At 48.4% G+C, this 72,089-nt stretch overlaps 1 protein-coding gene across 1 annotated transcript; it reads right to left on the bottom strand.

Annotated features, from left to right (window-relative positions):
* Positions 1 to 30,328: 30,328 nt before the first annotated feature.
* Positions 30,329 to 56,961, bottom strand: LOC149433984 (myosin-4-like). The gene is made up of 39 exons (XM_089664250.1): positions 56,846 to 56,961; positions 52,811 to 53,023; positions 52,578 to 52,721; positions 52,123 to 52,279; positions 51,912 to 52,042; positions 45,991 to 46,083; positions 45,836 to 45,899; positions 45,655 to 45,753; positions 45,451 to 45,554; positions 45,194 to 45,332; positions 44,986 to 45,104; positions 44,738 to 44,887; positions 44,481 to 44,651; positions 42,674 to 42,980; positions 42,503 to 42,570; positions 41,476 to 41,563; positions 41,248 to 41,365; positions 40,489 to 40,612; positions 40,267 to 40,403; positions 39,920 to 40,175; positions 39,569 to 39,811; positions 39,294 to 39,470; positions 39,066 to 39,211; positions 38,892 to 38,982; positions 38,400 to 38,789; positions 38,193 to 38,319; positions 37,850 to 37,968; positions 36,851 to 37,047; positions 36,587 to 36,770; positions 36,343 to 36,508; positions 36,108 to 36,232; positions 35,682 to 35,990; positions 34,409 to 34,612; positions 34,186 to 34,311; positions 33,930 to 34,100; positions 32,296 to 32,400; positions 32,064 to 32,159; positions 30,521 to 30,655; positions 30,329 to 30,430 (listed from the first exon to the last, which is right to left on the bottom strand). Exons 2-39 carry the CDS (start codon positions 53,009 to 53,011, stop codon positions 30,413 to 30,415), a joined length of 5,799 nt encoding a protein of 1,932 aa, XP_089520376.1. The 5' UTR covers positions 53,012 to 53,023; positions 56,846 to 56,961; the 3' UTR covers positions 30,329 to 30,412.
* Between the last annotated feature and the right edge of the window lie 15,128 nt (positions 56,962 to 72,089).

The raw sequence follows: 72,089 nt of genomic DNA, 5'->3' as shown, positions 1-72,089 counted from the left end.
ACAGCGTTGCGGCAGCATATGCAGCGTCACCATTCGGTAGCCTGGGAAAACTGTGATAAAGATACGGCGGTTCTGCCTGCCCCAGCCCCCGCTCCATCACCCGCTCCGTTACTTGCTCCGTCACCCGACGTCAATCGCCCTCTATCAGCCAGTCAAGGCTCCAACACCTCTGCTGAGGGGAGTTGTCGCTCGTTGGCATCTTCCGCTCGTTCAGATGCTCTTTCTCCTGCTACTCCTCTTCTCGGATTCCGTCAACAGTCTTTCTTGGAATCCGTTTCCAAGAGACAACAGTTTGCGAGCACGCACCCGACGGTGCAGAAGCTGAACGTCCTCCTGTCCAAGTTGCTGGTGCTGCAGTCCCTCCCTTTCCAAGTGGTGGACTCAGCACCTTTCCGAGAAATGATGGCTTGTGCCGCGCCGCGGTGGAGAGTGCCAAGCCGTCATTTCTTCGCCATAAAGGCAGTGCCAGCCCTGCATTCACATGTAGAAGAGATGGTGGGCCAGTCTTTGAGCATGTCGGTCTCTGCCAAAGTGCACGGCAGCGCCGACGTGTGGAGCTGTAACTACGGTCAGGGACAGTACATGTCATTTACGGCCCACTCGGTGAACGTGGTGCCGGCACAGACTCACCAGCAACTTGGACAGGTCACGACGCTTTTGCCTCCACGTTTGCACGTCCTTGGTCCAGCAAACATGTCCGCCTCTACCACCTCTTTTTCCGCCGTGTCCTCAGCCGCCACCCCCGTGCCAAGTCCCATTACCCGACCGGCATATCACATGTGCAGGGCGCAACGGTGTCACGCTGTGCTGCACCTGGTATGCCTTGGCGAACGTAGTCACACAGGGGAGGAACTTCTGAGTGTAATGAACAGAGAAATCGACAGATGGCTGTCTCCGCGCAAACTGAAAATCGGAACCATGTTGACCGACAACGGAAAGAACATGGTGTCTGCTCTGCGTCAAGGAAGGTTGTGCCATGCGCCATGCATGGCTCACGTGTTCAATCTGGTTGTCAAGCGGTTCCTAAAATCCACCATCCCACTGCAAGACATCCTTAAAATGTCACGTAAACTTTGCATGCATTTCAGCCATTCCTACACCGCAAAGAACACCCTCATTGAGCTGCAGCGGCAGAACGGAATTCCACAGCATCGCCTGATCTGCGACGTTGCAACAAGGTGGAATTCAACCCTACACATGTTAGACCGCCTTTACGAGCAGCGAAAGGCCATCACCGATTTCCTGATGTTACAAGCGGATAAAGGTACTCCCCTGTGTAACTTCGATGTCAGCCATTGGCAGCTCATGCGTGACACCTGCCGCTTGCTCAGGCCCTTTGAGGAGGCCACGCTATTCGTGAGTCGGCAGGACTATGGGATGAACGACGTCATTCCTCTGTTGCACGTCCTGGAACAAATGCTGTTAACAATGGCTGGTCAGGGTGCGGTAGACGTGGCGCACAGATCTCAACGCCACATGACCCCTGTGGGGGCAGGACAGGAAGAAGAGGAGGAGGTAGAGGAGGACATTGGTGCTCAGGAATTATTGAGTGAAATGGGTGGTTTTTCCACTCAGCGGACAGGAGTGGAGGAGCAGGAGCATCTGGTAGAGGAGGAGGAGACAGAGGACCCAGACGCACCGTGGCAGTATGCTGTGGAGATGGAGGCAGGGAGTCCCTCGCATTCCTTGGCACAAATGGCCCATAGCATGCTCGGTTGCTTGCGTAGCGACAGCCGAATAATAACCATCAGACAGAGGGATGACTTTTGGCTGTCCACCTTGTTGGACCCTCGCTATCGTTCCAAAATGGTGGCCTTTTTCACACCTGCTGAGAGGGAGGCCAAAATTACGTACTATAAAAACCACCTATGTAGTCAGTTGGTCTCTGCCTTTGTGCGCCAACGTCCATCCTCAGACACTGTGGGCCCTGTGCGCTCGCGTTCCGCTGCCATGGCAGCAGGGGAGGGGTGGGGTGGTAGGAGCAGTGGCAGCTCCACCAGCAGCGGCTGCCTCAGTCTGCAGTCGATGATGAGTAGCTTTCTTCACCAGCGCAGTGAGGAAACTACTAACCAGCCGCAGCAGCAGCAGCAGCATCAGGTGGACCTGGAGCAGGAGCTCAAACAACAGGCTTGGGCCTACTTGGACAGCACCCTGCCAACCGAGGTAGACAATCCCCTTGACTACTGGGCAACGAAACTTGACCTTTGGCCCCAACTAGCTGAATTTGCCCTTGAAAGGCTGTCATGCCCGGCCAGTAGCGTGGCATCGGAGCGCGTGTTTAGTGCGGCAGGAGGTATTGTAACTCCACGGAGGACACGACTGTCCACCCAAAGTGTGGAGAGACTCACGTTTGTGAAAATGAATCAGGCGTGGATTAGTCTGGATTTCAAACCACCAGTTCCTGACACAACTGACTAAATCCGCCATGAATCATGCCACAAACATGTGCCACTTTCAGGTCACCTCACACACTGCTGGTGTGTTCCATTTTTTGTCATAGGTTGCTGGCAGATTACGGGCCTCCCATTGCTGCTGTCTCCATCGCCACACTCTGCCATGTGCCACATTCAGGTCTCTTCACACTGCTGGTGTGTTGAATTTTTTGACATAGGGTGCTGGCAGATTACGGGCCTCCCATAGCTGCTGCCAGGCCCCTAATCTGCCATGGGCCCCTATATACCGCCTCCTCATGCTGCTGCCAAGTCCAGAGTCTCTCATGGGTCCCTGTACGGCCTCCCATTGCTGCTGTCTCCATCGCCACACTCTGCCATGTGCCACTTTCAGGTCTCCTCACACACTGCTGTTGTGTTGAATTTTTTGACATAGGGTGCTGGCAGATTACGGGCCTCCCATAGCTGCTGCCAGGCCCCTAATCTGCCATGGGCCCCTGTACCGCCTCCTCATGCTGCTGCCAGGTCCACAGTCTCTCATGCCATGTGCCACTTTCCGGTCTCCTCACACACTGCTGTTGTGTTCAATTTTTTGACATAGGGTGCTGGCAGATTAGGGGCCTCCCATAGCTGCTGCCAGGCCCCTAATCTGCCATGGGCCCCTATACCGCCTCCTCATGCTGCTGCCAAGTCCAGAGTCTCTCATGGGTCCCTGTACGGCCTCCCATTGCTGCTGTCTCCATCGCCACACTCTGCCATGTGCCACTTTCAGGTCTCCTCACACACTGCTGTTGTGTTGAATTTTTTGACATAGGGTGCTGGCAGATTACGGGCCTCCCATAGCTGCTGCCAGGCCCCTAATCTGCCATGGGCCCCTATATACCGCCTCCTCATGCTGCTGCCAAGTCCAGAGTCTCTCATGGGTCCCTGTACGGCCTCCCATTGCTGCTGTCTCCATCGCCACACTCTGCCATGTGCCACATTCAGGTCTCTTCACACTGCTGGTGTGTTGAATTTTTTGACATAGGGTGCTGGCAGATTAAGGGCCTCCCATAGCTGCTGCCAGGCCCCTAATCTGCCATGGGCCCCTATATACCGCCTCCTCATGCTGCTGCCAAGTCCAGAGTCTCTCATGGGTCCCTGTACGGCCTTCCATTGCTGCTGTCTCCATCGCCACACTCTGCCATGTGCCACTTTCAGGTCTCCTCACACACTGCTGTTGTGTTGAATTTTTTGACATAGGGTGCTGGCAGATTACGGGCCTCCCATAGCTGCTGCCAGGCCCCTAATCTGCCATGGGCCCCTATATACCGCCTCCTCATGCTGCTGCCAAGTCCAGAGTCTCTCATGGGCCCCTGTACCGCCTCTTCATGCTGCTGCCAGGTCCAGAGTGTCTCATGGGTCCCTGTACGGCCTCCCATTGCTGCTGCCAGGAGGCAGCAGGGTCGCAGCAGTATCAGTGGAGGCAAACGGCCACGGAGTAGAGCACCAGCTCCACTGCAGCCTACCACCACGGCCAGTAGTGGTGCCGGTGTGCACGGAGGAAGTAGCAGTCAGCCAGTGAGGAGTAGCGGGGGCAAAGTTTCCTACTCGGCTGTGTGGCAATTTTTCGTCAAGCCGCCCGAGGAAGTAAACATAGCCGTATGTCGACTATGTGGCCAGAAAGTCAAGCGTGGCCAGGGGACCCATGTTGGGACTACAGCGTTGCGTCAGCATATGCAGCGTCGCCATTCGTTGGCCTGGGAAAACCGTGATAAAGATACGGCGGTTCTGCCTGCCCCAGCCCAGGGTTCCATTTTGTCATAGGGTGCTGGCAGATTACAGGCCTTCCATAGGTGCCGCCAGGCCCCAAATCGGCCATGGGCCCCCGTACCGCCTGGTCACGCTGCTGCTGGTCCCACAGTGTGACCTGGGTCCCTGTACGGCCTCCCATTGCTTCCACTCTGCCATGTGTCACTTTGAGGTCTCCTCACACTCCTGTGCTTTTCCATTTTGACATAGGTTGCTGGCAGATTACAGGCCTTCCATAGGTGCCGCCAGGCCCCAAATCGGCCATGGGCCCCCGTACCGCCTGGTCACGCTGCTCCTGGGCCCACAGTGTGACCTGGGTCCCTGTACGGCCTCCCATTGCTTCCACTCTGCCATGTGCCACTTTGAGGTCTCCTCACACTCCTGTGGTTTTCCATTTTGACATAGGTTGCTGGCAGATTACAGGCCTCCCATAGGTGCCGCCAGGCCCCAAATCGGCCATGGGCCCCCGTACCGCCTGGTCACGCTGCTGCTGAGCCCACAGTGTGACCTGGGTCCCTGTACGGCCTCCCATTGCTTCCACTCTGCCATGTGTCACTTTGAGGTCTCCTCACACTCCTGTGCTTTTCCATTTTGACATAGGTTGCTGGCAGATTACAGGCCTCCCATAGGTGCCGCCAGGCCCCAAATCGGCCATGGGCCCCCGTACCGCCTGGTCACGCTGCTGCTGGTCCCACAGTGTGAAATGGGTCCCTGTACGGCCTCCCATTGCTTCCACTCTGCCATGTGTCACTTTGAGGTCTCCTCACACTCCTATGCTTTTCCATTTTGACATAGGTTGCTGGCAGATTACAGGCCTCCCATAGGTGCCGCCAGGCCCCAAATCGGCCATGGGCCCCCGTACCGCCTGGTCACGCTGCTGCTGGTCCCACAGTGTGACCTGGGTCCCTGTACGGCCTCCCATTGCTTCCACTCTGCCATGTGTCACTTTGAGGTCTCCTCACACTCCTGTGCTTTTCCATTTTGACATAGGTTGCTGGCAGATTACAGGCCTTCCATAGGTGCCGCCAGGCCCCAAATCGGCCATGGGACCCCGTACCGCCTGGTCACGCTGCTGCTGGTCCCTCAGTGTGACCTGGGTCCCTGTACGGCCTCCCATTGCTTCCACTCTGCCATGTGTCACTTTGAGGTCTCCTCACACTCCTGTGCTTTTCCATTTTGACATAGGTTGCTGGCAGATTACAGGCCTCCCATAGGTGCCGCCAGGCCCCAAATCGGCCATGGGCCCCCGTACCGCCTGGTCACGCTGCTGCTGGTCCCACAGTGTGACCTGGGTCCCTGTACGGCCTCCCATTGCTTCCACTCTGCCATGTGTCACTTTGAGGTCTCCTCACACTCCTGTGCTTTTCCATTTTGACATAGGTTGCTGGCAGATTACAGGCCTCCCATAGGTGCCGCCAGGCCCCAAATCGGCCATGGGCCCCCGTACCGCCTGGTCACGCTGCTGCTGGTCCCACAGTGTGACATGGGTCCCTGTACGGCCTCCCATTGCTTCCACTCTGCCATGTGTCACTTTGAGGTCTCCTCATACTCCTGTGCTTTTCCATTTTGACATAGGTTGCTGGCAGATTACAGGCCTCCCATAGGTGCCGCCAGGCCCCAAATCGGCCATGGGCCCCCGTACCGCCTGGTCACGCTGCTGCTGGTCCCACAGTGTGACCTGGGTCCCTGTACGGCCTCCCATTGCTTCCACTCTGCCATGTGTCACTTTGAGGTCTCCTCACACTCCTGTGCTTTTCCATTTTGACATAGGTTGCTGGCAGATTACAGGCCTCCCATAGGTGCCGCCAGGCCCCAAATCGGCCATGGGCCCCCGTACCGTCTGGTCACGCTGCTGCTGGTCCCACAGTGTGACCTGGGTCCCTGTACGGCCTCCCATTGCTTCCACTCTGCCATGTGTCACTTTGAGGTCTCCTCACACTCCTGTGCTTTTCCATTTTGACATAGGTTGCTGGCAGATTACAGGCCTTCCATAGGTGCCGCCAGGCCCCAAATCGGCCATGGGCCCCCGTACCGCCTGGTCACGCTGCTGCTGGTCCCACAGTGTGACCTGGGTCCCTGTACGGCCTCCCATTGCTTCCACTCTGCCATGTGTCACTTTGAGGTCTCCTCACACTCCTGTGCTTTTCCATTTTGACATAGGTTGCTGGCAGATTACAGGCCTCCCATAGGTGCCGCCAGGCCCCAAATCGGCCATGGGCCCCCGTACCGCCTGGTCACGCTGCTGCTGGTCCCACAGTGTGAGCTGGGTCCCTGTACGGCCTCCCATTGCTTCCACTCTGCCATATGTCACTTTGATGTCTCCTCACACTCCTGTGCTTTTCCATTTTGACATAGGTTGCTGGCAGATTACAGGCCTTCCATAGGTGCCGCCAGGCCCCAAATCGGCCATGGGCCCCCGTACCGCCTGGTCACGCTGCTGCTGGGCCCACAGTGTGACCTGTGTCCCTGTACGGCCTCCCATTGCTTCCACTCTGCCATGTGTCACTTTGAGGTCTCCTCACACTCCTGTGCTTTTCCATTTTGACATAGGTTGCTGGCAGATTACAGGCCTCCCATAGGTGCCGCCAGGCCCCAAATCGGCCATGGGCCCCCGTACCGCCTGGTCACGCTGCTGCTGAGCCCACAGTGTGACCTGGGTCCCTGTACGGCCTCCCATTGCTTCCACTCTGCCATGTGCCACTTTGAGGTCTCCTCACACTCCTGCGGTTTTACATTTTGACATAGGTTGCTGGCAGATTACAGGCCTCCCATAGGTGCCGCCAGGCCCCAAATCGGCCATGGGCCCCCGTACCGCCTGGTCACGCTGCTGCTGGTCCCACAGTGTGACCTAGGTCCCTGTACGGCCTCCCATTGCTTCCACTCTGCCATGTGCCACTTTCAGGTCTCCTCACACACTGCTGTTGTGTTGAATTTTTTGACATAGGGTGCTGGCAGATTACGGGCCTCCCATAGCTGCTGCCAGGCCCCTAATCTGCCATGGGCCCCTATATACCGCCTCCTCATGCTGCTGCCAAGTCCAGAGTCTCTCATGGGTCCATGTACGGCCTCCCATTGCTGCTGCCAGGAGGCAGCAGGGTCGCAGCAGTGTCTGTGGAGGCAAACGGCCACGGAGTAGAGCACCAGCTCCACTGCAGCCTACCACCACGGCCAGTAGTGGTGCCGGTGTGCACGGAGGAAGTAGCAGTCAGCCAGTGAGGAGTAGCGGGGGCAAAGTTTCCTACTCGGCGGTGTGGCAATTTTTCGTCAAGCCGCCCGAGGAAGTAAACATAGCCGTATGTCGACTATGTGGCCAGAAAGTCAAGCGTGGCCAGGGGGCCCATGTTGGGACTACAGCGTTGCGTCAGCATATGCAGCGTCGCCATTCGGTGGCCTGGGAAAACCGTGATAAAGATACGGCGGTTCTGCCTGCCCCAGCCCAGGGTTCCATTTTGTCATAGGGTGCTGGCAGATTAAGGGCCTCCCATAGGTGCCGCCAGGCCCCAAATCGGCCATGGGCCCCCGTACCGCCTGGTCACGCTGCTGCTGAGCCCACAGTGTGACCTGGGTCCCTGTACGGCCTCCCATTGCTTCCACTCTGCCATGTGTCACTTTGAGGTCGCCTCACACTCCTGTGCTTTTCCATTTTGACATAGGTTGCTGGCAGATTACAGGCCTCCCATAGGTGCCGCCAGGCCCCAAATCGGCCATGGGCCCCCGTACCGCCTGGTCACGCTGCTGCTGGTCCCACAGTGTGACCTGGGTCCCTGTACGGCCTCCCATTGCTTCCACTCTGCCATGTGTCACTTTGAGGTCTCCTCACACTCCTGTGGTTTTCCATTTTGACATAGGTTGCTGGCAGATTACAGGCCTCCCATAGGTGCCGCCAGGCCCCAAATCGGCCATGGGCCCCCGTACCGCCTGGTCACGCTGCTGCTGAGCCCACAGTGTGACCTGGGTCCCTGTACGGCCTCCCATTGCTTCCACTCTGCCATGTGCCACTTTGAGGTCTCCTCACACTCCTGTGCTTTTCCATTTTGACATAGGTTGCTGGCAGATTACAGGCCTCCCATAGGTGCCGCCAGGCCCCAAATCGGCCATGGGCCCCCGTACCGCCTGGTCACGCTGCTGCTGGGCTCACAGTGTGACCTGGGTCCCTGTACGGCCTCCCATTGCTTCCACTCTGCCATGTGTCACTTTGAGGTCTCCTCACACTCCTGTGCTTTTCCATTTTGACATAGGTTGCTGGCAGATTACAGGCCTCCCATAGGTGCCGCCAGGCCCCAAATCGGCCATGGGCCCCCGTACCGCCTGGTCACGCTGCTGCTGAGCCCACAGTGTGACCTGGGTCCCTGTACGGCCTCCCATTGCTTCCACTCTGCCATGTGTCACTTTGAGGTCTCCTCACACTCCTGTGCTTTTCCATTTTGACATAGGTTGCTGGCAGATTACAGGCCTCCCATAGGTGCCGCCAGGCCCCAAATCGGCCATGGGCCCCCGTACCGCCTGGTCACGCTGCTGCTGAGCCCACAGTGTGACCTGGGTCCCTGTACGGCCTCCCATTGCTTCCACTCTGCCATGTGCCACTTTGAGGTCTCCTCACACTCCTGCGGTTTTACATTTTGACATAGGTTGCTGGCAGATTACAGGCCTCCCATAGGTGCCGCCAGGCCCCAAATCGGCCATGGGCCCCCGTATGCCTGGTCACGCTGCTGCTGGTCCCACAGTGTGACCTAGGTCCCTGTACGGCCTCCCATTGCTTCCACTCTGCCATGTGCCACTTTCAGGTCTCCTCACACACTGCTGTTGTGTTGAATTTTTTGACATAGGGTGCTGGCAGATTACGGGCCTCCCATAGCTGCTGCCAGGCCCCTAATCTGCCATGGGCCCCTATATACCGCCTCCTCATGCTGCTGCCAAGTCCAGAGTCTCTCATGGGTCCCTGTACGGCCTCCCATTGCTGCTGCCAGGAGGCAGCAGGGTCGCATCAGTGTCTGTGGAGGCAAACGGCCACGGAGTAGAGCACCAGCTCCACTGCAGCCTACCACCACGGCCAGTAGTGGTGCCGGTGTGCACGGAGGAAGTAGCAGTCAGCCAGTGAGGAGTAGCGGGGGCAAAGTTTCCTACTCGGCGGTGTGGCAATTTTTCGTCAAGCCGCCCGAGGAAGTAAACATAGCCGTATGTCGACTATGTGGCCAGAAAGTCAAGCGTGGCCAGGGGGCCCATGTTGGGACTACAGCGTTGCGTCAGCATATGCAGCGTCGCCATTCGGTGGCCTGGGAAAACCGTGATAAAGATACGGCGGTTCTGCCTGCCCCAGCCCAGGGTTCCATTTTGTCATAGGGTGCTGGCAGATTACGGGCCTCCCATAGGTGCCGCCAGGCCCCAAATCGGCCATGGGCCCCCGTACCGCCTGGTCACGCTGCTGCTGAGCCCACAGTGTGACCTGGGTCCCTGTACGGCCTCCCATTGCTTCCACTCTGCCATGTGTCACTTTGAGGTCGCCTCACACTCCTGTGCTTTTCCATTTTGACATAGGTTGCTGGCAGATTACAGGCCTCCCATAGGTGCCGCCAGGCCCCAAATCGGCCATGGGCCCCCGTACCGCCTGGTCACGCTGCTGCTGGTCCCACAGTGTGACCTGGGTCCCTGTACGGCCTCCCATTGCTTCCACTCTGCCATGTGTCACTTTGAGGTCTCCTCACACTCCTGTGCTTTTCCATTTTGACATAGGTTGCTGGCAGATTACAGGCCTCCCATAGGTGCCGCCAGGCCCCAAATCGGCCATGGGCCCCCGTACCGCCTGGTCACGCTGCTGCTGAGCCCACAGTGTGACCTGGGTCCCTGTACGGCCTCCCATTGCTTCCACTCTGCCATGTGCCACTTTGAGGTCTCCTCACACTCCTGTGCTTTTCCATTTTGACATAGGTTGCTGGCAGATTACAGGCCTCCCATAGGTGCCGCCAGGCCCCAAATCGGCCATGGGCCCCCGTACCGCCTGGTCACGCTGCTGCTGGGCTCACAGTGTGACCTGGGTCCCTGTACGGCCTCCCATTGCTTCCACTCTGCCATGTGTCACTTTGAGGTCTCCTCACACTCCTGTGCTTTTCCATTTTGACATAGGTTGCTGGCAGATTACAGGCCTCCCATAGGTGCCGCCAGGCCCCAAATCGGCCATGGGCCCCCGTACCGCCTGGTCACGCTGCTGCTGAGCCCACAGTGTGACCTGGGTCCCTGTACGGCCTCCCATTGCTTCCACTCTGCCATGTGTCACTTTGAGGTCTCCTCACACTCCTGTGCTTTTCCATTTTGACATAGGTTGCTGGCAGATTACAGGCCTCCCATAGGTGCCGCCAGGCCCCAAATCGGCCATGGGCCCCCGTACCGCCTGGTCACGCTGCTGCTGAGCCCACAGTGTGACCTGGGTCCCTGTACGGCCTCCCACTGCTTCCACTCTGCCATGTGCCACTTTGAGGTCTCCTCACACTCCTGCGGTTTTACATTTTGACATAGGTTGCTGGCAGATTACAGGCCTCCCATAGGTGCCGCCAGGCCCCAAATCGGCCATGGGCCCCCGTATGCCTGGTCACGCTGCTGCTGGTCCCACAGTGTGACCTAGGTCCCTGTACGGCCTCCCATTGCTTCCACTCTGCCATGTGCCACTTTCAGGTCTCCTCACACACTGCTGTTGTGTTGAATTTTTTGACATAGGGTGCTGGCAGATTACGGGCCTCCCATAGCTGCTGCCAGGCCCCTAATCTGCCATGGGCCCCTATATACCGCCTCCTCATGCTGCTGCCAAGTCCAGAGTCTCTCATGGGTCCCTGTACGGCCTCCCATTGCTGCTGCCAGGAGGCAGCAGGGTCGCAGCAGTGTCTGTGGAGGCAAACGGCCACGGAGTAGAGCACCAGCTCCACTGCAGCCTACCACCACGGCCAGTAGTGGTGCCGGTGTGCACGGAGGAAGTAGCAGTCAGCCAGTGAGGAGTAGCGGGGGCAAAGTTTCCTACTCGGCGGTGTGGCAATTTTTCGTCAAGCCGCCCGAGGAAGTAAACATAGCCGTATGTCGACTATGTGGCCAGAAAGTCAAGCGTGGCCAGGGGGCCCATGTTAAGACTACAGCGTTGCGTCAGCATATGCAGCGTCGCCATTCGGTGGCCTGGGAAAACCGTGATAAAGATACGGCGGTTCTGCCTGCCCCAGCCCAGGGTTCCATTTTGTCATAGGGTGCTGGCAGATTACGGGCCTCCCATAGGTGCCGCCAGGCCCCAAATCGGCCATGGGCCCCCATACCGCCTGGTCACGCTGCTGCTGAGCCCACAGTGTGACCTGGGTCCCTGTACGGCCTCCCATTGCTCCCACTCTGCCATGTGCCACTTTGAGGTCTCCTCACACTCCTGTGCTTTTCCATTTTGACATAGGTTGCTGGCAGATTACAGGTCTCCCATAGGTGCCGCCAGGCCCCAAATCGGCCATGGGCCCCCGTACCGCCTGGTCACACTGCTGCTGAGCCCACAGTGTGACCTGGGTCCCTGTACGGCCTCCCATTGCTTCCACTCTGCCATGTGCCACTTTGAGGTCTCCTCACACTCCTGTGCTTTTCCATTTTGACATAGGTTGCTGGCAGATTACAGGCCTCCCATAGGTGCCGCCAGGCCCCAAATCGGCCATGGGCCCCCGTACCGCCTGGTCACGCTGCTGCTGGTCCCACAGTGTGACCTGGGTCCCTGTACGGCCTCCCATTGCTTCCACTCTGCCATGTGTCACTTTGAGGTCTCCTCACACTCCTGTGCTTTTCCATTTTGACATAGGTTGCTGGCAGATTACAGGCCTCCCATAGGTGCCGCCAGGCCCCAAATCGGCCATGGGCCCCCGTACCGCCTGGTCACGCTGCTGCTGGTCCCACAGTGTGACCTGGGTCCCTGTACGGCCTCCCATTGCTTCCACTCTGCCATGTGTCACTTTGAGGTCTCCTCACACTCCTGTGCTTTTCCATTTTGACATAGGTTGCTGGCAGATTACAGGCCTTCCATAGGTGCCGCCAGGCCCCAAATCGGCCATGGGCCCCCGTACCGCCTGGTCACGCTGCTGCTGGGCCCACAGTGTGACCTTTGTCCCTGTACGGCCTCCCATTGCTTCCACTCTGCCATGTGCCACTTTGAGGTCTCCTCACACTCCTGTGGTTTTCCATTTTGACATAGGTTGCTGGCAGATTACAGGCCTCCCATAGGTGCCGCCAGGCCCCAAATCGGCCATGGGCCCCCGTACCGCCTGGTCACGCTGCTGCTGAGCCCACAGTGTGACCTGGGTCCCTGTACGGCCTCCCATTGCTTCCACTCTGCCATGTGCCACTTTGAGGTCTCCTCACACTCCTCTGCTTTTCCATTTTGACATAGGTTGCTGGCAGATTACAGGCCTCCCATAGGTGCCGCCAGGCCCCAAATCGGCCATGGGCCCCCGTACCGCCTGGTCACGCTGCTGCTGAGCCCACAGTGTGACCTGGGTCCCTGTACGGCCTCCCATTGCTTCCACTCTGCCATGTGCCACTTTGAGGTCTCCTCACACTCCTGCGGTTTTACATTTTGACATAGGTTGCTGGCAGATTACAGGCCTCCCATAGGTGCCGCCAGGCCCCAAATCGGCCATGGGCCCCCGTACAGCCTGGTCACGCTGCTGCTGGTCCCACAGTGTGACCTAGGTCCCTTTACAGCCTCCCATTGCTTCCACTCTGCCATGTGCCACTTTCAGGTCTCCTCGCACACTGCTGTTGTGTTGAATTTTTTGACATAGGGTGCTGGCAGATTACGGGCCTCCCATAGCTGCTGCCAGGCCCCTAATCTGCCATGGGCCCCTATATACCGCCTCCTCATGCTGCTGCCAAGTCCAGAGTCTCTCATGGGTCCCTGTACGGCCTCCCATTGCTGCTGCCAGGAGGCAGCAGGGTCGCAGCAGTGTCTGTGGAGGCAAACGGCCGCGGAGTAGAGCACCAGCTCCACTGCAGCCTACCACCACGGCCAGTAGTGGTGCCGGTGTGCACGGAGGAAGTAGCAGTCAGCCAGTGAGGAGTAGCGGGGGCAAAGTTTCCTACTCGGCGGTGTGGCAATTTTTCGTCAAGCCGCCCGAGGAAGTAAACATAGCCGTATGTCGACTATGTGGCCAGAAAGTCAAGCGTGGCCAGGGGGCCCATGTTGGGACTACAGCGTTGCGTCAGCATATGCAGCGTCGCCATTAGGTGGCCTGGGAAAACCGTGATAAAGATACGGCGGTTCTGCCTGCCCCAGCCCAGGGTTCCATTTTGTCATAGGGTGCTGGCAGATTACGGGCCTCCCATAGGTGCCGCCAGGCCCCAAATCGGCCATGGGCCCCCATACCGCCTGGTCACGCTGCTGCTGAGCCCACAGTGTGACCTGGGTCCCTGTACGGCCTCCCATTGCTTCCACTCTGCCATGTGCCACTTTGAGGTCTCCTCACACTCCTGTGGTTTTCCATTTTGACATAGGTTGCTGGCAGATTACAGGCCTTCCATAGGTGCCGCCAGGCCCCAAATCGGCCATGGGCCCCCGTACCGCCTGGTCACGCTGCTGCTGGTCCCACAGTGTGACCTGGGTCCCTGTACGGCCTCCCATTGCTTCCACTCTGCCATGTGCCACTTTGAGGTATCCTCACACTCCTGTGGTTTTCCATTTTGACATAGGTTGCTGGCAGATTACAGGCCTCCCATAGGTGCCGCCAGGCCCCAAATCGGCCATGGGCCCCCGTACCGCCTGGTCACGCTGCTGCTGGGCTCACAGTGTGACCTGGGTCCCTGTACGGCCTCCCATTGCTTCCACTCTGCCATGTGTCACTTTGAGGTCTCCTCACACTCCTGTGCTTTTCCATTTTGACATAGGTTGCTGGCAGATTACAGGCCTCCCATAGGTGCCGCCAGGCCCCAAATCGGCCATGGGCCCCCGTACCGCCTGGTCACGCTGCTGCTGAGCCCACAGTGTGACCTGGGTCCCTGTACGGCCTCCCATTGCTTCCACTCTGCCATGTGTCACTTTGAGGTCTCCTCACACTCCTGTGCTTTTCCATTTTGACATAGGTTGCTGGCAGATTACAGGCCTCCCATAGGTGCCGCCAGGCCCCAAATCGGCCATGGGCCCCCGTACCGCCTGGTCACGCTGCTGCTGAGCCCACAGTGTGACCTGGGTCCCTGTACGGCCTCCCATTGCTTCCACTCTGCCATGTGCCACTTTGAGGTCTCCTCACACTCCTGCGGTTTTACATTTTGACATAGGTTGCTGGCAGATTACAGGCCTCCCATAGGTGCCGCCAGGCCCCAAATCGGCCATGGGCCCCCGTACCGCCTGGTCACGCTGCTGCTGGTCCCACAGTGTGACCTAGGTCCCTGTACGGCCTCCCATTGCTTCCACTCTGCCATGTGCCACTTTCAGGTCTCCTCACACACTGCTGTTGTGTTGAATTTTTTGATATAGGGTGCTGGCAGATTACGGGCCTCCCATAGCTGCTGCCAGGCCCCTAATCTGCCATGGGCCCCTATATACCGCCTCCTCATGCTGCTGCCAAGTCCAGAGTCTCTCATGGGTCCCTGTACGGCCTCCCATTGCTGCTGCCAGGAGGCAGCAGGGTCGCATCAGTGTCTGTGGAGGCAAACGGCCACGGAGTAGAGCACCAGCTCCACTGCAGCCTACCACCACGGCCAGTAGTGGTGCCGGTGTGCACGGAGGAAGTAGCAGTCAGCCAGTGAGGAGTAGCGGGGGCAAAGTTTCCTACTCGGCGGTGTGGCAATTTTTCGTCAAGCCGCCCGAGGAAGTAAACATAGCCGTATGTCGACTATGTGGCCAGAAAGTCAAGCGTGGCCAGGGGGCCCATGTTGGGACTACAGCGTTGCGTCAGCATATGCAGCGTCGCCATTCGGTGGCCTGGGAAAACCGTGATAAAGATACGGCGGTTCTGCCTGCCCCAGCCCAGGGTTCCATTTTGTCATAGGGTGCTGGCAGATTACGGGCCTCCCATAGGTGCCGCCAGGCCCCAAATCGGCCATGGGCCCCCGTACCGCCTGGTCACGCTGCTGCTGAGCCCACAGTGTGACCTGGGTCCCTGTACGGCCTCCCATTGCTCCCACTCTGCCATGTGCCACTTTGAGGTCTCCTCACACTCCTGTGCTTTTCCATTTTGACATAGGTTGCTGGCAGATTACAGGCCTCCCATAGGTGCCGCCAGGCCCCAAATCGGCCATGGGCCCCCGTACCGCCTGGTCACGCTGCTGCTGAGCCCACAGTGTGACCTGGGTCCCTGTACGGCCTCCCATTGCTTCCACTCTGCCATGTGTCACTTTGAGGTCTCCTCACACTCCTGTGCTTTTCCATTTTGACATAGGTTGCTGGCAGATTACAGGCCTCCCATAGGTGCCGCCAGGCCCCAAATCGGCCATGGGTCCCCGTACCGCCTGGTCACGCTGCTGCTGGTCCCACAGTGTGACCTAGGTCCCTGTACGGCCTCCCATTGCTTCCACTCTGCCATGTGCCACTTTCAGGTCTCCTCACACACTGCTGTTGTGTTGAATTTTTTGACATAGGGTGCTGGCAGATTACGGGCCTCCCATAGGTGCTGCCAGGCCCCTAATCTTCCATGGGCCCCTATATACCGCCTCCTCATGCTGCTGCCAAGTCCAGAGTCTCTCATGGGTCCCTGTACGGCCTCCCATTGCTGCTGCCAGGAGGCAGCAGGGTCGCAGCAGTGTCTGTGGAGGCAAACGGCCACGGAGTAGAGCACCAGCTCCACTGCAGCCTACCACCACGGCCAGTAGTGGTGCCGGTGTGCACGGAGGAAGTAGCAGTCAGCCAGTGAGGAGTAGCGGGGGCAAAGTTTCCTACTCGGCGGTGTGGCAATTTTTCGTCAAGCCGCCCGAGGAAGTAAACATAGCCGTATGTCGACTATGTGGCCAGAAAGTCAAGCGTGGCCAGGGGGCCCATGTTGGGACTACAGCGTTGCGTCAGCATATGCAGCGTCGCCATTCGGTGGCCTGGGAAAACCGTGATAAAGATACGGCGGTTCTGCCTGCCCCAGCCCAGGGTTCCATTTTGTCATAGGGTGCTGGCAGATTACGGGCCTCCCATAGGTGCCGCCAGGCCCCAAATCGGCCATGGGCCCCCGTACCGCCTGGTCACGCTGCTGCTGAGCCCACAGTGTGACCTGGGTCCCTGTACGGCCTCCCATTGCTTCCACTCTGCCATGTGCCACTTTGAGGTCTCCTCACACTCCTGTGCTTTTCCATTTTGACATAGGTTGCTGGCAGATTACAGGCCTCCCATAGGTGCCGCCAGGCCCCAAATCGGCCATGGGCCCCCGTACCGCCTGGTAACGCTGCTGCTGAGCCCACAGTGTGACCTGGGTCCCTGTACGGCCTCTTATTGCTTCCACTCTGCCATGTGTCACTTTGAGGTCTCCTCACACTCCTGTGCTTTTCCATTTTGACATAGGTTGCTGGCAGATTACAGGCCTTCCATAGGTGCCGCCAGGCCCCAAATCGGCCATGGGCCCCCGTACCGCCTGGTCACGCTGCTGCTGGTCCCACAGTGTGACCTGGGTCCCTGTACGGCCTCCCATTGCTTCCACTCTGCCATGTGTCACTTTGAGGTCGCCTCACACTCCTGTGCTTTTCCATTTTGACATAGGTTGCTGGCAGATTACAGGCCTCCCATAGGTGCCGCCAGGCCCCAAATCGGCCATGGGCCCCCGTACCGCCTGGTCACGCTGCTGCTGGTCCCACAGTGTGACCTGGGTCCCTGTACGGCCTCCCATTGCTTCCACTCTGCCATGTGTCACTTTGAGGTCTCCTCACACTCCTGTGCTTTTCCATTTTGACATAGGTTGCTGGCAGATTACAGGCCTTCCATAGGTGCCGCCAGGCCCCAAATCGGCCATGGGCCCCCGTACCGCCTGGTCACGCTGCTGCTGGGCCCACAGTGTGACCTGGGTCCCTGTACGGCCTCCCATTGCTTCCACTCTGCCATGTGCCACTTTGAGGTCTCCTCACACTCCTGTGCTTTTCCATTTTGACATAGTTTGCTGGCAGATTACAGGCCTCCCATAGGTGCCGCCAGGCCCCAAATCGGCCATGGGCCCCCGTACCGCCTGGTCACGCTGCTGCTGAGCCCACAGTGTGACCTGGGTCCCTGTACGGCCTCCCATTGCTTCCACTCTGCCATGTGCCACTTTGAGGTCTCCTCACACTCCTGTGGTTTTCCATTTTGACATAGGTTGCTGGCAGATTACTGGCCTCCCATAGGTGCCGCCAGGCCCCAAATCGGCCATGGGCCCCCGTACCGCCTGGTCACGCTGCTGCTGAGCCCACAGTGTGACCTGGGTCCCTGTACGGCCTCCCATTGCTTCCACTCTGCCATGTGCCACTTTGAGGTCTCCTCACACTCCTGTGCTTTTCCATTTTGACATAGGTTGCTGGCAGATTACAGGCCTTCCATAGGTGCCGCCAGGCCCCAAATCGGCCATGGGCCCCCGTACCGCCTGGTCACGCTGCTGCTGGGCTCACAGTGTGACCTGGGTCCCTGTACGGCCTCCCATTGCTTCCACTCTGCCATGTCCCACTTTGAGGTCTCCTCACACTCCTGTGCTTTTCCATTTTGACATAGGTTGCTGGCAGATTACAGGCCTCCCATAGGTGCCGCCAGGCCCCAAATCGGCCATTGGCCCCCGTACCGCCTGGTCACGCTGCTGCTGAGCCCACAGTGTGACCTGGGTCCCTGTACGGCCTCCCATTGCTTCCACTCTGCCATGTGTCACTTTGAGGTCTCCTCACACTCCTGTGCTTTTCCATTTTGACATAGGTTGCTGGCAGATTACAGGCCTCCCATAGGTGCCGCCAGGCCCCAAATCGGCCATGGGCCCCCGTACCGCCTGGTCACGCTGCTGCTGAGCCCACAGTGTGACCTGGGTCCCTGTACGGCCTCCCATTGCTTCCACTCTGCCATGTGCCACTTTGAGGTCTCCTCACACTCCTGCGGTTTTACATTTTGACATAGGTTGCTGGCAGATTACAGGCCTCCCATAGGTGCCGCCAGGCCCCAAATCGGCCATGGGCCCCCGTACCGCCTGGTCACGCTGCTGCTGGTCCCACAGTGTGACCTAGGTCCCTGTACGGCCTCCCATTGCTTCCACTCTGCCATGTGCCACTTTCAGGTCTCCTCACACACTGCTGTTGTGTTGTATTTTTTGACATAGGGTGCTGGCAGATTACGGGCCTCCCATAGCTGCTGCCAGGCCCCTAATCTGCCATAGGCCCCTATATACCGCCTCCTCATGCTGCTGCCAAGTCCAGAGTCTCTCATGGGTCCCTGTACGGCCTCCCATTGCTGCTGCCAGGAGGCAGCAGGGTCGCAGCAGTGTCTGTGGAGGCAAACGGCCACGGAGTAGAGCACCAGCTCCACTGCAGCCTACCACCACGGCCAGTAGTGGTGCCGGTGTGCACGGAGGAAGTAGCAGTCAGCCAGTGAGGAGTAGCGGGGGCAAAGTTTCCTACTCGGCGGTGTGGCAATTTTTCGTCAAGCCGCCCGAGGAAGTAAACATAGCCGTATGTCGACTATGTGGCCAGAAAGTCAAGCGTGGCCAGGGGGCCCATGTTGGGACTACAGCGTTGCGTCAGCATATGCAGCGTCGCCATTCGGTGGCCTGGGAAAACCGTGATAAAGATACTGCGGTTCTGCCTGCCCCAGCCCAGGGTTCCATTTTGTCATAGGGTGCTGGCAGATTACGGGCCTCCCATAGGTGCCGCCAGGCCCCAAATCGGCCATGGGCCCCCGTACCGCCTGGTCACACTGCTGCTGAGCCCACAGTGTGACCTGGGTCCCTGTACGGCCTCCCATTGCTTCCACTCTGCCATGTGTCACTTTGAGGTCTCCTCACACTCCTGTGCTTTTCCATTTTGACATAGGTTGCTGGCAGATTACAGGCCTCCCATAGGTGCCGCCAGGCCCCAAATCGGCCATGGGCCCCCGTACCGCCTGGTAACGCTGCTGCTGAGCCCACAGTGTGACCTGGGTCCCTGTACGGCCTCCCATTGCTTCCACTCTGCCATGTGTCACTTTGAGGTCTCCTCACACTCCTGTGCTTTTCCATTTTGACATAGGTTGCTGGCAGATTACAGGCCTTCCATAGGTGCCGCCAGGCCCCAAATCGGCCATGGGCCCCCGTACCGCCTGGTCACGCTGCTGCTGGTCCCACAGTGTGACCTGGGTCCCTGTACGGCCTCCCATTGCTTCCACTCTACCATGTGTCACTTTGAGGTCTCCTCACACTCCTGTGCTTTTCCATTTTGACATAGGTTGCTGGCAGATTACAGGCCTCCCATAGGTGCCGCCAGGCCCCAAATCGGCCATGGGCCCCCGTACCGCCTGGTCACGCTGCTGCTTGTCCCACAGTGTGACCTGGGTCCCTGTACGGCCTCCCATTGCTTCCACTCTGCCATGTGTCACTTTGAGGTCTCCTCACACTCCTGTGCTTTTCCATTTTGACATAGGTTGCTGGCAGATTACAGGCCTTCCATAGGTGCCGCCAGGCCCCTTATCGGCCATGGGCCCCTATATACCGCCTGATCACGCTGCTGCTGGGCGCACAGTGTGACCTGGGTCCCTGTACGGCCTCCCATTGCTTCCACTCTGCCATGTGCCACTTTGAGGTCTCCTCACACTCCTGTGCTTTTCCATTTTGACATAGGTTGCTGGCAGATTACAGGCCTCCCATAGGTGCCGCCAGGCCCCAAATCGGCCATGGGCCCCCGTACCGCCTGGTCACGCTGCTGCTGAGCCCACAGTGTGACCTGGGTCCCTGTACGGCCTCCCATTGCTTCCACTCTGCCATGTGCCACTTTGAGGTCTCCTCACACTCCTGTGGTTTTCCATTTTGACATAGGTTGCTGGCAGATTACAGGCCTCCCATAGGTGCCGCCAGGCCCCAAATCGGCCATGGGCCCCCGTACCGCCTGGTCACGCTGCTGCTGGTCCCACAGTGTGACCTGGGTCCCTGTACGGCCTCCCATTGCTTCCACTCTGCCATGTGTCACTTTGAGGTCTCCTCACACTCCTGTGCTTTTCCATTTTGACATAGGTTGCTGGCAGATTACAGGCCTCCCATAGGTGCCGCCAGGCCCCAAATCGGCCATGGGCCCCCGTACCGCCTGGTCACGCTGCTGCTGGTCCCACAGTGTGACCTGGGTCCCTGTACGGCCTCCCATTGCTTCCACTCTGCCATGTGCCACTTTGAGGTCTCCTCACACTCCTGTGGTTTTCCATTTTGACATAGGTTGCTGGCAGATTACAGGCCTTCCATAGGTGCCGCCAGGCCCCAAATCGGCCATGGGCCCCCGTACCGCCTGGTCACGCTGCTGCTGGGCCCACAGTGTGACCTTTGTCCCTGTACGGCCTCCCATTGCTTCCACTCTGCCATGTGCCACTTTGAGGTCTCCTCACACTCCTGTGGTTTTCCATTTTGACATAGGTTGCTGGCAGATTACAGGCCTCCCATAGGTGCCGCCAGGCCCCAAATCGGCCATGGGCCCCCGTACCGCCTGGTCACGCTGCTGCTGAGCCCACAGTGTGACCTGGGTCCCTGTACGGCCTCCCATTGCTTCTACTCTGCCATGTGCCACTTTGAGGTCTCCTCACACTCCTCTGCTTTTCCATTTTGACATAGGTTGCTGGCAGATTACATGGCTCCCATAGGTGCCGCCAGGCCCCAAATCGGCCATGGGCCCCCGTACCGCCTGGTCACGCTGCTGCTGAGCCCACAGTGTGACCTGGGTCCCTGTACGGCCTCCCATTGCTTCCACTCTGCCATGTGCCACTTTGAGGTCTCCTCACACTCCTGTGCTTTTCCATTTTGACATAGGTTGCTGGCAGATTACAGGCCTTCCATAGGTGCCGCCAGGCCCCAAATCGGCCATGGGCCCCCGTACCGCCTGGTCACGCTGCTGCTGGGCCCACAGTGTGACCTGGGTCCCTGTACGGCCTCCCATTGCTTCCACTCTGCCATGTGCCACTTTGAGGTCTCCTCACACTCCTGTGCTTTTCTATTTTGACATAGGTTGCTGGCAGATTACAGGCTTCCCATAGGTGCCGCCAGGCCCCAAATCGGCCATGGGCCCCCGTACCGCCTGGTCACGCTGCTGCTGAGCCCACAGTGTGACCTGGGTCCCTGTACGGCCTCCCATTGCTTCCACTCTGCCATGTGTCACTTTGAGGTCTCCTCACACTCCTGTGCTTTTCCATTTTGACATAGGTTGCTGGCAGATTACAGGCCTCCCATAGGTGCCGCCAGGCCCCAAATCGGCCATGGGCCCCCGTACCGCCTGGTCACGCTGCTGCTGAGCCCACAGTGTGACCTGGGTCCCTGTACGGCCTCCCATTGCTTCCACTCTGCCATGTGCCACTTTGAGGTCTCCTCACACTCCTGCGGTTTTACATTTTGACATAGGTTGCTGGCAGATTACAGGCCTCCCATAGGTGCCGCCAGGCCCCAATTCGGCCATGGGCCCCCGTACCGCCTGGTCACGCTGCTGCTGGTCCCACAGTGTGACCTAGGTCCCTGTACCGCCTCCCATTGCTTCCACTCTGCCATGTGCCACTTTCAGGTCTCCTCACACACTGCTGTTGTGTTGAATTTTTTGACATAGGGTGCTGGCAGATTACGGGCCTCCCATAGCTGCTGCCAGGCCCCTAATCTGCCATGGGCCCCTATATACCGCCTCCTCATGCTGCTGCCAAGTCCAGAGTCTCTCATGGGTCCCTGTACGGCCTCCCATTGCTGCTGCCAGGAGGCAGCAGGGTCGCAGCAGTGTCTGTGGAGGCAAACAGCCGCGGAGTAGAGCACCAGCTCCACTGCAGCCTACCACCACGGCCAGTAGTGGTGCCGGTGTGCACGGAGGAAGTAGCAGTCAGCCAGTGAGGAGTAGCGGGGGCAAAGTTTCCTACTCGGCGGTGTGGCAATTTTTCGTCAAGCCGCCCGAGGAAGTAAACATAGCCGTATGTCGACTATGTGGCCAGAAAGTCAAGCGTGGCCAGGGGGCCCATGTTGGGACTATAGCGTTGCGTCAGCATATGCAGCGTCGCCATTCGGTGGCCTGGGAAAACCGTGATAAAGATACGGCGGTTCTGCCTGCCCCAGCCCAGGGTTCCATTTTGTCATAGGGTGCTGGCAGATTACGGGCCTCCCATAGGTGCCGCCAGGCCCCAAATCGGCCATGGGCCCCCGTACCGCCTGGTCACGCTGCTGCTGAGCCCACAGTGTGACCTGGGTCCCTGTACGGCCTCCCATTGCTTCCACTCTGCCATGTGCCACTTTGAGGTCTCCTCACACTCCTGTGCTTTTCCATTTTGACATAGGTTGCTGGCAGATTACAGGCCTCCCATAGGTGCCGCCAGGCCCCAAATCGGCCATGGGCCCCCGTACCGCCTGGTCACGCTGCTGCTGGTCCCACAGTGTGACCTGGGTCCCTGTACGGCCTCCCATTGCTTCCACTCTGCCATGTGCCACTTTGAGGTCTCCTCACACTCCTGTGGTTTTCCATTTTGACATAGGTTGCTGGCAGATTACAGGCCTCCCATAGGTGCCGCCAGGCCCCAAATCGGCCATGGGCCCCCGTACCGCCTGGTCACGCTGCTGCTGAGCCCACAGTGTGACCTGGGTCCCTGTACGGCCTCCCATTGCTTCCACTCTGCCATGTGCCACTTTGAGGTCTCCTCACACTCCTGCGGTTTTCCATTTTGACATAGGTTGCTGGCAGATTACAGGCCTCCCATAGGTGCTGCCAGGCCCCAAATCGGCCATGGGCCCCCGTACCGCCTGATCACGCTGCTGCTGAGCCCACAGTGTGACCTGGGTCCCTGTACCGCCTCCCATTGCTCCCACTCTGCCATGTGCCACTTTCAGGTCTCCTCACACTCCTGCTGGTTTCCATTTTGTCATAGGTTGCTGTATGGCCTCCCATTGCTGCTGCCTCCACCGCCACACTGTGGCTCCACACTCTGGTTTTGGCCCCGTGACTGGCCAAATGAGTGAAATGTGCGGTGATTCTAAGATCGACGGCACTCATCTGCATGTCATACTGACTGACAGTATTATTTCTCTTCCCCAGCAGACTCCAAGGGCATTTAAATTAAAGGTACAGTGTTCTGCACTAATATTAAGTCTCTCTGAAGCCTAGAAACACCCTTTTTTAAGTTAAATTCACAGCGAATATATTCGACTGGAATCGAATATTGTCCACGAATTCGCCGAATCAGTCGAATCGAATTTTTCAATACTTCGCTCATCTCTAGTTCTGACATTTGGGGGATATCTGTACTGTGCTGACATTTGGGGGATATCTGTCCTGTCCTGACATTTGGGGGATATCTGTACTGTCCTGACATTTGGGGGATATCTGTACTGTTCTGACATTTGGGGGATATCTGTACCGTCCTCACATTTGGGGGATATCTGTACTGTCCTGACATTTGGGGGATATCTGTCCTGTTCTGACACTTGGGGGATATCTGTACCGTCCTGACATTTGGGGGATATCTGTACCGTCCTGACATTTGGGAGATATCTGTACCGTCCTCACATTTGGGGGATATCTGTACCGTCCTGACATTTGGGGGATATCTGTCCTGTTCTGACACTTGGGGGATATCTGTACTGTCCTGACATTTGGGGGATCTCTGTATTGTCCTGACATTTGGGGGATATCTGTACTGTCCTGACATTTGGAGGATATCTGTACCGTTCTGACATTTGGGGGATATCTGTACTGTCCTGACATTTGGGGGATATCTGTACCGTCCTGACATTTGGGGGATATCTGTACCGTCCTGACATTTGGGGGATATCTGTACCGTCCTGCCATTTGGGGGGATATCTGTACTGTTCTGACATTTGGGGGATATCTGTACTGTGCTGACATTTGGGGGATATCTGTCCTGTCCTGACATTTGGGGGATATCTGTACCGTCCTCACATTTGGGGGATATCTGTCCTGTTCTGACACTTGGGGGATATCTGTACTGTCCTGACATTTGGAGGGATATCTGTACCGTTCTGATATTTGGGGAATATCTGTACCGTCCTGACATTTGGAGGATATCTGTACTGTCCTGACATTTGGGGGATATCTGTACTGTTCTGACTTTCTTGGGCCTCAAGAAATTAGATTGGCTGTCAGTACTTCAGGATTGATCGGTTTTCAGATCTATACCATAGTTTGTGAACTCTATAACTCTCCTACAGACTAAATCATAAACACTGATTTGGGTTATTTTCACCAAAGACATGTAGCAGAATACATCTCGGCCTAAATTTATGAAGAACAATTATTTATTTGCAAACTTTTATAACAGAAACCAAGATAATGTGGGTTTTTTTTCAGAAATTTTTGGTCTTTTTTTTGTCAATTTAACAAAAATTAAAAACTCCAGTGGTGATTAAATACCACCAAAAGAAAGCTCTAGTTGTGTGAACAAAATGATAAAGATTTAGTTTGGGTACAGCATTGCATGACCGCGCAATTGTCATTCAAAGTGTGAGAGCGCTGAAAGCAGAATATTGGCCTGGGCAGGAAGGGGGTAAAAGTTCCCGGGATTGAAGGGGGTTAAGCAGATATAATTGATCTCATTTCAGTTCTTTGTGAAAAATTTTCTCCTCTGTCTCCCTGTTTATGAGGTGGAAGACATTTGTTCTCAGAAGAAGAAAACAGAAGTTTTTCCTCTGAGAACAGCTGAGATTTGTGTGAAGGGGGGAGGGGCTGCCTGTGATCTCCGGAGATAATTGTGTGATTACAGATCACCTGAGATTAAACAATGTAACCCCTCGCCCTCCTGAGGATTTACCCCCCTTAATGACCACGCCTCTTTTTGCTACTCGGCGCTGCACTAATTCAACTGACAATTGCGCGGTCATGCAACGCTGTACCCCAAAAAAGATTATGTCCTTTTTTCACACAAATAGAGCTTTCTTTCGGTGGTATGTGATCACCTGTGCACTTTTTATTCTTCATGCTATAAACAAAAAAATACTGAAAATTTTGAAGAAAAATGATATTTTTTACTTTCAGCTATAAAAAATATATAGTAAACTCAAAGTTGGTTATAAATTTAGGCCAAAATGTATTCTGCTCCATGTTTTTGATTAAAAAATCCCAATAAGTGTATATTGATTGCTTTGTGTAAAAGTTATAGCATCCAGGGGCAGACTGTCCATGGGGCCCCCAGGAAATAGGGGATCATGGGGCCCCTGTGTCCTCGCCCACACTCAAAACACACCCAAAAAAGCCTATAAAAAGGTACCAGGGGCATCTCATGGGGCCCCCTACTGACTCTGGGCCCTCGGGCAGTTCTCGAATGGTCAGTCTGCCCCTGATAGCGTCTACAAACTATGGTATAGATCAGGGGTGTCCAAACTTTTTTCAAAGAGGGCCAGATTTGATGAAGTGAACATGCGTGAGGACCGAACATTTTGCGGCAAAAAAAATGAACGGAAAAAGGAGCGACTGATACTAGTCATGACATATTTGAAATCTGTACTTGTTTCTCCCACTAAAAAAAAAAAGTGAAATTACTCTCACTAATTTCCTTCAATGCTTGAGAAGGGAGCGCACCTTTGCCTTTCATCGGCCTCAAGCATGCTCCGAAATACATCGCATTGCATGCTGGACATCCCTACATCATCACGCCAACATCAACATTGCACTCCAGGGTGGACTCTGGACACCATCTTTGGATCTCACACATGCCGGCTGGCTCCCTGTGAACATCCCGAGTCTCCTCCAGCGCTTATTACGGCGTATACATTGAGGACGCCGCCATGTCCTTCGCTTTCACCACATATGCCTAAGCCTTTCGTTTTCTTTCATCATGTGTTTCTCATTATGTTCCTCAATAAATGGACCACATATAGCACTTAGAGGCGCATTTCTCCTTTTTAGATATTGCCAAATTACCTGTGGGGCCGTATTAAACCGGAACACGGGCCGCAATTGGCCGACGGGCCAGACTTTGGATATGCCTGGTATAGATAATGGAATTTAACCATAAGCCGCCTGGCCAATGGCCGTTTGGCGGCTTCAAATGTGTTGCTGCATTCCGGGTGCACGCCATTTGGCGTGCTCCCGCACATGCGCAGTTTGCGCTAATGCAGAGCGGCGCAGCAGCGCGATCTGTCACCGGCCATGCACCTCGGACATGGCTGATGACAGATCCGAGTACCGGCTCCCGTTGCTGGTACCATGTGACCTGCTGTGACCAATCACAGCAGGTCACATGACAGTTGTATACAATGGATGGCTTCATTCATGCCATCCATTGTATACTAGTGCCTAGCTGTGAATGGTCACAGCTAATCACATGCACATGTCATGTGATTAGCTGTGACCAAATCACAGCTAAGCACAAAAAAAAAACAAAAAAATAAAACCCTGAATGAATCGATGTCATTCAGGTAAATGCTTGCTTATAGCAAAGTAATTCTTTGCTATAAGCAAATTGTGTAAAAAAAAAAAAAAAATACTGATCACTTCCCCAAAGTAGTACAATGTTACTCTGGTAACATTGTACTACTTTGGTCATAGTAAAAAATGAAAAAAAAATCTTTAAAAAAAATAAAAAAAATGTAATAAACAATTAAAAATAATAAAAAAATAAAAAAAATTAAAAACAAAATATATATATATATTTTTTTATACTGTCACCAGTCAGTGTCCCTGATCACCGCCATGCCAGTTATATGATGACGCTGTACTGCACTGGTGACAGTATGTAAAAAAAAAAATAGTGAAAATAATTTTTTAAATTTTTTAATTTTCCGAAAAATTATGACAAAAAAAATACAACTTCAAAAAACTCACCATGCCTCTTATGAAGTACGTCGGACTGTCTACTCTGCAAAAAGGGGTCATTTGGGGGATATCTGTACTGTTCTGACATTTGGGGGATATCTGTCCTGTTCTGACATTTGGGGGATATCTGCACTATCCTGACATTTGGGGGATATCTGTACCGTCCTGACATTTGGGGGATATCTGTACTGTTCTGACATTTGGGGGATATCTGTACCGTCCTGACATTTGGGGGATATCTGTACCGTCCTGACATTTGGGGGATATCTGTACCGTCCTGACATTTGGGGGATATCTGTACCGTCCTGACATTTGGGGGATATCTGTACCGTCCTGACATTTGGGGGGATATCTGTACCGTCCTGACATTTGGGGGATATCTGTACTGTCCTGACATTTGGGGGATATCTGTACTGTCCTGACATTTGTGGGGATATCTGTACTGTCCTGACATTTGGGGGATATCTGTACTGTCCTGACATTTGGGGGATATCTGTACCATCCTGACATTTGGGGGATATCTGTACTATTCTGACATTCTTGGACCTCAAGAAATTAGATTGGCTGTCAGTACTTCAGGATTGATCAATATTCAGATCTATACCATAGTTTGTAAACTCTATAATTTTCCTACAAACTAAATAATACATCCTAATTTGGGTTATTTTCACCAAAGACATGTAGCAGAATACATCTCGGCCTAAATTTATGAAGAACAATTATTTATTTGTAAACTTTTATAACAGAAACAAAGAAAAATGTGGTTTTTTTTCAAAATTTTTGGTCTTTTTTTTGTTAATTTAGCAAAAAATAAAAACCCCAGTGGTGATTAAATACCACCAAAAGAAAGCTCTAGTTGTGTGAAGAAAATGATAAAATTTTAGTTTGGGTACAATGTTGTATGACCGCGCAATTGTCATTCAAAGTGTGAGAGCGCTGAAACCTGAAAACTGGCCTGGGGGGCAGGAAGGGGGAAAATTGCCCGGTATTGAAATGGTTAAACAGCTTTTATTTGCTGACTGCTCATCACATTTCTTGAGGTGCTAAAATACCAGGATAGTACAAACACCCCCAAATGACCCCATTTTGGAAAGTAGACACCCTAAGCTATCTGCTGAGAGGTGTGGCCTTGGTGAACTTGGTGTGGCCTTCAGATGAGCCCAACAACAGTGCGTAGAGAGCTTCATGGAATGGGTTTCCATGGCCGAGCAGCTGCAGCCAAGCCTTCCATCACCAAGTGCAATGCAAAGTGTCAGATGCTGTGGCGTAAAGCACGCCGCCACTGGACTCTAGAGCAGTGGAGACGTGTTCTCTGGAGTGACCAATCACGCTTCTCTGTCAGGTAATCTGATGGACGTGTCTGGGTTTGGTGGTTGCCAGGAGAACAGTACTTGCCTGACTGCATTGTGCCAAGTGTAAAGTTTGGTGGAGGGGGGATTATGGTGTGGGGTTGTTTTTCAGGGGTTGGGCTTGGCCCCCTAGTTCCAGTGAAGGGACCTCTTAAGGCGACATTTTGGACAATTTCATGCTCCCACATTTGTGGGAAGAGTTTGGGGATGTCCCCTTCCTGTTCCAACATGCCTGCCCACCAGTGCACAAAGCAAGGTCCATAAAGACATGGAGGAGCCAGTTTGGGGTGGAGGAACTTGACTGTCCTGCACAGAGTCCTGACCTCAACCCCATAGAACACCTTTGGGATGAATTAGAGTGGAGACTGTGAGCCAGGCCTCCTCCCCCGACATCAGTGCCTGACCTGACAAATGTGCTTCTGGAAGAATGGTCCAACCTTCCCATAGACACCCTCCTAAACCTTGTGGACGGCCTTCCCAGAAGAGATGAAGCTGTTATAGCTGCAAAGGGCGGGGCCATCTCAATAATACTGTGGGCAATATAGTGTATTGTTCATCGATCAATTTAAACGATCGATGCAGCTGACTAAATGATTCAGACATTCCCTGACAGAACACATTTAATTCATAACAGCTGCGATTCCTTTAGTGATGCTGTGATTGGCCCATAGCCATCACATGATATTTGAGCCAATCACTGTTCTGTCCCCACATGAAGGCGAATGAAGGTAATATGGCTGCGTAACTTCCTACCTTCGTATCCAAGCAGTGGAGCAGACCGGACCGGCAGATGCTCAGGTTAGATGGATCCAAAACGTATACACGGGAATGAATCAGCGTGGGTTTACTTGATCCAAATACAGCGACAAGCGGTGATACAATACTGTAAGGTAGTAGAGGTATTGATGCTGTCCTGTGATATCTTTCCTGAGGCTAACTGCTGGTCAAAAACTGATGCTTTCACAAGCCCAGGGTATTGAATGTCCTGTCACACAGCTATGAAGCACATAAAATGGCTGCAGGAAGTGACCAGAACCAAGGCTGCCTAAAACCACGCCCAGCAGAGAAAAAGCTTTACTAACAAGAGAAGAGGCGTGCAGCATGCAAATTCTGACCAGCAGATGGCAGCAAACAGATCAATGCATAGAAACGACATGGTGAAATAAGAATTGGTAATACAATGCACAGTTATAGAACAAATATGAGAACAGCACAATCACAGCACCCTGTACCATGTGATAGCTGTGGGCCAATCACAGCATCACTAGAGTAAGCACAGCAGTTATGAATGAAATCCATTCATGACAGTTCAAACTATTGCTGTTACACTGATAATCACTAACAGAAATCATAGCGTAAAAATAAAAAAGAGAGTTCCTAACCACCCCCCCAGAGTAGTACAGTGTTGCTATGGTAACATTGAACTACTCCAATGAAAGTATGTAAAAAAAGAGAAAAAGAATATTAAGAAAAATGTTTTCAAACATTTTATATTTTTTTTTCCTACATCCCTGAGCACTTGTGACATATGCAAAAAAGAAAATTGTAATAAAAAAATTATCTTCTTCACCTTCCAAAAATTTGTAACAAAAAATTACAACTTCAAAAAACTTGCTATGCCTCTTACTAAATACCTTGGACTGTTTACTTTCCAAAAGGGGTCATTTGGAGGGGTATTTTTTTTTTTTACTGTCCTGACATTTTTAGGCCCCAAGAAATGAGATCGGCAACAGGACTGAGCAAATTTCAGATATAGGTGCCTTCGTTTGTAGACTCTATAACTTTAACTTCTGCCTGTCCGGCCCATGTAGATGAACGGCTGGAAGGGAGCGCTGCCGAAGCGGGTGGACGTTTCTAAACGTCCCCCCGCATCCATTGCCTGTGTCTGATAGAGTAAAAAAAAAAGACCACAACATATTTAAAAAGCTTTAGTAATTTATTTAAATATTAGAACAGCATAATTTTTATACAGTTCTTTTTTCTACGACCGTCCAGAGATGTTTACTCTTCGCTCTCCTTCTGCAAAAAATAAAAAATAAAATAAATGTAAGGCAAGAAGTAATTGAAGAAGAACATTAAGCGGCAGAACATTACAAGGCGCGGTTATACCTTTCCTCCAACGTCACGGCTTTTAGCTCTGAGCTTGTTGACCTGGGACTCAGCAATGTCGGCTCTCTCTTCGGCCTCTTCAAGCTCATGTTGGACCTTCCTGAAGCGGCCCAGGTGAGCATTGGCTTGTTCCTCCTGAAGAACACGGTTAATCAATTGTCAGATTGCAAGTCGCAATGAAAGTCTGGCCTACAGTGTAGCCTTGCTTATGTTGCGCCCATCTACATAGGTGCCAGGATAGTGGAGTTTAGTTCTGGGCTCACTGTAATCAGAGCAGCTTCATGTGATGATGTAGGTCTGTTTGCAGGTTTGACTCCTCCTCCTGTACTCTAGAACTCTGAGTGGTTCTGGAACATAGGTGTTGAGCAAGACAAATGGACAGCATGAATATTTATACTGTCTCAGCCAATCTCTGTGGTAGACTGCACAGGTGGTTGCTGGGAAGGTGTATAAATAGTATGAGACCTGGAACATAGGTGTCTTGTCCCTGAGGAGATCACAGCCTAGGGGGGCCGGTTTCCCCCTGGGTAAGCCTGCCATGTGTCTGCTGTTCGTGGAGGTCCCAGTTACTTATAGTTACATAGTTAGTCTGGCTGAAAAGACAAAAGTCCATCGAGTTCAACCAAAAAAGAAAAACAAGTTATAATCCTACACCCACAGCTGATCCAGAGGAAGGCAAAAAAAAAAACAGCAAAGCACGATCTAATTAGCTCCTGCAGGGAAAAAATTCCTTCCTGATCAGATATTCCCTGGATCGACTTTACCTATAAATGTTAGTATCCAGTTACATTCTGTGTATCTAGGAAAGATTCCAGGTCAGTTGGGCAGGCTGGAGGGCCAGTTTTTGCTGGAAGTTGCTGAGGCTGACTGCGGGGGGCCTGCTAACTGAGGATCTAGTCTGGTATCTCTGGGAAAAAGTGTCGGGAAGATATTGGAAGGAGGCAGCCAATCATCTAAGGCAGGGATATCAAACTGGTGGCCCTCCAGGTTTTGTGAAACTGCAAGTACCATCATGTCTCTGCCTTTGGGTGTCATGCTTGCAATGCCTGATGGGACTTAGTTTGGCAACAGCTGGAGGGCAGCCAGTTTGACACCCGTGATCTAAGGACATTAGTGAGCACAGACGTGGGGGGAGAGATCCTAGAGAATGTGCTGATGAAGCCCCTCTGGTGCTAGAGTCACCTATGTCCAAAGAGGACATTGTGTTTGGTGTCCTGAAGAGCAAGGTCTATTTAATTCCTAGTGAAAGGAGCTTCTACTACAAGGTTCTGGCCACCATTCACTTGTGCAAGGACTCATAATTCTGAAGAAGAAAGTGTCCTTCTGTTTGTACATGGTTTCGGAGTGTCCCATACAGTCCCTATCCCTATCTAAACTACCCAAAAGGGAACATTCATTGAGCCAAAAGGAGTGATTGTGAGTTTGGCTGAGGGGCAACTTCAGGAAAAAGACCCAAGGGACCTTTCACACTGCAGGCACCGCCACACGTATAACCATTGTATTCTATGAAGAAAAGGCTTCTGAATATACAGTTTGCACTTACAGATTCCTCAGCCTGTCTCTTGTAGGCCTTGACCTTCAGCTGCAGTTTGTCTACTAGATCTTGAAGCCTCAGGATGTTTTTCCTGTCTTCCTCAGTCTGCAAAAAGAAAATAAATACGGAGCATTCAGAATACACATGCCATGTGTGCAACAAAAATGGTTGAACCCAAGAACTGCCTGAAAACAAGAGTCCCTTCGGGCTTTTCCATAGTAAGTGTACCAAGTCACTGTACCTGGTAGCTCAGTTCCTTCACCCTCCTTTCATATTTGCGGACTCCTTTAATGGACTCAGATCCACGTTTCTGTTCATTGTCCAGCTCATTCTCCAGTTCACGCACCTGTGGGGAACATTTTCAGAAAAAAATAATGTTGGAATTTTTATATTTTCCCCCAGTCTTTTTTTTTTCAAATTTTTTATTTAAGGTTTCCAGGATTTACAAAATAACAGAGATGAATGAGGACATGCAGGGACTGTGCTTGTTGTGCAGGTCATCGTTCTAGTCTAGTGTACTTTCTGTAGCTCAAATATGTAGTCAGACCAACAATATTCTCCGGCATATGGAATGTGAACACTGGGGATACGATAAATGTGGGGGAAAAAAGATATATAATAATAGGTGTGGGTGGGGCAAGTGCAGGTAATGTACTGGGCTAAGGTGAGGAAGGGTGGAGTGAAGAGGAAGGGTGGATGGGTGGGGAGGAGGGGGTAAAGAGGATGGGTGGGGAGGAGGGGGTGAAGAGGATGGGTGGAGAGGAGGGGTGAAGAGGATGGGTGGAGAGGAGGGGTGAAGAGGATGGGTGAGGAGGATAGAGGGGAAAAGGATGGTTGGGGAGAATGAGTGGGGAGGAGGGGTGAAGAGGATGGGTCGGGGTGGGGGGAGAAAGGAGGATGGATGGGGGGAAAGGAGGATGGATGGAGGGAGGAGAAAGGAGGATGGATGGGGGGGTGGGGAAAGGAGAATGAATGGGGGGGTGGGGAAAGGAGAATGAATGGGGGGGGTGGGGAAGGGATAATGGTTGGGGGAGGGGAAAGGAGGATGGATGGGAGGGAGGGGGAGGGGAAAGGAGGATGGGTGAGGGTGGGGAGGGGAAAGGAGGATGGATGGGGGTGGGGAGGGTAAAGGAGGATTGATGGGGGTGGGGAGGGGAAAGGAGGACAGATGGGGGTGGGGAGGGGAAGAGAGGAGAGGGGGAAGGGATGAGGGGGGGAAGGGAGGATGAATGGGGAGGAGGGGGGGATGGAGGATGAATGGGGAGGAGGAAGGGAGTATGAATGGGGAGGAGGGGGGGAGGGAGGATGAATGGGAAGGAGGAAGGGAGGATGAATGGGGAGGAGGGAAGGGTGGGAAGGGAGAGCCATAAAAGAAAAAAGGGGGGTAGGGAAGAGGCAGTACACTGAAAGAGGAATGGCACAACGCATGAATTTACTGGAAGCAGGATCTGAAAAGGGCCTTGCCCTCATCAGCAAACAAACATTTTCCGTATTCCAAGTTTTGTTGGAGTGTTTGTTTTGGGCAGATAGTACGAAGTCTTCCATCTTATTCAAATTTTTAGCTTTACGAAGCCATATCGAAATAGGAAGGTGAGGATCTTTCCATTTCAGTGCTATACTCAATTTTGCGGCTTTGAGAAGGTGACGGAGAATCAATGTTTTTTTGTATGTTTTCTCAGGAACATCAGAGACATGTAGTAGGAAGAAAGCAGGCTCTTCCAGGAGATTATAATCAGTAATGTTTTGCGAGATTCTATGGACTTCTTTCCAAGAAAAGCTCTAATTTTGGGCAGGACCAGAAAATATGCAGTAAAGTCCCCCTCTCCTCCTGGCATGCCCCACAATCTTTACAGTGTTTGCAGATAATATACTTACTCTGCCCTCCAGTTTCTGGAGCTGCTTCTTGCCACCCTTCATTGCCAGCTGTTCAGCTTCATCCAGGCGGTGCTGCAGGTCCTTCACAGTCTGTTCAAGGTTCTTCTTCATTCTCTCCAGGTGGGCACTGGTGTCCTGTTCCTTCTTCAGCTCTTCTGCCATCAGAGCAGCCTTTAGTAGTGTAGAAGAACAATCAGTGGGAATGTTGGCTTAGATGTAATGTAGGCTATGAGTTTGTAGAAGAACGGATACGTACATCAGTGATGGCCTTTTTGGCTTTGTCTTCAGCATTTCTGGCTTCCTGAACAGCTTCCTCCACTTCATTCTGCAACTGTGAAATGTCGCTTTCTAATTTCTTCTTGCTGCCGATAAGGCTGGTGTTCTAGAAAATGAAAATATATTTGGAGCGTTAGTTAACATTTAATGAAATAAAGTCATATTTATTGCTAAATCTAACGGGATTCAATAGTAGATCCCACCTGTGAGTGCAAGAGCTGCAGACGTTCGCTGGCATCCATAAGTTCCTGTTCTGCCATCTTGCGAGATCTCTCTGTCTGTTCCAGAGCGGACCTGGACTCTTCAATCTCAGCTTGTTGCAGGTTGTTTCTGCGTTCGATCACAGCCACCTGTTCTTTGAGGTCTTCCTGTCCTCTCACAGCATCATCTAAGTGAAGTTGGGAATCCTAGAAGACAACCAATGTGCAGTTATAAACTACTTTCATAAGAATGAGATCGGAGCTTTGTATTTTATATTGGTGTAGCACCGTCCTAGATAGGAGCTAGGATTAGTTACATTTAGAGCTGGCTCATGGTGTTCAGTGGAGCCGTATTTTTTATTTGCCAAGTAAATTTAGTTGTGCCCACTGTAATCAATGCAGCTACATGTGATTAGTTAGGTCTGCTCAGTGTTTCAGCTGCTGCTGATTTGCCTGCTACCTCTGCTTATGAGATAGCAGTAGAAACCTCTGTAACATAGGTGTGGAGCAATGCATATAGCAGGATCAATATTTATACGGCCCTGGCCAATCTCAGGGAGGGTGGCCATGAAGGCTGCTGGGAGCCTGTATACATTCTCTGGGACACAGAGCTTCTGATTCTTTGCCTGCAGAGGGGAACTCCTGTCTGAAGGGTTTGCTGTCTGGATGTTGAAGCTTTAGAGAGCTTACTGAGGGGCTGTAATCTAAAGATCTATTCTGGTGTCACAGAAGAAAGGTGTCATATGAATGTTGGATGGAGGCAACCAACTTTCCCTGGACATTTGTGCGTAGACTCCTGTGAGAGGTCTTGGAGACTTTTGGGCTGCTGTCAATCCCCTTGAGTCAGCTGTGTGTTTGACCAAAAGGGGCATCAGCTGGTGTCCTGAAGAGCTTAGTCTATCCAGTTCTTTTTGAAGGGAATCTGCTTTGGTTGCTCTAAAGAAAGAAGTCTGCTTATAACTGCTTCTAATACAAAGCCAAATCCAGTTTGTTATTGCATTGACTTCTGGTTCAGCTTTTCAGAAAGGAGTTTATGGTCCTTAAGCTGTACATGGTTCTCTTTTTTGGAGTACCCCACTCAGTTCCCTCAACCCTATCCCAGTTACTCAAAAAAAAGGAAAAGAACACCCCTAGATATTTGCTTGGAGCCAAACAGTGACTGTAATCGTTTGCCTGGCTGCGGGGCAGAATTCCGGAAAAGACCCAAGGGACCTATCAAACTGCTTGCCCCTATGAAGGGTACTGTTACAATTATATTTGTGCTTTTTAGAGGTACCTTCAGCTGTCCCTGCACATTTCTGAGCTGTTTCTGTGACTCTGCAGCCTGGCGGTTGGCATGACTGAGTTGGATCTCAAGTTCATTCAGATCTCCTTCCATCTTCTTCTTCAGTCTCAGAGCATCATTTCTGCTCCTGATTTCAGAGTCCAGGGTGCTCTGCATGGTGTCGATGGCTCTCTGGCTGTTTCTCTTCAGCTGTTCAATCTCCTCATCCTTCTCTGCGATCTTCCTGTCTACCTCAGACTTGATCTGGTTCAGCTCAAGCTGGACACGGAGGATCTTGGCCTCTTCATGTTCCAATGATCCCTTGAAAAAAAAGAACACAATATTTAAAATTGGGTTGTTAGACCGGAACTCAGAAAGGTCATTCCAAAATAAAGCCAATCAACATTGTCAGTGTATTTTTCTAGTAATAGTTGTTACCTCAGCTTCCTCCAGAGCAGCTTGAAGGTCACTCTTTTCCTGTTCAACCTGCTTCTTGGTCTTCTCAAGTTCATTAATGGACTTTCCAGTATCACCAATCTGTTCAGTCAGATCAGAGATCTCCTCTGATAAAGAGATGGCAAAGCAAATTTTTATTCAGGGCACATGCCAGTTTCATCAGTTAAAAATGATAGAAATAAGTAAGAAAATTAAAAATTTGTAAGAAATCACATACGTTGCAAGTTCTTGTTCTCGCGTTTCAGGGTTTCAACGTGTTCTAGAGCCTCCTCATAAGCATTCTTCATCTTAAAGATCTCAGTGCTCAAGCTGCGAGCCTCTTTCTGAGCAGCCTCCAGTTCAGCCTGTCCCTCCTCAAACTTCTGCTTCCATTCTGCCAGGACCTGAAATTATGGACATGTATGGCATATATATCCAAATAATTGGAAATTATTAAAGTTTTATTATGCCTGTGTGTTTACCTTATCAAAGTTCCTCTGTTTCTTGTCAAGTGAAGCTGCCGCGCTATTTGCTCTCTCCACATCGACCATGAGGTCTTCAACCTCAGACTGCAACCTCTGCTTGGTCTTTTCCAGAGAAGCACACTTGGAGTTCACAGCCTCAACTTGTTCCTCAGCATCCTGCAAACGCTGAGCCAGCTTTTTCCTGTAAAGCAAATACAAGGACATTATTATGTAGCAGTTCAATAAGTCTGTAGAAAACAAATCTCCTGAATTTCAACTTACTTGGCATCCTCCAGCTCCTCTGTGCGCTGAATGGCATCAGTTTCATATTTTGTCCTCCATTGGGCAACTTCACCATTAGCCTTGGACAGAGAACGCTGGAACTCAGCCTTGGCCTCCTGTTCCTCTTCATATTGCTCGCGTAGCAAATCATTGTCATGGCGAGAAGACTGCAGGGCATGGGCAAGGGCATTCTTGGCCTGAAATATGCAGATAAGGATTGTTTGAACTACATGTAATGGCATTGAAGGAAAGGTACTGTTGGGAAAGCACTGGCCAAAGTAAAGTTGAAGGCTTAAGGCGCATACAGATGCGCAGGCCTGTGGGTGCTCATTTGGCTGAGCATATATGTGCATACCTACCACTAACACTGGCGCCAACTGGACTATTTAACTGCAGCAGTTGTACTTTTTCAGCGCTTTCTGATCTATAGCTCTCTCTGTGTTCTGCATCTGTTCCTGTGTTTGACCCAAACTGCCCTGACCTTGGCTTGTCTCTGGATTCTGCTTTGCCTCCCGCTCATCTGCCTCCTCCAGCGTTACTTACCTCTGCTTGTACCTTTGCCATTCTCCTGCCTGCACCTGACCATCTGTTGCTCACCTGATTTTTCTAACCATGCATTCAGTTATATGTCTGATCAGCTCTTCATTCTACTTAACAAGTCCCCCTGGTCCTTCACCTGCCACGTGCTGCCAGCCTCTTTTGCCCCTGTGTCCAGTCATTGCCAGCCAAGCAAGTTTCCACCTCCTACTACTGCTGTCATCTGCTGTTTTGTCCATCTGACCCATCTCCAGTGAAGCACCCGCTACTTACTTACATGGTTGGCTGATTGCTTTACAGGCACTCATACCTCACTGCGCTCTTGCAGCCACTGTCTCATCGCCAGTGGCCCTTGAGCCGAGGCTGTAAGAGAGGCCTCTCCTCTATGTCAGGCTCTGCTATAAAGGTATGTGACAGGTACTATTTCAATAATCTTTGTTTAGCTTAACATCACAATGTTACCTTTGACTCCTCTTCAAGTTGTCTCTTGAGCTCCTCAACCTGCTGAGTGAAGCCCTGTTTGCCTCTGGAAAGCTGAGAGACTAAAGACTCTTTCTCTTCAAGCTGGCGAGACAGCTCACCTAGAATCATATGAAAGAAATACCATATAGCATGAAAACCACTGCATTTAATAGACACATTACAGCACATGTAGTCAAGTATTTCTTCAGTCTTCTGAATACTCTCGCCCTACCATTGGTTTTCTATGTTATTTGAATGGCTTCTACTTGCTATATCTAAAAGGATATATTTCCTTATATTGTTACATTTATAACTTATTACATGATTACAGTATTTAACCTACCAGACTCAGTCTGCAGACGAGCCTTCTGGGTACTGAGGTCATTAAGCAAGCGTATATGTTCATCATCCTTTGACTTAACTTCGCTCAGTTGGTCCTCAAGCACACGGTTAACTTTCTCAAGGTTGGCCTGCAAAGAGCATTTGATTTAATTTCAGATTAAGGATTACAGAAGAATAATGAAACATGTATTTTCAAGAAATTACTTACCTTAGCTTTAGAGACGCTCTCCAGGTTGCTGGCAAGGTCATCAATTTCCATCTTCAGCTCACTCTTCTCTTTCTCCAGCTTCTGCTTAACGCGCTGCAGGTTGTCAATCTGTTCTCCAAGCTCAGCAACACTATCAGCATGCTTCTTGCGCAGAGCAGAAGCGGTGGCTTCATGTTGAAGAGTAGCTTCTTCCAGGTCACGTCTCAGTTTCTGGAACTCAGCTTCACGCTTCTTGTTCAGCTCAATCTGGGAAGATGTTGCACCGCCAGCTTCCTCAAGTCTTTCACTGATTTCTTCAAGTTCTCTGGAGAGATCAGCTCTCTGTTTCTCAACCTTGGCACGTGCTGCCCTCTCAGCTTCAATTTCCTCTTCAAGTTCTTCAATGCGAGCCTATATAGAGCAGGTGATAATTATAGGGATTTTAATTATTAATAGTTAAATATTGAGAAATAAATCTGTAGGATAATAGGATCCTGTAATCTGTTGCGTTACCTGCAGTTCCTTTATCTTCTTCTGCAGTTGAGATCCAAGTGATTGTTCATCCTCAATCTTGCCCTGGAGTTGACTGATTTCAAACTCCTTCCTGTGAATCAAGATCAATACAAGTTACAATTGCTGCCTTAAATTTTCAGTTTTTTCTTGAAAAAAGTAGAGAGCAGTCCTTACTTTTTCAGTTTTTCATCAGTTTGCTGCTTATCATTTTCAAGATCCATGACGCTTTCTTGGGATAGTTTCAGGTCACCTTCCAGCTTTCTCTTGGACCTCTCCAGGTCGAGACGGAGCTTCTTCTCTTGTTCCAGAGAACCTTCCAGCTACATGTACATGCATATATTTTAATAATTTGGTACTTTTTAAATAAAACAAGATTTCTAATCTGCTGTGTAAAATACTCACATCATCTACTTGCTGTTCCAGCTTGGTCTTTGCTTTGGTCAAGGAGCTGACTTTGTCTTCCTCAGCTTGAAGGTCATCAAGAGTTTGCTGATGAGCCTCCTGGAGAGCTTTCTTTTCCTTGGCGAGTTTGGAGACATTTTCATCAAGAGATGCCAATTCTTCAGTAAGATTTTTAACCTGTGATTACGGGAACAAAGATTAACATACAAAATTCTACTGTATTAGGAAGTGTATTTGTATTAGGGAATGGACCTTGAGTCCCCTGTTGCTTATACCTTATTTTCTGTGGCATGTTTTTCTTTTTCTACTTTTGCCAGAGTGAGTTCCAGGTCATCGATGTCTTTCTTCAGCTCTGAGCATTCATCTTCAAGTTTCCTTTTCTTGGCTGTCAGTTCAGCATTGCTTTCTTCTTCATCTTCAAGTCTTTCATTCAGCTCCTTGAATTTTGATTCCAGTTGAATCTTGTTCTTGATGAGACCTTCACATCTCTCCTCAGCATCAGCCAGAGTCTCAGATTCCTGTTGAAAATAATTTTCTTTTAGGCAACTGAGAATGTTTAGATGGATACCAACTAGACAGCAGGATACATTTTTTTTCTAGGTGTGTTGCTATGTAATTCTACCTACCGACTGGACTTGGAGCACTAAGTCGTTCTTTTCCTGTAGCATGGAAACCAGTTTCTGCTCTAGTTCCTTCTTCCTGGCTTCTGCCTTGATCAGAGCCTCCTTGGTCTTTTCAAACTCCTCCTTCATGTTGGCCATCTCCTTCTCAGTCTCAGCACTCTTCAGGAGAGGCTTAATCTTGAAGTACAGCTTCATCCATGGCCAGTGTTTGACATTCATGAATGATCTGACATTGTACTGGATGACAAAGATGGCTTCCCTGTTTAGGAAATAGTTATAATTCTCAGTTTTCTTGCCAGTAATGATGGTGGATCTGTACTGCATTAAATGAAGTACATGATAAATGTTACCTTCTTTCCATCATCTTCTTGAACTCAACTCTCATCAAGAAACCTCTGCAAAGAGCCTGAGTACGTGTGATAAGTTGTGCCAACTTTTCATCTCTCATCTCTTCCAGGGTACCCAGGAGACCGGCTTTGAAGAACACCTTCAGGTAAAAAATAGTCATTTCAAATTAAAATATTAGAGACTGTTGGAGATTTACTGCTGTTCTCTGGGAGTTGCTTCCATACCTTGGTGTGGCCAAATTTGTACTGAGTGTGGTCAACATCAATAGAGCCCAAGAGTTTCTCAGCTGCCTTCTTGCTGTCAATAAACTGACCATCAGGGATTGCGCTGGCATTCAGGACCTTGTATCTTTAGTAAGAAAAGAACAGTTTGGAATAGGTCATTCTCCAAGTGTATAATAAACCATGGTTACTTGAAATACTAATCTGTTCCATTTAACTCACACATTTTTTTTTAACCACTTGATCTGCTGAAGGTTTTACCCTCTTCGTGACAGGGGCATTTTTTTTGCTATTTAGCACTGTGCTACTTTAAATGGTAACTGAGCATTCATGCAACGCTGTACTCTAAAGACATTTTTTTCACACAAATAGAACTTTCTTTTTGGTGGAATTTGATCACCACTGCTTTATTTTTTTTATTATATTAGCGAAAAAAAGACACATTTAAAAAAAAAATATTTTTTTTTTCTTACTTTCTGCAATAAAACATCCAATTTTAAAAAATGTTTTTATAAATTTAGGCCAAAATGTATTCTGCTGCATGTCTTTGGTTAAAAAAAAATCCCAATAGGTGTATATTGATTGGTTTGTGTGAAAGTTATAGCATCTACAAACTATGGTATGTACTGTATACTAGATCAGTGACTTACAGTGGGACTGTGATAGAGTGGTGGGCAATCTGACACTAACTGACACTGGTTGGGGACTGACATCAGTCCCAAAGTGGATAATGAGAGAAGTAGGTTTACATTGAAAATTTACCGTTGCTTAAAGTCAGCATAAATGATTCTGCTGGGGAATCCCTTTCTGCAGATTCTGATACCCTCCAGTACACCGTTACACCTCAGCTGGTGGATGATCAGGTGGTTATCCATGATACCTGGGAATCAATACAATTAGAAATCTTAACATGTCAGAAGTTACCATAACAACTATAGAGCCTTCCTAATGTTTGGTGTTTGAAGGATGGAAAGAATTCTAGAATTGTACCTGGAGTTTTGGTCTCATTGGGGATCAGACAACGCACAAAGTGAGGGTGAGTGCTTCTCAAGTTGGTCATCAGCTTGTTCAAGTTTTCCTATAACACACACAATATAGATTAGGATTTATTTCATGGTAGAAAGCGGACTGTCCATAGACACTATATACTGCCAAAAGTATTGGGCCGCCGGCCTTTCCACGCACATGACAAACAACCCCCCACCATAATCCCCCCTCCACCAAACTTTACACTTGGTACAATGCAGTCAGGGAAGTGCCGTTCTCCTGGAAACTGACATACCCAGACACGTCCATCGGATTGCCAGACAGAGAAGCGTGATTGGTCACTCCAGAAAACACGTCTCCACTGCTCTAGAGTCCAGTGGCGGCGTGCTTTACACCACGGCATCTGATGCTTTGCATTGCACTTGGTGATGAAAGGCTTCGATGCAGCTGCTCGGCCATGGAAACCCATTCCATGAAGCTCTCTACGCACTGTTGATGGGCTCATCTGAAGGCCACACCAAGTTTGGAGGTGTTTAGCTATTGACAAAGCAGACAGTTGGCGACTTCTGTGCACTGTGCGCTTCAGCATGCGCTGACCCCGCCCTGTCATGTGACGTGGCCTACCACTTGGTGGCTGAGTGGCTGTTGTTCCCAGTTGCTTCCACTTTGTTATAATCCCACTAACAGTTGAGCGTGGAATATTTAGTAGCCAGGAAATGTCACGGATGGACTTATTGCCCAGGTGACCACCTATCACGGGACCACGCTTGGAGTCACTGAGCTCCTGAGAGCGACCCATTCTTTCACCAATGTTTGTAGAAGCCGTCTGCATGCCTAGGGGCGTGATTGTATACACCTGTGTCCATGGAGGGGATTGGAACACCTGAATCACATGATATGGAGGGCGCGGCCAATACTTTTGGCAATATGTCAAGCTGCTAAAACCTTTCCTTTCTATTAACAATAGTCCTATCTTCTAGCTATGGAGGAGATTATGTCAGAGTTCATGCAGATGAAAAGTCATACTAACTCTGAACAGACAAGACACAGTCTGGAAAGAGGATCCCTTCTTCTTCTTTCCACCTTTGCCAGCAGAATCTAAATAAACATAATGGAAGAGTCATCACAGATCTTAATATACATGTAAAAGTTGGAAAAATAAAAAGCTTAGAATATAAAAAGGAACAAACAAGCTCCTCACCATCAGCGGCATTGTAGGAGGAGTACAGGAAGGACAGCAGTTTCATTGCAGATTTCTGGTACAGCTGGATAACAGATTCATTCAGTGGGTCCTTATTCTTGTCCAGCCAGCCGCTGATGTTGTAATCCACAGTACCAGCATAGTGCACAAGAGAGAAGTGAGCCTCAGCCTTTCCTTTGCCAGGTTTGGGCTTTTCAAAGTTCTTGCACTTGCCCAGATGCTGCTCATACAGTTTGTTCTTGAAGGATGTGTCAGTGGCCTTGGGGAACATGCACTCCTCTTCCAGGATGGAGAAGATGCCCAAAGGCTGATAACAAATGTAAAGTGTTACCTTAATTCTGCAATAACATTCATTCTACACATTTTATTATTTTTTTGTTAATGCGAGAATGTAATTAATAATACGAGTGTCCAATAAAACAAGATAACAACAACAATGTACATTTTGTTAGCACAGCTTGGTGAGGAGCTAGCAGCTCTGGGTCCAGGGGAGAATGGGAAGAAGCACTTGAATGGATGGTGGCCAGTCCAGTAGTGAAGAGGTAGAGGAAAATAGGGGAGACCTCAGTCAATAGATTACAAAACATATTACGGGTTAAGTGGGGGGGGGGTAATATATCAATAGGAGGGTCACTGGTTAACAATCTAGTTTGGTACCACTGGGTGTATTGGAAACATTGTACTATAGATTGTTGAATACTTAAAGTGGTAGTAAACTGCAGTTAAAATACACAATTGCCCTGCAGGGTGATGTTATAATGTGCTAGTATGCATTACATTAAGACCCAGAAAGAAGACCAAGTGAAGGTGGAAGCCCCCCCCAGCAGTGCGCTATCACCGCTGCAGAGGCTTCCACCTTCACTTGGTCTTCTTTCTGGGCTCATGGGCTCTGGCCGTCTGACCAGCCAAGTCACGAAGGTGTCACTCTCACATCCCGGGGCGCAGCACAGTGCTCTGAAGAAATGGCCGGGTATGCCATTCCTTCTCTAAAACAGTGACTATCTCCTAAATGGTGCACGTCTAGGAGATATTCATTTTACGTATAGTAAAAGCTTTATTATAAGCTTGCCTGTAGGTAAAAGTTTAAAAAGAGAGTTCACTACCATTTCAACGGCAAGGTTTGAATAAAGGATTCCCTCGAGGAAATGTTGGGCCCACGAATCCTTACTTAAGAAGGCCTCCACCCATGTGGAAAACAAGATAATTAAGCTATGAACAGAGAAGTGATGGGGGGTTCCAGGTAAATCCACTGATGAAGAATAGGTTTCCATTCCTCAAGGGACACAAGAAGTGGTTTGAAGCCTCTCGTTATTTGGATACCTGGGCAATGAATTAGACCATAAAGGGTTAAGGGTAAGTAGTGTGCCAAGTGTTTGGTGGCAAAGCAGACTACTGAGTGCCAAAAACATCTGATCTTGGAACACATCCAGAACGCATGGTACATATCTGTATCTAAACGGCCACAATTAGGGCAGCAAGAGGAAGAGTTCAGGCCCATAAGAGAGGAGCGATGTGGAGATATATAAACATTGTGTAAAAGCCAAAGCATCATTTTGCGATACATTGTGGCTTTGATCGTGCCGCAAGATAGACGTAAAGATTTAAGAGAAGGTGGGAGACATTCCCGGTCCATTTATTAAGGCTTGATGATGGAGAAGTGTATTCCAGCGGCTGCCGGAAATAGTTCCATAGAGTAGAAATAGCTTTCTTACTCTGGTTAGGATATCCTAAACGAGTATCCAATGAGTTTCCCCAATAATTCTACATTTTTAGTTTCATAACATCTACACACTGTATGTGAAATTACCTTCTCAATGAGCTCAATGCAGGCGGCCAAGTCCATACCAAAGTCAATGAACTCCCAGTCAATACCTTCCTTCTTGTATTCTTCCTGTTCCAGGACGAACATGTGGTGGTTGAAGAACTGCTGCAGCTTCTCATTAGTGAAGTTGATGCAGAGCTGTTCCAAGCTGTTGAACTGAAAATATAATAAAGAAAATAAGAAATTGATCCAGCTATGCCCTTAGATACGTACATGCCTGGAGTACTAGAAATCAAGCTTACATCAAAGATCTCAAATCCAGCAATATCCAGCACACCAATAAAGTACTGTCTGGGCTGCTTGGTGTCCAGTTGCTGGTTAATACGAGTGACCATCCACAAGAAGAGCTTCTCAAAAACGGACTTGCAGAGGGCACCTACAGAGTTGTTGACCTAAAGAGGAGAGCAAAGTCATTTCCCTTATTAATATATTATAGAAAACGTAGTTACCTTTGAGTAGGCGGTTATTTTATTTCTTCTTTTTATCATACCTGTGGTACAGTTTGTCCCTTGGTGACAAACTCATTGCCGACCTTTACTCTTGGGTAGCACAAACACTTCAGCAAATCAGCAGAGTTGTAACCCATCAGATAAGCAATCTTGTCCGCAACTGAAGAGAAGACATATAGTATGAAATAAATCCTAAAATAGCAAGAATGAGAGTAAAAGCATAGAAAACTACAAAACAAAAAGACAAACCCTCAGTGCCGTCTGGCTCGGCCTGCTCCTCCCTCTGCTTCTGCTTGAACTTCATGTTGCCATGATGCATGACGGCACCAGTCAACTTGTAGATGCCTACCTTTTCTTCTGGGGTGAATCCCAGGATGTCAATGGCGGTCTGTTAGGGAAATAGCTCTAGTTATTTGGTGCCTTTTAACACGTTCAGGAAATTTGTAGAAATTTGAGAAAAATGAAAAAGGTTTTTTTTGTTGTTTTTCAAGATTTCAACAACTTACATCAGTGGCGATGAACTCCTCTGTGTCATCAATACTCTTCACAACAATTTCACCCTGGCTGATGGAGGGGTAGTCGTATGGGTTGGTGGTCACAAGAAGCATCTCTGAAAACATAAAATGATAAGTTGTACATTCCATGACACATGCTTATGGTTTGCAGGTCTCATTTTGCTGCTTATTATCCGATAGGAAACATGAACATACCGACAACCTCTGGTTTCTTGTTTGTCATGATCTGGTAGAAGATGTGGTAGCTTCTTTCAGCGGACAGCTGGAATGTTACTCTGGATTTCTCCAGCAGATCTGGAAATATTCATAGAATTGTAAATATCACCACCAAACGCACAACGCCAAAAAATGACAAGAGCAAAACTGAACGTCTTACATGTTTCAATATCAGCTGAAGACAGCTTTCCAGTGGTTCCGAAGTGGATTCTGATAAATTTACCCTAAAGGGGACCACGAGTATAAGAAAGCAAAGTTATGGGTAACGCAATGACAGGGAGGCCAATGGTGGGCTTTATTTCAGGTTCTACTCACAAAACGGGAGGAGTTGTCATTTCTCACGGTCTTGGCATTACCAAAGGCTTCCAGCAGAGGGTTAGCCTGGATGATCTGATCTTCCAGATTACCCTGAAGATAAAGGTGTACAAAGATTCAGCCGGGCAAATAAAAGAGGTAAGAACTGTAAGGACAAGAAAATAAGTAAATCAGGGATCTCCAGACTTTCTAAACAAAGGGCCACTTTACTGTCCTTCAGACTTTGGGCCGGTTCACACTATATGCACTGAAATGTCTGTCACTGAAGGAACACACAGGAAACAATTGCTTCCTATGTGTCCCATTCACGTTGCTTTGCAGCTTGCTGCAGTAAAAAGGATACATGCTTCATTTTATGACAGTGCACCGGTGTGATTCGCACTGCAAAGTCTGGCAGTGCAGTGCATTGCGTGGCCCAACACTGCCGTCAATGAATTGTATGTTTTGTACACTTCATATAAAGCTGGTACATAAATGAGTCGCCGAGTCGTGCTCCACACTGCCCACTAGTATGGCCAACAATGAATAGTGGCTGCAGTGATGAATTGCTCTGGCTGCTCTGCGATTTCATGGCTTTATAGCGTGAATTCGTCCTTTTGGGGGCTGGACCGTAGTCACTGGGAGTAGAAACAATGGTACACCTCTGATCAGTAGGGAGGAGGAAAAATTACTCCACGTATTGGTGGGAGGAACAGTGTTCCATCATTGGTGTCAGTGGGAGTAATAGTGCTCCATCATCGGTATTAGTGGGAGAAATAGTGCCCCATCGTTGGTGTCAGTGGAAGAAATAGTGTCCCATCATTGGTATTAGTGGGAGGAATAGTGCCCCATCGTTGGTGTCAGTGGGAGGAATAGTGCCCCATCATTGGTATCAGTGGGAGGAATAGTGCCCCATCGTTGTTATTAGTGGGAGGAACAGTGCCCCATCATTGGTGTCAGTGGGAGGAATAGTGTCCCATCATTGGTGTCAGTGGGAGGAATAGTGCCCCATCGTTGTTATTAGTGGGAGGAATAGTGTCCCATCATTGGTGTCAGTGGGAGGAATAGTGCCCCATCATTGGTATCACTGGGAGGAATTGTGCCCCATCATTGGTATCAGTGGGAGGAATAGTGCCCCATCATTGGTGTCAGTGGGAGGAAAAGTGCCCCATCATTGGTATCAGTGGGAGAAATAATGCCCCATCATTGGTATCAGTGGGAGGAATAGTGCCCCATCATTGGTATCAGTGGGAGGAATAGTGCCCCATCATTGGTATCAGTGGGAGGAATAGTGCCCCATCATTGGTGTCAGTGGGAGTAATAGTGCCCCATCATTGGTGTCAGTAGGAGTAATAGTGCCCCATCATTGGTGTCAGTGGGAGGAATAGCGCCCCATCATTGGTATCAGTGGGAGGAATAGTGCCCCATCATTGGTGTCAGTGGGAGGAATAGTGCGCCATCATTGGTATCAGTGGGAGGAATAGTGCCCCATCATTGGTATCAGTGGGAGGAATAGTGCCCCATCATTGGTGTCAGTGGGAGGAATAGTGCCCCATCATTGGTGTCAGTGGGAGGAATAGTGCCCCATCATTGGTGTCAGTGGGAGGAATAGTGCCCCATCATTGGTATCAGTGGGAGGAATAGTGCCCCATCATTGGTGTCAGTGGGAGGAATAGTGCCCCATCATTGGTGTCAGTGGGAGGAATAGTGTCCCATCATTAGTATCAGTGGGAGGAATAGTACCCCATCATTGGTGTCAGTGGGAGGAATAGTGCCCCATCGTTGGCGTTAATGGGAGGAATAGTGCTCCATCATTGGTGTCAGTGGGAGGAATAGTGCCCCATCATTGGTATCAGTGGGAGGAATAGTGCCCCATCATTGGTATCAGTGGGAGGAATAGTGCCCCATCATTGGTGTCAGTGGGAGGAATAGTGCCCCATCATTGGTATCAGTGGGAGGAATAGTGCCCCATCATTGGTGTCAGTGGGAGGAATAGTGCCCCATCATTGGTGTCAGTGGGAGGAATAGTGCCCCATCATTGGTATCAGTGGGAGGAATAGTGCCCCATCATTGGTGTCAGTGGGAGGAATAGTGCCCCATCATTGGTATCAGTGGGAGGAATAGTGCTCCATCATTTGTGTCAGTGGAGGAAATAGTGCCCCATCATTGGTGTCAGTGGAGGAAATAGTGCCCCATCATTGGTATCAGTGGGAGGAATAGTGCCCCATCATTGGTGTCAGTGGGAGGAATAGTGCCCCATCATTGGTGTCAGTGGGTGGAATAGTGCCCCATCATTGGTATCAGTGGGAGGAATAGTGCCCCATCATTGGTGTCAGTGGGAGGAATAGTGCCCCATCATTGGTGTCAGTGGGAGGAATAGTGCCCCATCATTGGTATCAGTGGATGGAATAGTGCCCCATCATTGGTATCAGTGGGAGGAATAGCGCCCCATCATTGGTGTCAGTGGGAGGAATAGTGCCCCATCATTGGTATCAGTGGGAGGAATAGTGCCCCATTGGTGTCAGTGGGAGGAATAGTGCCCCATCATTGGTATCAGTGGGAGGAATAGTGCTCCATCATTTGTGTCAGTGGAGGAAATAGTGCCCCATCATTGGTGTCAGTGGAGGAAATAGTGCCCCATCATTTGTGTCAGTGGAGGAAATAGTGCCCCAATGTCGAGATGAATGGTGCCTTATCATTGGTGATAGTAGAAGAATTAGTGCCTCATATTAGCGGAAAGAAAAGTGCCCCATGTGGTTAGATAAAGGCAAGCAAAGGGCCACATCCCGCCCGTGGGCTGTTTACCACTGAGGTAAATGATCAGAAAAACAGAAGCCCTTTCAGCAGCTACTACATGTCCTACTATGGTACAAGGCCCCCAGGCTGGTCTCTATGTAGTAAATAACATCCTAATTACATTAGCAGTGTCAGGGTCACATACCGATACAGAAATGGCCTGAGAACACATTAACTGTGAAGGACAGGAATGTAACCAGAGACAGTTCTACTTGCTGTCCTATATGGCTCTCATCAATCTCCATGCGTTGACACTCAACCCATCTCCCAAATTACAAAACTCTGCTAATGCGTATTCACCGTGTAATACAGTCCCCAGGCATGCCAAGGAAGCACCTAGAATGTTTAATACTCATACTTGGACTTTCATTCGTATTCCCACAAGAGGATGTACCGCGCTGTTACTTAGGGGCACCATTAAATATTCTTTTAATATCCTCTCACATGCAGCGGACAGCCCCCCTTTTTTTTCTACATTCTTTGTAACTTTGTAATTTTTTTGACAATTTTTTTACATAGACTTCGGATTTATGTATTAAACTACACCGCTCCAAAATAAAAAAACTTTGTTTCATGGCGCCTTGCTTTTTTAGACCAGTTCTTGGGGTTATTTGGGGAGCAGATTCAGAAAATTGCATTGTCTAGACTGCGTCAGCTCTAGTTTCTTAGATATGGTCAAATTTAAATAGTTTTTTTAGTCCATTTTTGAAAAGGTCTTGTTGGTCGCCACCTGCCAACTGTTAGCATGTCGGCAGGTGGAGAGCAGCCGAGCCGCCCCCCAACGTAGAACGGACCTTCTGGGCAGCAAAAGACTTTGCCTGACGAATCTCCCTGATATTTGGGTTGTGGGCAGAGACTACAAAATGGCAAAATATATGAAAAATATTTTTAAAAATACATTTCAAATATCCTGTATGTCTTTTAAAATACAAATCTCCATTTTTGGAACGCATTTACAAACATATGTAAAAATATATGTTAAAATGACTTTTTTTAGACGTTAAAACAAATCTTAAGAATATATTAAAAAACAAAAAGTCATTTTAACATATATTTTTACATATGTTTGTAAATGCGTTCCAAAAATGTAGATTTGTATTTTTATATATATGTGTGTGTGTGTGTTTATACTACGATTACATTTCAAATATCCTGTATGTCTTTAAAAATACAAATCTACATTTTTGGAATGCATTTACAAACATATGTAAAAATATATGTTAAAATGACTTTTTTTTAGATGTTAAAACAAATCTGAAGAATATATTAAAAAACAAAAAGTCATTTTAACATATATTTTTCCATATATTTGTAAATACATTCCAAAAATGTAGATTTGTATTTTTATATAAATATATATATGTGTGTGTGTGTGTGTTTATACTACGATTATATTTCAAATATACTGTATGTCTTTAAAAATACAAATCTACATTTTTGGAATGCATTTACAAACATATGTAAACATATGTGAAGAATATATTCTTCAGATTTTTTTTAACATCTAAAAAAAGTCATTTTAACATATATTTTTACATATGTTTGTAAATGCATTCCAAAAATGTAGATTTGTATTTTTAAAGACATACAGGATATTTGAAATATAATCGTAGTATAAACACACACACACACATATATATATTTATATAAAAATACAAATCTACATTTTTGGAATGTATTTACAAATATATGTAAAAATATATGTTAAAATTACTTTTTGTTTTTTAATATATTCTTCAGATTTGTTTTAACATCTAAAAAAAGTCATTTTGTAAATGCATTCCAAAAATGTAGATTTGTATTTTTATATATATATGTGTGTGTGTGTGTTTATACTACGATTACATTTCAAATATCCTGTATGTCTTTAAAAATACAAATCTACATTTTTGGAATGCATTTACAAAATGACTTTTTTTAGATGTTAAAACAAATCTGAAGAATATATTAAAAAACAAAAAGTCATTTTAACATATATTTTTACATATATTTGTAAATACATTCCAAAAATGTAGATTTGTATTTTTATATATGTTAAAATGACTTTTTTTTAGATGTTAGAATATAGAATTTAGATGAAGAATATATTAAAAAACAAAGGTCATTTTAACATATATTTTTACATATATTTGTAAATGCATTCCAAAAATGTAGATTTGTATTTTTAAAGACATACAGGATATTTGAAATGTATTCTTAAAAATATTTTTCATGTTTTGTAATAAAAACACATTTCCACATATAGTATACACACACACATTTAATATATATATATATATATATATATATATATATATATATATATATATAAATATATTGAATATGGCAAAAATTGTAGCATTTCACATATATGTCAATATATTTTGGTAAGAATATTTTTAAAATAGATTTCAAATATATTTTTCTTCCATATGGGAAACTAGAGCTGATAGCGAAATATTGGTGCCGTTTTTTAAATCAGCGGGTCAAATATACCCAGGAACAGGTCCAACATTTGAGGCCCTAAAAGGTGTTATTATTACAGTAAGAGAGACCTGCCATCCTTTTACTATTTTATTTAGACTGCCTTTGTACCCAGTGGAGTATTTGGGTTTCGTGCTGCCCTAGGCAACACAAAAATTGGATCCCCCCCACCCCACAGACAGACCCTGACAAACACCCCCCTCCCCCACGATAGGAGCTTGACATTGACCAACAGCACCACACTCGAGAGAGCCTTCCACTACCATCGCCCCATACACACTGGCAACCCCCCCCCCCCTCCCCCACCACCCATTCACCTTCACAGCTCCAGACATCCCCGGGAACGAGAGTCAGGCTCTACATCCACCATCAAGCAGCCCACAGCCTCTCTCAGATCCCACCTGGTCCCCATGCTGTGTGTGTCCTTTCTTCCATCCCTTCTTTCAGGGGGCAGCGCTGCCCCCCTGAAAAATGCTTTTGCCCACCTGAAAAAATGCCGCCCTAGGCAAATGCCTTGTTTGTGGTACACCCCTGTTTGTACCCTCTCTAAATCATTGGATGTCCTCATAATCGTATATTACTCACATCATGAGGTGGTTGGCTAAGCCAATGCGCTCAATGCCGAGCGGCAGTATAAAGATGAAATGAGAACAACGTTTCGACGTTGAAATTTGAGTACGCACCTTGCTGGCCTCCTTCTTCTTAGAGTCACCAATAGCTGCAATTGTTGCGAAGTACTGGATGACACGCTTGGTGTTGACAGTCTTTCCGGCACCAGATTCACCAGTAATCAGGACAGACTGATTTTCACGATCTGCCAAATACAAAATGTGGAATTAAACCACGTATGTGACGGAACATATCAAACATTCAGAAGACGACAAGCCCTGGTACCTGTCAGCATGAACTGATAGGCGTTATCAGAGATGGAGAAGATGTGTGGTGGGGCTTCCATACGCTTCTTGCCTCTGTAACCAGCAACCACCTTAGGGTCATACACTGGCAGCCACTTGTAGGGGTTGACAGTGACGCAGAAAAGGCCAGAGTATGTCTGTAACATATTACAAAGCATGAGATGTTAGCTTTTTACCCAAAAATATAAAATACATTGTCAAAACAAAACCCCGGGGGCTCATCATGCTTTCCTGCAGCATCTCCATTGATGTCTATACAAAATCGCAGCGTTATGCGCTTAAAAAAAGTCCCAGACCCTTTCCGAAAAAATGCACCGGGTGAAAACGCGGAAATGTGAACCTGTCCCATAGGAAATCATGTTACATGGACTTCTGCGCATTTCTGCCAGACGCATCGGTGTGAACCTAGACTGACGCAAAGAGGGCGGGACTTACGTAGATCATCCAGGCTGCGTAGCGCTCTTTGAGGTTATACAGCACAGAAGCTTCATTCAGATGGGTCATCATCGCCATGTCTTCAATTTTATCGTACTTGGGAGGATTCTGGGGGTACACTTGGCTTTCCTTGACTGTTACAGACTGAAAGGGAAATGATATAAATAGATTGTTTTCTCACCATTTTTAGTTCTTGATTTATTATGGAAACAACAAATTTCTCGGATAGTTACCCTGCCGTCATCTGTCTTTACGGTGGTTTTTCCTTCTTCCCGAGCGGTGACCAAACCCTTCACGTAGAGTTCCTTTTGGTCATCTACGTAGCAGGTGTTCTTGGCATCAAAAGGCTTGTTCTGGGCCTCCAGTCTTTCCTTCTCACTCTTACGAAGGAACTGGGCGGCCTCGCCGAAAACCGACATCTCACCGTCACCCATGGTTGCTGGTTTCTGTATGGAAATGGATTATTTTTTTGAGGGAATGACATGTGGGTGGATTTCTGCATTCTAATATTGGCCAAATCAATGACTGTCTGGTGTATTAGATTTGTGAAATCAATAAAAGTGGCTGAAGAATTTTTTTTACCTTCTTGCACTCTATGCATAAAAAGGTAAAAACCCTCTGCAAGCAGCTCCACCCACCCAGCCCCTTTTATATTTACATGAGCCTAAACTCGATCTGGCGAAGTGCATGAGAGCAGAGGCTCTCCCGACTCTCTCTCTCCTCATTGGTTTAAACACAGCAGTGTAAGCCATTGGTTCCCACTGCTGTCAGTCACAGTTAGTGAGGAAGGAGTGGGCAGGAGCAAGCATGCACGAGTGCCCCCATAGCAAGCACCAAGGGGGAGGGACCAAGAGCTCCGGTGGGGGGTAAAGGCTGCTCTGTGCAAAACCATTACACAGAGCAGGTAAGTATAACATGTTGCCTTTACCATCCCTTTAAGATATATTAATGATCCAGCGCAATGGTTTCAAGGGCTCCTTCACACAAGTGTTGCCCTCTGAAGAGACTCTTGTGATGGATCACTCTTCAGAGTGCATTTGGCAGGCAGTTAGGAGGCAATATGTACCTAACCACTTGTTTTAATCCCCTGAAAACCTGCAGCGCTGTGCTGGATGCGTCGTGATGCAAAGCATCGTGATCACATATGCGCAGGGCTTTCTTTCTGCCGGAACGCGGCGGTACTGCGTTCCGCCACCTTTTTCTTCTTGTCCCCGCTCACCGACTGCCTCTGCAGAGCTGACAAGCTATGCAGAGCAGCGAAAGTGACAGGTGCCGGACGCGGCTTGTTTATGTCATGCTTGCGCGTGCCCGGCACCTGTCACTGCCGCTGCTCACAGCCGGTGAGCGGGGACATGCACGCTTCACCCCCCCCCCTCTACCGCCAGCGTGTAAACATCGGGGGCGCGCGGCCACCCCCATAGGAAAGGTGTATCTTAGTACACCCGGCGGTGCGCGCTGACGTCATCACGCCCTCTGCTCGTCGATCCTACCATAGCGCGGATCGTCAGCATCAGGTAAGGAGCGGCGATACAATTTTTCTCGCTTTTCTTGCTAATGTGGGGGGGGGCAGTGTTACTCGCTATTCTTACTAATGTGGGGGGGGGGGCGGTGTTAATTCCATACATTTACTTTTATAGCCCCTCCCAAATTTTACTTGCATTCCTGTTCTCTAAAGGGGTGGTCCTAGGGTTTGATGGGGGCGTGGCCAGGTTTGGGTGGGGGAGTTCCACCACCTTTCCTCTGAGAAAAAAAGCCCTGCATATGCGTGTTCCCCATATAGCTGCCTTTGCAGCTTAGGTGGGGGGAATTGGAAGGTGGTAAAATCATGACTCAACTGCCTGTTTTTTACAGCCACTCCCCTTCTCAACCAGAAGTGTAAACTAAACCCTACGGTCATTAGTGAAGTGAAAACACAAGTGCTTATTAGGGCTTAAATGTGATAATTACTAATAAATTACACCCCATTGAAACTATCCCACCTATACCCCACTGAAGCTATCCCACCTATACCCCATTGAAACTATCCCACCTATACCCCACTGAAGCTATCCCACCTCTACCCCATTGAAACTATCCCACCTATACCCCATTGAAACTATCCCACCTATACCCCATTGAAACTATCCCACCTATACCCCATTGAGACTATCCCACCTATACCCCATTGAAACTATCCCACCTATACCCCATTGAAACTATCCCACCTATACCCCATTGAAACTATCCCACCTATACCCCATTGAGACTATCCCACCTATACCCCATTGAGACTATCCCACCTATACCCCATTTAAACTATCCCACCCATACCCCATTGAAGCTATCCCACCCATACCCCATTGAAACTATCCCACCTATACCCCATTGAGACTATCCCACCTGTACCCCATTGAGACTATCCCACCTATACCCCATTTAAACTATCCCACCTATACCCCATTGAAGCTATCCCACCCATACCCCATTGAAACTATCCCACCTGTACCCCATTGAGACTATCCCACCTGTACCCCATTGAGACTATCCCACCTATATCCCATTTAAACTATCCCACCTATACCCCATTGAAGCTATCCCACCCATACCCCATTGAAACTATCCCACCTATACCCCATTGAGACTATCCCACCTATACCCCATTGAGACTATCCCACCTATACCCCATTGAAACTACCCCACCTATACCCCATTGAAGCTATCCTACCCATACCCCATTGAAACTATCCCACCTATACCCCATTGAAGCTATCCCACCCATACCACATTGCAGCTATCCCACCCATACCCCATTGCAGCTATCCCACCCATACCCCTTTGAAACTATCCCACCTATACCCCATTGAAGCTATCCCACCTATACCCCATTGAAGCTATCCCACCTCTACCCCATTGCAGCTATCCCACCCATACCCTATTGAGACTATCCCACCTATACCCCATTGAAGCTATCCCACCCATACTCCATTGAAACTATCCCACCCATACTCCATTGAAGCTATCCCACCTATACCCCATTTAAGTTATTCCACCCATACCTCATTGACGCTATCCCACCTATACTCCCATGAAACTATCCCACCTATACCTCATTGCACCAGAGCTCTTGGCCCCTCCCCCCTTGGTGCTTGCTATGGGTGGGAAACTATCCCACCTATACCCCATTGAAACTATCCCACCTATACCCCATTGAAACTATCCCACCTATACCCCATTGAAACTATCCCACCTATACCCCATTGAAGCTATCCCACCTATACCCCATTGAAACTATCCCACCCTATACCCCATTGAAACTATCCCACCTATACCCCATTGAGACTATCCCACCTATATCCCATTGAAGCTATCCCACCTATACCTCATTGAAACTATCCCACCTATACCCCATTGAAACTATCCCACCCATACCCCATTGAAACTATCCCACCCATACCCCATTGAAGCTATCCCACCCTTACCCCATTGAAACTATCCCACCCATACCCCATTGAAGCTATCCCACCCTTACCCCATTGAAGCTATCCCACCCTTACCCCATTGAAGCTATCCCACCCTTACCCCATTGAAGCTATCCCACCTATACCCCATTGAGACTATCCCACCTATATCCCATTGAAGCTATCCCACCTATACCTCATTGAAACTATCCCACCTATACCCCATTGAAACTATCCCACCCATACCCCATTGAAGCTATCCCACCCTTACCCCATTGAAACTATCCCACCTATACCCCATTGAGACTATCCCACCTATACCCAAAGAGAGACACAAATGACTCCTTTAAATTTTGGTATTCTTGTCCAGACAATGGAAAGAAATTCAACCGGCCACACATTGATTGAAAATTCAGCCAGTCCCTGCTGAACCAGCCAAGATTCGATCCATGTGTGGGCAGGCTGATTGTACCCAAGTTGATCCATTTCATCGATCGACTTGGGTACGACCAGCCTGATGGATTTTTTACAATCGATTACTGCCGTTGGCTATAGTTGCTATCAGTAATCCTTGTGTTCTTCCAGCCAGGAAGGATCTCCAACCCCCCCCCCCTCAATACAATAGCACGGCGGGAGGCATTCCTCCTTCAACACTGAGTGCTTTGATGGGGGAAATCATGTTCTTTCCTTTCCATAAGCAGAAAGTTTGGCTTACAGCAATGCCTTGGGTGTCACTGGGACAGGAAACAAGGAGGATCCTCCTAGGAGATCCAACTGTTTTCTTTGGAAATTAATCTAAAACAATCTAGTGTCCGGTGTTGGAACGCTTACCTTTTAGGGCCGCCTAAGTTGAGATAAAAAATCCGATGACCCCCTAAAAAGAGAAAGAAAATACAAATTATTATTTACTGCATTTTTTGTTTGCAAGAACCTATATTCTACAAATGAAATAATGGCGTCTTTATATAGGGGATCTGATACCGTGAGCCTCCAACGTGTGAGCCTCCAATTATCATTTACAGTGAATAGCTACATTATCTATATTATTATTCGTTAATCTGCCGGAATGCAGTATTCTCAGTGTAGGGCTGAGCTGCAAGACCTGGGTCTATACAATACGCAGCATACATGGAGACTACTCACCAGAACTGAGCGGTAGGAGCCTAGGACCCCGGTGGGGCTTATATAGACCAGTCCTTGTGCCTACTCAGCTGGTTCCTCATATGGAAGTGGGCTTGACTTTGCCTTAACTGAGCCCTCGGACCCCAAAGTTGTCTGTTCATCACAAGTAAAAATAACCAACATAATTCATCACAGGACTCCAGCTGCATCTTCAGTCTTCCATTTCACAAAGGATTGGCTTACACCGAGCTAAGGAAGGCTTGGAAAGAAGGAAAACTCACAACTTAAATAGCATCTCATCACCTAACCTACATGCTGCCTCTGCTTGTGACTTTCTATGACAAAAAAAAAAAAGTTATACACACACATATATATATATATATTTATTTAATTTGAATGAAGGAAACTCACAACTTAAATAGAATCTGTTTTCACTTAATGTAAACTACATGTTGCTTTTGTTGTTGACTTTTATGACAAAAAAAACGTATACATACATACACACACATATATCTATATATACATATATTATATATATATATATTATACATACACACATATATATTATACACATATATATACAGTATATATATCTCCAAGAAGTGATTCCACCCCTCCCCGAGACTGTATACAATGTATATATATATATATATATATATATATACACAGTATCTCCCAGAAGTGATTCCACCCCTCCCCCGGACTGTACACAATGTATATATATATATATATATATATATATATATACACAGTATCTCCCAGAAGTGATTCCACCCCTCCCCCGGACTGTACACAATGTATATATATATCCAGTATCTCCCAGAAGTGAGTCCACCCCTCCCCCGGACTGTATACAATGTATATATATATGTACAGTATCTCCTAGAGGTGAGTCCCCCCTCCCCCAGACTGTATACAATGTATATATATACTGTATATATATATATATATCCAGTATCTCCCAGAAGTGAGTCCCCCCTCCCCCGGACTGTATACAATGTATATATATATGTACAGTATCTCCCAGAAGTGAGTCCCCCCCTCCCCCGGACTATATACAATGTATATATATATATATATATACACACAGTATCTCCCAGAAGTGAGTCCCCCCTCCCCCTGTCAGTGCTCAGACCATACGCCGCACACTGCATCAAATTGGTCTTCATGGCTGTCGTCCCAGAAGGAAGCCTCTTCTAAAGATGATGCACAAGTAGGCATTAAATGTATACAGAGTGGGAGATGCAGAAAAAGAGACTCTCCTTATCCATGTGAACCCGGTTTTACTGGTACCACACCCCTATTGAGAATATCGAGCAAGACCCTAACCAAGAAAACCTAGTGAGGCTTTAAAGTTACCAAACCATATAGATAAACATAAATTATACTAAACATGTAATGACAGTCAAATGAAAAACCTTTTATTGAGTTAAAAAGAACCACCAACAGGTGGGACATGGTCATCAGAGATATACATAGAAAGACATAAAATACAAGTAGTGAGACCCGGCCACAATCTATGTTACTGAGGTCCTAGACGCAAAAAAAAGGCTTCACAGGCATCAGCTACATGGAGCCGACAGCTGCAGCCTCAGAAGCACCAAGGCTGGGCTGTGGCCATTGATGAACATAGTAGTGCATGGCTAGCAACTTGGAACATGGAATAATAATTGGTTGGTATGGTTCCACTTGGAACCATAAATTACAAAATTCCCAATGTTGCTGAGGTCCTAGATGCAAAAAAAGGGTGTCACTGGCATCAGCCACATGGAGCCAACAGCTGCAGCCTCAAAACAGCAAGGCTGGGCTGTGGCTAATCCACCAGCTCCATGATGATGTCATGAAGGAGTGGAAGAAGACTCCAGTGGCAATCTGTGAAACCTCCAGTCAAGCATGGTGGTGGGAGTGTCATGGTCTGGGGCTGCATGAGTGCTGCCACCACTGGGGAGCTACAGTTCATGGAGGGAACCATGAATGCCAACATGTACTGTGACATACTGAAGCAGAGCGTGATCCCCTCCCTTCAGAGACTGGGCCGCAGGGCAGTATTCCAACATGATAATGACCCCCAAACACACCTCCAAGACCACCACCGCCTTGCTAAAGAAGCTGAGGGTAAAGGCAATGGACTGGCCAAGCATGTCTCCAGACCTGAACCCTATTGATCATCTGTGGTGCATCCTCAAATGGAAGGTGGAGGAGCGCAAGGTCTCTAACATCCACCAGCTCCGTGATGACGACATGGACGAGTGGAAGACGGAAGGTGGAGGAGCGCAAGGTCTCTAACATCCACCAGCTCCGTGATGACGTCATGGAGGAGTGGAAGAGGACTCCAGTGGCAACATGTGAAGCTCTAGTGACCTCCATGCCCAAGAGGGTTAAGGCAGTGCTGGAAAAAAATGGCGGCCACACAAAATATTGACACTTTGGGCCCAATTTGGACCTTGTCCCTTAGGGGTGGAGTCACTTTTGTTGCCGGCGGTTTAGACATTAATGGCGGAGTGTTGAGTTATTTTGAGGGGACAGCAAATTTCCATGTTATACAAGCTGTACACTGACTACGTCACATTGTAGCAAAGTTTCATTTCTTCAGTGTTGTCACATGAAATGATAGAATCAAATATTGACACAAATGTGAGGGGGGGACTCACTTCTGTGAGATGCTGTGTATATATATATATACATTGTATACAGTCCGGGGGAGGGGGGACTCACTTCTGGGAGATACTCTCTATATATATATACATTGTATACAGTCCGGGGGAGGGGGGATTCACTTCTGGGAGATTTTATATATATATATATATATATATATATATTTATATATATATATATATATATATATATATATATATATATATATACATTGTATATAGTCTGGGGGAGGGGGGAATCACTTCTGGTAGATACTATATATATATATATATATATATATATATATATATATATATTATTACTTTATTATTATTATTATTACATCGAGTTTATATAGCGCCAAAGGGTTTGCTCAGCGCTGTACAATAGAGGGGGGGACAATACATGGAAAGGCACAGCAACTACAAACAGCACACGAGGGGTAGAGGGCCCTACTCTTTTGAGCTTACAATCTAGGAGGGAGGGGGTAGTGGTACAGGAGGAAGTGGCTGGGGGGAATGGAGTGGTAGGAGAAATGAAGGAGGACGACTGTTAGGTAAGGGTGGGGTAGGCTTCCCTGAAGAGATGGGTTTTCAGGGAGCGCCTGAAGGTGAGGAGGGAAGGTGAAAATCTGATGGATTGGGGTAGTGAGTTCCAGAGGTAGGGGGAGGACCTGGAGTCTTGCAGTCTTGCGTGGGAGGAGGAGACCAGGGAGCAAGACAGAAGGAGGTCCTGTGAGGAGCGAAGGGTACGGGTAGGGTGGTACCTGGGAATCAGGTTGGTGAGGTAAGTAGGGGCAGTGTTGTGAATAGCTTTGTAGGTCAGGGTTAGTAGTTTGAATTTGATGTGTTGGGCAACTGGGAGCCAGTGGAGGGATTGGCAGAGGGGGTGGAGCCAGTGGAGGGATAGGCAGAGGGGGGTGGCAGAGGTGGAGCGGTTGGTGAGGTGGATGAGTCTAGCCCAGGGGTGGGCAAACTTTTTGACTTGAGGGCCGCAATGGGTTCATATATTGGACCCGGGGGCCGGACCAAGAGTAGATGAATGATGTGTATGTGTCATCCATAGTAAGTATAGTAATATTCCCCCATAGTAAGCATAGTAATTCATCCCCCATATAGTAATTAATCCCCCATAGTAATTCATCCCCCATATAGTAATTCATCCCCCATAGTAATTCATCCCCCATATAGTAATTCATCCCCCATAGTAATTCATCCCCCATAGTAATTCATCCCCCTCATAGTAATTAATCCCCCATATAGTAATTCATCCCCCATAGTAATTCATCCCCCATATAGTAATTCATCCCCCATATAGTAATTCATCCCCCATAGTAATTCATCCCCCATATAGTAATTCATCCCCCATAGTAATTCATCCCCCATAGTAATTCATCCCCCATATAGTAATTCATCCCCCATATTAATTCATCCCCCATATAGTAATTCATCCCCCATAGTAATTCATCCCCCATATAGTAATTCATCCCCCATATAGTAATTCATCCCCCATATAGTAATTCATCCCCCATAGTAATTCATCCCCCATAGTAATTCATCCCCCATATAGTAATTCATCCCCCATAGTAATTCATCCCCCATATTAATTCATCCCCCATATAGTAATTCATCCATATATAGTAATTCATCCCCCATATAGTAATTCATCCCCCATAGTAATTCATCCCCCATATAGTAATTCATCCCCCATAGTAATTCATCCCCCATAGTAATTCATCCCCCCTATAGTAATTCATTCCCCATATTAATTCATCCCCCATATAGTAATTCATCCCCCATATAGTAATTCATCCCCCATACTAATTCATCCCCCATATAGTAATTCATCCCCCATAGTAATTCATCCCCCATAGTAATTCATCCCCCCTATAGTAATTCATTCCCCATATTAATTCATCCCCCATATAGTAATTCATCCCCCATAGTAATTCATCCCCCATATAGTAATTCATCCCCTATAGTAATTCATCCCCCATAGTAATTCATCCCCCATAGTAATTCATCCCCCCTATAGTAATTCATTCCCCATATTAATTCATCCCCCATATAGTAATTCATCCCCCATAGTAATTCATCCCCCCTATAGTAATTCATCCCCCATAGTAATTCATCCCCCATATAGTAATTCATCCCCCATATTAATTCATCCCCCATAGTAATTCATCCCCCATATAGTAATTCATCCCCCATAGTAATTCATCCCCCATATAGTAATTCATCCCCCATATAGTAATTCATCCCCCATAGTAATTCATCCCCCATAGTAATTCATCCCCCATATTAATTCATCCCCCATATAGTAATTCATCCCCCATAGTAATTCATCCCCCATATAGTAATTCATCCCCCATAGTAATTCATCCCCCATAGTAATTCATCCCCCCTATAGTAATTCATTCCCCATATTAATTCATCCCCCATAGTAATTCATCCCCCCTATAGTAATTCATCCCCCATATAGTAATTCATCCCCCATATAGTAATTCATCCCCCATAGTAATTCATCCCCCATATAGTAATTTATCCCCCATAGTAATTCATCCCCCATATAGTAATTCATCCCCCATAGTAATTCATCCCCCATATAGTAATTCATCCCCCCTATAGTAATTCATTCCCCATAGTAATTCATCCCCCATATTAAGTCCCCAAGTCCCCCCTGTGTCAATTCACTTACCTTTGCTCCGCGCGTTCCTCTCGCCATGTTCCCGCGCCGTTCCGGTGTAGCATGAAAATCTGTCTCCTATGAGGATCTGTCCCCCTCGACGTATCTGCGCATGTGCCAGTTTCAGGCATTAGCAGCCGATCGGCGATCTCCGGCACATGCGCAGATACGTTGAGGGGGACAGATCCTCATAGGAGACAGATTTTCATGCTACACCGGTCTTCAGGGCGGACTGTGAGAGGAGCCTAGCGGGAGCCTAGGTCCGCGGGCCGGATTAAAAGGTCCGCCGGGCCGTAGTTTGCCCATTGCTGGTCTAGCCGCTGAGTTCAGGATGGTCTGAAACAGGGAGAGCCTGCACTGGGGTAGGCCGGTGAGAAGGGAGTTGCAGTAGTCCAGGCGTGAGATAATCAGGGAGTGAACGAGTAGTTTAGTGGTGTCTGGGGTAAGGAAGGAGCGAATCTTGGCGATGTTGCGGAGGTGGAGCCTGCATGTGTTTGTAAGTGATTTGACATGAGGTTGGAAGGAAATGTTTGAGTCCAGAGTGACACCAAGGACTTTGGCTTGCTGGGCGGGATTGATGGCGGTGTTGTAGGTAGTGATGGAAAGGATGGGGGGGGGGCACGGGAAGGGGTAAAAACGAGGAGCTCGGTTTTGGAGAGGTTAAGCTTGAGGAAATGGAGCGACATCCAGTCAGAGATGTCGTTTAGGAGGTGAGTGATGCGGGCGGAGACTGTGGGGGTGAGGTGAGGGGTGGAGAGATAGATTTGAGTGTCATCAGCGTAGAGGTGATAGTTGAAGCAGTGGGAGTGTATGAGTTTGCCCAGGGAGGAGGTGTAGATGGAGAAGAGAAGGGGTCCAAGGACCGAGCCTTGGGGGACCCCAACAGAGAGGGGGAGTGAAGGGGAGGTGGCACCATTGTAGGAAACGCTGAAGGAGTGTTGGGATAGGTAAGAAGAGAACCAGGAGAGAGCGGTGTCTCTGATGCCAAGGGAGAGAAGTTTATTAAGGAGGAGGGGTGGTCAACTGTGTCGAAGGCCGCGGAGAGGTCCAGGAGAAGGAGGACAGAGTAGTCTCCTTTGGCTTTGGCAGTTAGCAGGTCGTTAGTGATTTTGAGGAGGGCAGTTTCGGTGGAGTGTAGGGGACGGAAGCCGGACTGTAGTGGATCAAGGAAGTTGTTGTCAGTGAGGTGGGCGCTCAGGCGATCGGAGACTAAGCGCTCAAGGAGCTTGGAAATGAGTGGCAGCAGGGAGATGGGTCTGAGGTTGTTTGGGTCTGTGGGGTCCAGGGAGGGCTTTTTGAGTATGGGGGTGATGTGCGCGTGCTTTAGGGGGGAGGGGAATGCACCAGTAGAGAGGGAGAGATTGAAGATGTGGGTGAGGGAGCGGATGAGGGAGGAGGGGGGTGACCGGAGGAGTTGAGAGGGGATAGGGTCCAGGGGGCAGGTAGTGAGGCGGGCTTCTGAGAAGACCCTGGTGACTTCCTCAGTGGTAGCAGGGCTGAAGGAGCGCAGTGCGGTGGGGGGTTACGGTAAGCGGGGCCTTGGGTGAGGTAGGGGGCAGCGCGGTAGCGAGGTCAGAGGAGGGGAGAGATGAGGGGGTGATGCTAGGTGGGGAGGTAGATTGCGAGTTGACTATGTCCTTACAGATTGCATCAATCTTGTTGTGGAAATGGGTGGCGATCTCGTGGGCGGTGAGTGAGGTACTGAGTGGAGGAGGGGGGGGAGAGAGTAGGGAGTTGAAGGTGGAGAAGAGTCGGCGAGGGCAGGTGGAGAGGGTGTTGATCAGGTTTACGAAGTAGGCCTGCTTGGCGACGTGGAGGGAGGAGGTGTAGGTGAGGAAGGCAGATTTGTAGAGGGAGAACGCACGAGGGGACCTGGTTTTGCGCCATAGTCTCTCCAGTGCACGACTGCGACATTTGAGGCATTTAGTATGGTCGTTCTGCCATGGTTAAAGCGCTCTAGGTTTGATGTTGCATGTGGTTAGGGGTGCCAGAGAGTCTAGGGCAGCTGACAGTGAGTCGTTGTACGTGGAGGTGGCTAGGTCAGGACCTGACAGTTGAAGGACGCTGTCGTGTAGGTGGTCGGCAGCCGAGTGGAGGGGGCCGGGTGCAGGTTGCGGCTGGTGATGGTTTGGCGCCTTGGGAGGGGGGGGGAGTTAGGGGAAAGGGAGATGGAGAACGTGAGGAGGTGGTGGTCGGAGAGAGGGAAGGGGGTGTTAGTGAACTGGTTGAGGGTACAGAGGTGAGAGAAGACGAGGTCCAGGGTGTTCCCACTGATGTGGGTGGAGGATTGAGTGTATTGTGTGAGCGCGAAGGAGGAGGTTAAGTGGAGGAGTTGGGAAGTAGCCGGGTTGTCGAGGTTGACAGGGATATTGAAGTCCCCAAGGATGATGGTCGGTAGCTCGGAGGAGAGGAAGAAGGGAAGCCAGGCGGCGAAGTCATCCAGGAAGCGGGGTATGGATCCGGGAGGTCTGTAGATCACTGCGATCCTTAGGGGGGTGGGGGAGAAGAGCTGGGTGCAGTGAGTCTCGAAGGAGGAGAAGGATAGGGAGCGGGGGGTTAGGGAGGACCTGGAAGGTGCTGTCATATATATATGACAGACTTTTAGCAATGAGGCTAGAGGTGGGATGATGACGGATATGAAAAATAGAAGGATAAAATAATTGATTATTTTCCCACATTGTAACAGCTTTTAAAACAGACCTCGTAGAGTTACAAAAATATATATTATTTATTAAATTGGGTCATTTAAAGTTTAGGGTTTAAGCTCACAAATTTAATGTAAAGCGTGAGGAAAAAAAACCAAAACAGTGAGAGAGAGAGACATACACACACTACATTGCCCCAAGTATTGGGCCGCCGGCCTTTCCACGCACATGACCTAATGGCCTCTCAGTCTTAGGCTGGGCATACAATATACAATTTTCTGTCCAATTTTCTTTAGATTTACCTTCAACTGTGCAGTGCAAGGGCCTACCTAACTGGATACAATTGAAAGTGTTGTTCAGGTTTGACCTCATATATTGTATGTTTTTTGGTAAATCTAAAGCGATTTCCTAAAGAAAATTGTATAATGTATGGCCAGTCTTAGTCCGTAGGGTTCAATATTGAGTTGGCCCCGCCCTCTGCAGCTATAACAGCTTCCATTAATAGTGCTCAGCCCTTCTGGGTGTCGGTGTCGGGTGTGTTCATTAATATATAATACATCTACTTAAATTAAACCCCATTTAGTTTGATGAGTTAATTGGTTGCAGCAGCCTGTAGGGTGTATACTGCCAGCAAACCGTACAATGTGATATACGCTGCAATCCCGCATCCCATGACCTCCCATTACACATTATATAAGTGCAGAATCACTACACAACCTCAAGAGTCACATCATCATTCACCGGTAAATAAAGTCCCGAATCTGCGAATGGTGCCCATACTCGTGTTCCAACCTGATTGCAGAGCTTCATTTATTCAGCTTCCTTACAGCGCTCCTCTTATCAGTGCTCAGAGTGCCCCGCATGGACTGAGCGCCCCCCATGGACTGAGCGCCCCCCATGGACTGAGCACCCCGCATGGACTGAGCGCCCCGCACTGGACTGAGCTCCCACATGGACTGAGTGACCCGCATGAACTGAGTGCCCCGCATGGACTGAGCGCCCGCATGGACTGAGTGACCCGCATGGACTGAGTGCCCCGCATGGACTGAGTGCCCCGCATGGACTGAGCCCCCCGCATGGACTGAGCGCCCCGCATGGACTGAGCGCCCCGCACTGGACTGAGCGCCCGCATGGACTGAGTGACCCGCATGAACTGAGTGCCCCGCATGGACTGAGTGCCCCCGCATGGACTGAGTGCCCCCGCATGGACTGAGCCCTCACGCACACTGAGGGGACGTTTTGATAACTCTGGTAAAGGCACGTTAAAAACAGGAGTTTTTCAACTTTTTTAGCGTTTCTGCATTAGCGTTTAGCGGCATTTTCCCATGTTTTTCAGCATTTCTGTTTTTTAACATTTTATGTTACAAAAAAAATATTGGTCAAAAAAAGTCCAAAAACACTGGTTTGCGGCCTTTTACAGTGTTTTTCAGCCTTAGAGCGTTTTTAAAGCTAAAAAAACTCCTCTAGAATCCCGCTAGTTCTGGGTTTTTACCAGCCAAAAAATGTTGATTCCAGTCTTTGTGTGTATGGAGACATAGAAGAACATGCTAAGGGGGGTTACTGGCTGTAGAAAAAAACACCAAAAGCCAAAAACAGCCGCTGTAACAACGTCCCGTGTGCCTGAGGACTAAAACTCACCCTCTTAGTTAGTCTGGCTGAAAAAAGACAAAAGTCCATCCAGTTCAACCACAAAAAAACAAAAAAAAGTTATAATCCCACACCTACAGTTGATCCAGAGGAATGCAAAAAATCCCAGCAAAGCGCGATCCAATTTCCTCCTGCAGGGGAATCAATTCCTTCCTGATCCCCCGAGAGGCAATCGGATATTCCCTGGATCAACTTTCCCTATAAATGTTATATCCAGTTATATTCTGTGTATTGGGCCCAATTAGCCATTTTCCCTCCCTGGTGTCACGTGACTCGTTGGTGTTACAAGGTCTCAGGTGTGAATGGGGAGTGGGTGGGTTACATTTGGTGTTATCGCTCTCACTCTCTCATACTGGTCACTGGAAGTTCAACATGGCACCTCATGGCAAAGAACTCTCTGAGGATCTGAAAAATTGTTGTTGTAAAGATGGCCGAGGCTATAAGATTGCCAAGACCCTGAAACTGAGCTGCAGCACGGTGGCCAAGACCATACAGCGGTGTAACAGGACAGGTTCCACTCAGGACAGGCCTGGCCATGGGCGACCAAAGAAGTTGAGTGCACGTGCTCAGCGTCATATCCAGAGGTTGTCTTCGGGAAATAGACGTATGAGTGCTGCCAGCATTGCTGCAGAGGGTGAAGGGGTGGGGGGGGGGGGCCAGCCTGTCAGTGCTCAGACCTTACGCCGCACACTGCATCAAATTGGTCAGCATGGTTGTTGTCGCAGAAGGAAGATTCTTCTAAAGATGATGGACAAGAAAGCCTGCAAACAGTTTGCTGAAGACTAAGGGCATGGACTACTGGAACCATGTCCTGTGGTCTGATGACACCAAGATCAACTGATTGGGTTCAGATGGTGTCAGGCGTGTGTGGGGGAAACCAGATGAGGAGTACAAAGACAAGTGTGTCTTGCCTACAGTCAAGCATGGTGGTGGGAGTGTCATGGTCATGGAGAAAAAGAGACTCTCCTTATCCATGTGAACCCGGTTTTACTGGTACCACACCCCTATTGAGAATTATATCGAGCAAGACCCTAACCAAGAAAACCTAGTGAGGCTTTAAAAGGTACCAAACCATATAGACAAACATCAATTATACCAAACATGTAATGACAGTCAAATGAAACACCTTTTATTGGGTTAAAAAGAACCCCCAACAGGTGGGACATGGTCATCAGAGATATGCATAGAAAGACATAAAATACAAGTAGTGAGACCCGGCCACAATCTATGTTACTGAGGTCCTAGACGCAAAAAAAAGGCATCACGGGCATCAGCTACATGGAGCCGACAGCTACAGCCTCAGAAGCATCAAGGCTGGGCTGTGGCCATTGATGAACATAGTAGTGCATGGCTAGCAACTTGGAACATGGAATAATAATTGGTTGGTATAAAAATGCCTAAACAGACAGTATCACATTGTAAGAGATGACAGACCTATAACCATACAGTTTCCACTTGGAACCATAAATGGGCGCTCAGTTACAAAATTCCCAATGTTGCTGAGGTCCTGGACGCAAAAAAAAAGGGCATCACGGGCATCAGCCACATGGAGCCAACAAGCTGCAGCCTCAAAACAGCAAGGCTGGGCTGTGGCTAATGATGAACATAGTAGTGCTTGTTTAACAATTTGGAAACACAGAGTAGTGGCTGGTTGGTATAGGAATACTTAAACAGCATCATATTATCGGTGATACGAACACATCATTTCCAGTTGGGACCATGAATGGGCACTTTGTTTCAAAATTCCGACATGTTTCACAGGACAATGCCTGCTTCCTCAGGGAAAGCAAAACACACATTCCTATAGGAAACAGAAATGGAGCCAGCGCAAGGCCTCTAACATCCACCAGCTCCGTGATGACGTCATGGAGGAGTGGAAGAGGGAAGGTGGAGGAGCGCAAGGCCTTTAACATATACCAGCCCCGTGATGACGTCATGGAGGAGTGGAAGAGGACTCCAGTGGCAACCTGTGAAGCTCTGGTGACCTCCATGCCCAAGAGGGTGAAGGCAGTGTTCGAAAATAATGGCGGCCACACAAAATATTGACCCTTTGGGCCCAATGTGGACCTTGTCACTTAGGGGTGGAGTCACTTTTGTTGCCGGCGGTTTAGACATGAATGGCGGTGTGTTGAGTTATTTTGAGGGGACAGCAAATTTCCATGTTATACAAGCTGTACACTGACTATGTCACATTGTAGCAAAGTGTCATTTCTTCAGTGTTGTCACATGGAAAGGGAGAATCAAATATTGACACAAATGTGAGGGGGGGGACTCACTCCTGGGAGATACTATGTGTGTGTGTGTATATATATATATATACACACATTGGATAGAGAGAAAACAGGAGGCGCACACACCTAGTGCATTATCCAAGGTTTATTGTAGGAATTAAATCATAAAAACATACTCACAGACGAAGCATGTATCTAAAAAGCATAGAAAAATGACAATGGCCACAACGGCGGGCAAGGTGTTCTCACTGTCAGTGCGGTCAAATGGCTGACGCGTTTCGGGGACGAATCCCTTTCCTCAGAGCTGATGACCCACCTCTGATGCTGATGTATGATAAATGGAAAGTAAAGTAAGAGCCTTGCTGTTGATGCCTTGTATACAGTCTGGGGAGGGGGGACTCACTGCTGGGGGATACTGTATATATATATACATTGTATACAGTCCGGGGGAGGGGTGGACTCACTTCTGGGAGATATTGTATATATATACACATTGTATACACTCCGGGGGAGGGGGGACTCACTTCTGGGAGATACTGTATATATATATATATATACATTGTATACAGTCCGGGGGAGGGGGGACTCACTTCTGGGAGATATTGTATATATATACACATTGTATACACTCCGGGGGAGGGGGGACTCACTTCTGGGAGATACTGTATGTATATATATATATATACATTGTATACAGTCCGGGGGAGGGGGGGCTCACTTCTGGGAGATACTGTATATGTATATATATATATACACATTGTATACAGTCCGGGGGAGGGGGGCTCACTTCTGGGAGATACTGTGTATATATATATATATATACATTGTATACACTCCGGGGGAGGGGGGGCTTACTTCTGGGAGATACTGTATATATATATATACATTGTATACACTCCGGGGGAGGGGGGCTTACTTCTGGGAGATAGTGTATATATATATATATATATACACATTGTATACAGTCCGGGGGAGGGGGGGCTCACTTCTGGGAGATACTATATATATACATTGTATACAGTCCGGGGGGAGGGGGGACTCACTTCTGGGAGATACTATATATATACATTGTATACAGTCCAGGGGAGGGGGGGCTCACTTCTGGGAGATACTATATATATACATTGTATACAGTCCAGGGGAGGGGGGGCTCACTTCTGGGAGATACTATATATATACATTGTATACAGTCCGGGGGAGGGGGGGCTCACTTCTGGGAGATACTATATATATACATTGTATACAGTCCAGGGGAGGGGGGGCTCACTTCTGGGAGATACTGTATATATATATACATTGTATACACTCCGGGGGAGGGGGGCTTACTTCTGGGAGATAGTGTATATATATATATATATATATACACATTGTATACAGTCCGGGGGAGGGGGGGCTCACTTCTGGGAGATACTATATATATACATTGTATACAGTCCGGGGGAGGGGGGGCTCACTTCTGGGAGATACTATATATATACATTGTATACAGTCCGGGGGAGGGGGGACTCACTTTTCTTATATATATATATGACAGACGTTTAGCAATGAGGCCAGAGGTGGGATGATGACGGATATGAAAAATAGAAGGATACAATAATTGATTTATTTTTCCACATTGTAACAGCTCTTAAATCAGACCTCGTAGATTAAAAAAAAATATTTATTAAATTAATAATTTAAAGTTTAGGGTTTAAGCTCACAAATTTAATGTAACGTTTGAGGAAAAAAACAAAAACAGTAATATATATATATACACACACTAAGGTGTTACATTTATTAATCAGAGATAATTGATCTCATTTCAGTTCTCAGGGAAAATTCCCCTCTGTCCTCCTGTCTATGAGGTGGAAGACCTCATATTTGTCCATTTGTTCTCAGAAGAAGAGGAGAAGATTTTCCTCTGAGAACAGCTGAGATCTGTGTGGAGGGGGGAGGGGCTGCCTGTGATCTCCTGAGATCATTGTGTGATTACAGATCACCTGAGATTAAACAATGTAACCAGCGACACCAAAGCTAAAAGTCCATTACATGAAAATAATAAGTACTGACCCTTGAGATTTTTTAACGCACATTATTATTATTATACAGGATTTATATATTATTATTATTATTATTATACAGGATTTATATTATTATTATACAGGATTTATATATTATTATTATTATTATAGAGGATTTATATTATTATTATACAGGATTTATATATTATTATTATTATTATTATTATACAGGATTTATATTATTATTATACAGGATTTATATATTATTATTATTATTATACAGGATTTATATTATTATTATACAGGATTTATATATTATTATTATTATTATTATACAGGATTTATATATTATTATTATTATTATACAGGATTTATATTATTATTATACAGGATTTATATATTATTATTATTATTATTATACAGGATTTATATTATTATTATACAGGATTTATATATTATTATTATTATACAGGATTTATATATTATTATTATTATTATTATACAGGATTTATATTATTATTATACAGGATTTATATATTATTATTATTATTATACAGGATTTATATTATTATTATTATTATTATTATTATTATTATTATACAGGATTTATATTATTATTATACAGGATTTATATATTATTATTATTATTATTATACAGGATTTATATTATTATTATACAGGATTTATATTATTATTATTATTATACAGGATTTATATATTATTATTATTATTATTATTATTATACAGGATTTATATTATTATTATAATACAGGATTTATATATTATTATTATTATTATACAGGATTTATATTATTATTATAATACAGGATTTATATATTATTATTATTATTATACAGGATTTATATTATTATTATTATTATACAGGATTTATATTATTATTATACAGGATTTATATATTATTATTATTATTATTATTATACAGGATTTATATTATTATTATACAGGATTTATATATTATTATTATTATTATTATACAGGATTTATATTATTATTATTATACAGGATTTATATTATTATTATACAGGATTTATATATTATTATTATACAGGATTTATATATTATTATTATTATTATTATACAGGATTTATAT

The sequence above is a fragment of the Staurois parvus genome, unplaced genomic scaffold, assembly GCF_062004578.1.
Source record: "Staurois parvus isolate SC_StPar_1 unplaced genomic scaffold, SC_StPar_1.0 ptg001869l, whole genome shotgun sequence".
NCBI lineage: Eukaryota > Metazoa > Chordata > Amphibia > Anura > Ranidae > Staurois > Staurois parvus.
This window is presented reverse-complemented; position numbering and strand designations above follow the sequence as displayed.

Coding starts and splice junctions, on each gene's coding strand:
- LOC149433984 (XM_089664250.1), bottom strand. CDS start 53,011: ATGGGTGACGGTGAGATGTCGGTTTTCGGCGAGGCCGCCCAGTTCCTT. Junction 44,888..44,985: donor AGGGACAAACTGTACCACAG/GTATGATAAAAA, acceptor TCTCCTCTTTAG/GTCAACAACTCTGTAGGTGC. Junction 39,812..39,919: donor TAGTGCTCCAAGTCCAGTCG/GTAGGTAGAATT, acceptor TATTTTCAACAG/GAATCTGAGACTCTGGCTGA.